The sequence below is a fragment of the Indicator indicator genome, chromosome 7 (assembly GCF_027791375.1).
Source record: "Indicator indicator isolate 239-I01 chromosome 7, UM_Iind_1.1, whole genome shotgun sequence".
Classification (NCBI taxonomy): domain Eukaryota; kingdom Metazoa; phylum Chordata; class Aves; order Piciformes; family Indicatoridae; genus Indicator; species Indicator indicator.
The window spans coordinates 33097261-33168927 of NC_072016.1; the positions used below are offsets into that span (position 1 = coordinate 33097261).

The following is a 71667-nucleotide window of genomic DNA, read 5'->3' on the forward strand; positions in this document are numbered from 1 at the left end:
GTAACTGAGCATCTAAACTACTTGCTTGAAAACCAAGGTGAATACCTCTGGCTGTGATGTGGTTAAATTGAGGGCCATGGTCTCTCAGATATGCAACGTTAGCCCTGGAAGGTTTGCAGCAGGCAGCAGGAGAGCCATCACATCTGTGGTTCCTGCGTTCCTCAGACCTTTTACCACAGCCTTAACCACGAGCTTTTTGTCTCTGATTTAGACATAAAAGTAGAGATATCTCCACTATATCCCAAAGGGCAGAGATCACACAGCTGTGAAATAGAAAGAAATCTAAGCTCTTACCTGGAATTCTCCGATTTAGGGGCATTTTTGAGATTTAGCCTCCTACTGGGAAGTGGAGATTTGCTTCTTAAAAATGTGACTCATCTCTTCTGTGCTGAGAAAGACTGAAACCTGCCTATCTTCTTTCTCAGCACTAAAATGCAATTTCTCAGCATGTTGTGCTGTGGTCTGCACAAGTAAGGTCTAACTACTAGTAGGCATGGATTGCTGTTTTCAGTCCCAGCTTTCAACTTCTTCAACTGCACTGGTACAAACTATGCTGTGTTGGGCTAGACATCATAGAATCATAGAATCAAGAAGGTTGGAAGAGTCCTCAAAGATCATCGAGTTCAACCTGTCACCCTAAACCTCATGACTATCTAAACCATGGCACCAATGCCACGTCCAATCCAGTCAGGCCATTAGGTATTGGTCATGCAGCAGCTCTGTCCTGCTCTTCCTGATTCTTGTTGCCTTTCTCTAAATCTTTTCCAGTCTCATGGCCTTTGTTTTGTGGGATGGAACATATCTAACCTGTCTATCTCATTGGATTATATTCTGTTATTTGTTTTCCTTCATTCTTTGCCCAGTATTTGATTCACTTTTCTGACACCTGTTGAGTGCTGAGCTGAAAATCCTGAAATCTCAACTCTGGCGTTGTTTAGCCTGGAGAAGAAGAGGCTGAGGGGAAACCTTCTTGCTCTTTACAACTCCCTGAAAAGAGGTTGGAGTGAGGTGGCAGTCAGACTTCTCCCAAGGATCAAGCAACAGAAAAAGGTGAAATGATCCCAGGTTGTACCAGGGGAGGTTTAGGTTGGACATCACAAAAAATTTCTTCCCCAAAAGGGATTTCAAGCACCAGAAGAGGCTGCCCAGAAAAATGGAGTCACCACCCCTAGAGGGATTTAAAAGATGTGTAGATGTGGTACTGAGGGACATAGCTTAGCAGTGACCTGGCAGTGCTGGGTGAATGGTGGGACTTGATGATCTTCCATCATTCCATCATCCATTGGTCTCTTCCAATCAAAACAATTCTATCAATCTGTAAAGGCAATGTCTAGGCTGAACCCCAGAGTCCTTAGGAAATTAAGCTGTAGATTCATTATAATGAGTGATTTTCTTTGAAGTTCCTATAATTAGGATATCATCCATCTTTCAGTGGCTTTATTAGCACTGACAGCTTCCTTGGGGCTGTAGACAGGCCAAGCACCAACGCGTTGATGTATTGCCCTGTTCTGCAAAAGTCTGGGAGCAGTTCCCCTTCCTTCAGTTTCTCTGCACTGAGTGACACTTCTCAAATAGTCCTGCTTGGAAGAAGGGAGCAAGGGGAGATGAATCTCACCCTTAAAATACAAAAATGTATGTGAATACTGTCTGAATAACCCAGAGATAACTGGGTCACCGCTGCAGGAGCTCCAACATTGTGTGAAATGTCCCTCAGGAGAAGCTGTCACAACATAGGGCTCTTTGCTGCAGGAGCAATGGTCTGGAGAGATCACTCACATCTTCAGGGAGGACCTGGGAAAGCACAGGAAGCTGCTATTTATTATTATTATATTATTATTATAATATTATTATTATTATTACCATTATTATTATTATTACTATTATTATTACAATTATTATTGTTACTCCTACTACCATTATTATTATTACTACTACTACCACTATTATTATTACATAGGGCTTCACAGGTGAAGTTCTGCTTTTTAAAAAAGCTTTAACTGGTAAAGGAGATGGTTGAGTCCTCATCCCTAGAGGTGTTGACTAAAAGATACAGAGATGTGGTGCTGAAGGACATGGTTTAGCAGAAGCCTTTGTAGAGTTAGAGAATGATTGGACTTGTTCTTAAAGATCTTTTCCAACTTAAATGATTCTGTGATTCTATGATTCTAACTTACTGAAACAGAGATGAAACCACCTTCTGCAAATATAATAAAAGCAGTGACAGTTTCTGCAAGTAAATATTATGTTGCAAGGCAAATTGTTCCTTTGAATGATACTATGTAAGAAATTATGTATGGCATCACAAGCATATACATATACAGCATGGATAATCCTAAATAAAATCTAACATATGCTGGGCAGAAGCAATGAAACAAGAAAAATTACTTGGTTTTAAAATTTTTGATCACTTGGAAAGCCAAACCAAAGAAGGGGATAAAGGTTGGTGAAGTTTCCAACCAAAAAGCCTTTGATTTAGAATAGCTTCAGAAAATTTCTAAAACACTGGATATTAAGTTTGGAGGGTGTTCTTGCTTGTTTGTTTGTTTGTTTGTTTTTCTAGTCTCTTTCTAAGAAAAGCAGACATTTCTTATTCAGAAAAGATTACTTTGACACTGGAGGATCACAGAATGCCAGCATGGTAGTGGTTAGAAAGGACCTCTGGAAATCTTCCAGTCCAACCCTCTACCTACAGCAGAGTCACCCAGAGCAGGTGGCCCAGCATCACAATGTCCCAGTGGGTTTGGAGTCTCTGTAGAGAGACTCCACAACCTCTCTGGGCAGCTGCTCCAGGGCTCCAGCATCCTCAGAACAAAGAAGTTCCTCCTTCAGGTGGAACCTCCTGGATTCTGGTTTGTGCCCATTGCCCCTTGTCCTGTCACAGGAAACCACTGACAAGAGTCTGGCTGCATCCTCTTGACCCCCACTCTTTAGCTCTTGCTGAGCATTGAGGAGATCCCCTCTCAGTCTTCCCTTCTCCAGGCTAAACAACCCCAGGTTTCTCAGCCTTTCTTCCCCTCAGCATCTTTGTATCCCTCCTTTTCACCACTGAAAAGAGTCTGGCCCCATCCTCTTGACACCTGCCATTTAGACACTGAGAAGATCAAAGATGCATTTCAAGGTGCATAGAAAATGCAAAGGAATACGACTCCACTGGGCATCAGGGTCTTGATGTGTGTTGAATGAAGTTCTCTTCTCTTACATCCATCTTTCTTCTGTGCTGCTGACTTGTAGAATTGTATTTATGCCCTAGAAGCATAAATCTGAATATGCCAATATTCACTCTTATATGTCTGGTGATTAGTGTGAGACCTTAGTATCTAGAATTAGACTGAAAATACTTCTTTAGAAGTGCCACTAATCTCCATGATCACCTTGTATTTTCCTAGGATTTTATCTTAACTGATTTCTGGAGAAGAGAAGGCTCTGGGAAGACCTTATAGTGGCTTTCAGTACCTGAAGGGGGCTATAGGAAAGCTGAAAAGGGACTTTTTACAAGGACTTGTAGTGATGGGATGAGGGGGAATGGATTTAAGATAGAAGAGGTTAGATTTAGGTTGGATGTTAGGAAGAGATTCCTTACAGTGAAGGTGGTGAGACACATTCCCCAGGGAGGTTGTGGATGCCCCCTCCCTGGAAGTGTTCAGGGACAGGTTGGATGAGGGCTTGAGCAACCTGGTCTAGCAGAAGGCCCATGGCAGGGGCTTGGAACTAGATGATCTTCTCAGCATTTACCTCTTCTAATATCGGGAACTAGCCATGAAATCTTTTCCAGTGTATGCCTAACCAGCCAACTGCTCTGTGCTGCACACTCTGCTGATTTCCAAGGTGTCCAGAGATGATGGGGTATTGATTACAGCACCTAAAATTTCCATGCAGTTCGAGTAATGCTTTTTCTTTAGTTTTTGGGGTTTGGTTTGTTTGTTTATTTGTTTTCCTCAGAGAGGAGGATAAAATGCAGTATTCTCCCTCCCTCAGGAGGAGGGCGAAAAAACAGGCAAAGGGAATGCTGGTGGTGCTGCTACTACGAAGGAGTCTGCTGCCCTCTCGTGGATCCTGAGACGAACAGCCAGGAGGAATCAGAATCCCAGCGTGGCAGGGGCTGGAAACGACCTCGGGACATCATCCAGTCCAATACTCCTGCAGGGTCAGCCTCAGCAGGTTGCCCAGGATCACAGTTCCCAGGTGGGTTTGGAATCTCTCCAGAGAAGGAAAGTCTATAGTCTCTCTGGGCAGCCTGCCCAGTGCTCTGGCACCCTCACAGCAAAGAAGTTTCTCCTCAAGTTCAAGTGAAACGTCCTGTGTTCCAGTTTGTACCCATAGCCTCTTGTCCTATCTGCTAGGCAGGAAAGTGGCTGATGGGCAGCTGAGAGGATCCCCCCCTTTTTTTACAGCAAAAGTCTCTTGCAAGGCAGATGCTTTCCCAGTTTACATCGTACCTCTGCAGCTTTCCTAGTGTGTTATAAAACAGGTAACACCATTTTAGGTGATGTGGGAGTGTTAGGTGAGCTCATGAAGAGAAAAGGTGTTTGAGTAGTGAAAAGTACAACTGATGTCAGTGATTTTTGAAAACCTGGTACCACATGGGTCTCACAGGTTTGCTTTCCTGTGTATTTTCATGCCATAATTCCTTTGGCTGCTGGCTCAGAGGATCCACTTAGAGAAGAAACTCAGAGAAAAAGCAGTTCTGCATTTTAGACTTTATAGCAGCCTTCCAGTGCTTAGAGGAAGCCTGCAGGAAAGATGGAAAGGGAATCTTTATCAGGGAGTGCAGCGATAGGACGAGGGGTAACAGGTTTAAACTGGAAGAGGGGAGATTTTGGTGAGATGGAAGGAAAAAATTCTTCACTGTTGGGGTGATGAGGCAATGGAACACGCTGCCCAGAGATATTGTGGATGATCCCTCCATGGAAGTGTTCAAAGTCAGGTTGGATGGGGCTTTGAGCAAACTGATCTAGTGGAAGGTATCCCTGTCCATGCCAGGGTGCTTGGAACTAGGTTATATTTAAGGTCCTCTTCAACCTAAACTATTTATGGCCTCAAGTTGCACCAAGGGAGGTTTAGGTTGGACATTACAAGAAACTTCTTCACTCAAAGGGTTCTCAAACACTGGAATCCTCATTTCTGGAAATGTTTAAAAGAGGCAGAAATGTGGTGTTGAGGGACATGATTTAGCACCAGACTTGGTAGAATTAGATAACTAGGATTAGACTTGATAATTGCTCTAGGCAAGCAGTTGGACTTTATGATCTTAAAGGTTTCTTCCAACCTCAATAGTTCTATAATCTTAAAGGTCTTTTTCAACCAAAATGATTCTATGATTCTATAACTATATTCTATTGTTGCACTTAGTGTGACAAAAGCTAACCTCAAAGGAGATTGGAGCAGGGTGTGGGTCAGTTTCTTCTCACAGGCAAGAAGTGACAGGACAAGAGGAAATGGCCAAGGGAAGTCCAGGTTGGATATTAGGAAAAATTTCTTCACAGGCATTGGAACAGGCTGCCCAGGGAGGTGGTAGAGTCACCGTCCCTGGAGGTATTTAAAAGATGTGTGGATGTGTTGCTGAGGGACATGGTTTAGTGGTAGTGGCTTAGCAGTAGTGGTGAGATTGTGAGATGTAGGTGAGTGGCTGGGCTTGATCTCAAAGGTCTCTTTCAACTTCAACAGTTCTATGATTCTGTGATCATGAGGTGACACTGCTGTGTTTTCCTGTGGTGCTTCTGGTTTCAGCTGTCTCCTTTTGCCCTGCATCCAAACCTGCCACAGAGCTGCAAGACTAATATTTACTTTTAATTCTCTGATGCTCCTGTAGTAAAGCTCACTACGGTGTTGGCAATACCGCGCTTGATTTAGAGCATTGATTGTTAATTCTGGCCCTTCTCCTACCAGCAGAGGTTTTTATATAGCAGGAGCTGGATGACTCTTTAGCAGAATAGCTCCTGGGGGACAGGGATTGGTTTTATCGACTAAGTCTCTTTGCCTGTGGGTTCTTTTCTCTGTAATTGTGAAGTTAACTAGCTTCTGCCGTGCTGTCAAGTAGATCTGCTTGCATCAAAAGTGATTGCACTGCCCTGCTGTGAGGTTTGCATTGTGTCTTATTAAACATTTTCAGCTGCTGCTAAACATGAAGGTGACTGAAATTTACCAGGTGTTGTGTTTTGAAAGAAAGGAGAAAAAAAAAGCTGCTTTTATTTAGCATTCCCACAGTTGTTGGATTTGTAACTTCTGTGTGGTGTGAAACTTTTGGAGGGAACCATAGAGCTCAAAAGAGATCTTGAATAAAAAGGAAGCAGAGCTTCCAAGGTGGAAATGTATTATCAGGTAATGGTACAGCTGATTATTCTAAAATCTGTTAGTTCAAGCTAGTTAGTCTGCTGCTAAAATATATCCCTCAGCATCATGCTTACCCATTGTTAAAATACTTCCAGGGATGATGATACTCTCTTTCAGGGATAAAAAATAAAGAGAACATATTTGATGCCCATCAGAGTGGGGATGAGAGAGGAGCTGCTGGCTGCCTTGCTGGATAATCTTCCTCTTGTTCCCCTCCAGCTTTGCAATAGCTGTAATGAGTGATGGGTTCCCAAGCATGTTACCAAATAAGAGCTTGCAGCATGGAGAATTCACCCTGCTAAATTCTGTGCACGCAGAGCATTGGAGATGCCCAGACAGTGATCTCAGCTCTCCACCGTGATGAGTGGTGGGTGCTGCTGTCCAAAGTCACACCCAGACACCAAGGCCACTGAGCGTCCTGCTTGCTGGCTCATTGTGCTGGTTCCCTTCATAGATTCATAGAACTAACTCTTGAGGCTGGAAGAGACCTTTGAGATCAAGGCCAACTACTCTCCTAGAGCTCACAATCTCACTGTGACTAAACCACATTCCTCAGCACTACATCTTCATGTCTTTTGAATACCTCCAGGGATGGTGACTCTACCAACTTCCTGGGCAGCCTGTTCCAACACCTGAGAATCATTACTGTGACGACCTTTCTTCTAATATCCAACCCGAATCTCCCCTGGCACAATTGGAGGCTGTTTCCTCTTCTCCTGTCACTTGTTGCATGTGAGAAGAGACCAACCCCCACCCTGCCTCAACCACCTGCAACACAGTTGTAGAGGGTGATGAGGTTTCCCCTCAGCCTCCTCTTCTTTAAGACTAAACAACCCTAATTTCCTCAGCTGTTCCTCAAAGGACTTGTGTTCAAGGCCCTTCACCAGCTTAGTCACTCTTTGGACATGCTCCAGCACCTCAATGTCCTTCTTGCAGTGAGGGACCCAAAACTGAACAGGAGCCAAAACTGCTTCTGGCCCTGTTCAATCCACATCTCATGTTTTCTCATCAAAAGCTCTTGAAGGGTCACCATGATGAGCCAGGCAGGAAGCAGAAGCCCTGCATGAACTCCAGCTCAGTTTTGCTGTTTCCTAGCCACCTTCAAAGCAGGTGTGCTTGGCAACGTAGCATGTTACACACATTCTTCCTCAGCAAGCTTGGAACTGGGACCCTGGATGCTGGAGGGAAGATTCATTTTTTCAGCTGGTTTCAGCTTGGATCCTTCCTTCGACCTAATCAGACCCAGCTCCTGGTGAAAGCAACACAGTTCAACTACTGGCAAGTGATGAATGTGTAAAATTACCCAGGATTTAGATAAGATGGGAACTTGATTTTTCTTTCAAGAGTGCATCAAGCTGACAGTGCAAGCTTTTTCCCTTTTTACCTAAGGGTGAACTGCCAGAATTTGTCCTCATTAGGAGGGTAAGTGCACTGAACACAGCTCCATTCATTTCAAAGTCTACCTGGCTGGCAAGAGCCTGACCAATTCTTTTTTTTATATATCCTAAAACCTAAGGGCAAAGTTGGGTTACATTGGATTGTAATTTATTTATTATTCCTTTTTCTTCTGTTTTCTGGTAGAACTGGCTGTAACCCAGACTCACAGTCCCCTCTTACTGAGGATATCTGGTTTGGGTTCCTGTTTGTACATGCCATTTGTGTGCCTGTCAGAGCCAGCCTTGTTCTGGATGGCTTCTGGGCAGTCTGTTCTCTTGGGAGACAGGTAGAACCATAGAATCAGAATCTGTTTTATTTGGAAGAGACCCCTAAGATCGTCAAGACCAACTGTTAACTCAGTACTGCCATGTCCCCCACTAAACCATGACCCTCAGCACCAGTGCTGTTTAAAACCTTTATCAATGACATAGTGGAATTGAGTGCACCCTCAGAATGTTTGTGAATGACACCAAGGTGAGTGGTGCAGTTGACACACAGAGGGATGGGATGCTATCCAGAGAGACCTGGACAGGCTCAAGAAGTGGACATCTGTGAACCTCAAGTCCAAACAGAAGGTTCTGCAACTCAGTCAGGGCAATCCTCAGTATCGATACAGGCTGGGGGATGAAGGGCTAGAGTGCAATCCTGTGGAGAAGGACTTGGGGTTGCTGCTGGCTAAAAAGCTGGACATAAGCCAGCAATGTGTGCTCATAGGCCAGACCCAGCTGTTTCCTGGTTGGTGGGCAGCAGGTGGAGGGAGGGGATTCTGTCCCTCTGCTCTGCTGAGACCCCACCTGCAGTGCTGGGTCTGCCTCTGGAGGTCTCAGCACAGGAGAGACATGGACCAGGGGGCCAGAGCAGGGCCAGAGGAGGTGACAACAGTGATGGGAGGGCTGGAAGCCTCTGCTGTGAGGCCAGACTGAGAGATTTGGGGTTGTTCAGTCTGGAGAAGAGAAGGCTCTCAGGGGACCTGCTGGTGGCCATTCAGTGCTTAAAGGGACCAATGAGAAAGCCAGGGGGACACTTTTTAGCAGGGTCTGTTGTGACAGGACAAGGGATGATGATTTTAAACTGAAAGAGGAGAGATTTAGACTCAAGGGTAGGAAGAAATTCTTTACAGTGAGGGTGGTGAAACAGTGGCCCAGGTTGCCCAGGGAGGTGGTGGAAACCCTATCTGTGGAACCATTTGAAGTCAGGTTGTTTGGGGCTCTGGGCAAACCACTCTAATTGAAGATGTCCCTGCTGAATGCAGGGGGATTGGACTAGGTAGACATTTAACCCAAACCAGTCTGTGATTACAATTTGATATTGTTTTTTTTCAGTGCTGTAATGACTTTTGATCTGTAGTTCATATCAAAGCAGTTGTTCTCTCACCACTCAATGACGTTCCAGCAACATGTGTCTCCTCTGCTTTGCAGCCCCACGTATCAGCAGGGAAGAAGGTTTCTTTAGACTTCCAGACTGTTTGTTAACAGTCATGAGTTCAAATAGGCACAGGGAAGTGGGGAAAGGGGATTTCTTTTCCCCCTAGCTATTGCATGGCAATTAGTACTTCAACACAACAGAAATGCCCAAGCAAAGGTAAGCCACTGCTTATCAAAGCAGGAGCCCTTGCTCCTCTCCTATTTATTCCGTTACAACAACTTCATTTCTCTGTGAGCAAGAGCCTGATATTGGTGTAATTGCATTGTGTGATGGATGCTGGCTGAGCCCAACAGTGACAGATGCATGCTGAAACTGTGTGAAATTTTTTGCAGCCAAAGCAAAACTGGCAAATGTTTGGCTTTCTGCCAGCTTCGCTCACGGGCACACAGGCTCTGACAGTCTGACTGCAATGTTTACAGCACTGAGAAGCAGTTCCAGGCATGGTTCTTGTCAGCAGTGGAGAACAGACAACATCTCTTATTTTGTTGACCTATGTTGCCCCTCAAGCCTTAGAAAACCCTCTTCCTATTATTTTCACTTTACTCTCATCATACCCTTAGTCAAATGCTTAGGCAGGATGGTTAAGTCCTCTGATCTGATGCCTTTCAAAGAGCACAGCTTCATATTGAGCACTTTAATGCTGAAACTTTATTTTTGGAGATAAATAATAGGTCCCCTCGTGCTCCACCTCTGGAGGGTGACAGAGCACTGAAACAAGCTTCTCTGGAGAGGTTGTGGAGTCTTCTTTGGAAACTTTCTAAACCTGCCTGGACATGATCCTGTGCAACCTGTTGTGGGTGACCCTGCTTTAGCAGGGGGATTTGACTTGATGATCTCCAGAGGTCCCTTCCAAACCCCACCATTCTGTGATTCTGCATCTTCTCCTGTTCTCTTCAGAAATGTGTTTTGTTTTTTTTTCTTTTGTCCAAGAGCATCTCTTGCACCACAGGACAATCACCAAGCATGACTGAAAATAACATTCTTAAGGAAAACCATATCAGAAAAAATTGTTCTGCTAACTGAAGAGGCATGGAGAGAAGGAGCAGAAGGTGCTGACTGCTGTTTTGGATGGTGCTCTTCTCCTGGGGGATGTGCTCTAAGCATGATTTTGCATGGTGGCATCTGTCCTAAGGTCATGTTTGTCTCCTCACCTTCCCTTGGTGGAGCAGGGACTGAGCTCCCCACTTCTGTGCACTTACGTGTGTTTGTGTGCATAATGAATACTAATTAAACCAGTCGTGGGGATGGTACTGGCCATAAATCATCACTTATGAAGCCTACTGTTTGTGTCAGGGCAAAATGACAGTTGTGTAGCTGGTGGGAAAGCAGATGGCCACACCTGGTCAAGGTACAGCTTTGCTGTTTGCTGTTGACAGCAATCAAGGGTCTATAAATAGCCTAAAAAAGTATTTTGATGATATTTCTACAAATTAATAATTTACAGGTACTTAGGCTCCTATGCTGTTTTGTCTTCTGTAGGCCAAGGCCCATCCTGCCCTGTTTGCCACCCATCCATGAAGGAAAGCACCAAGCAAAGGAAGCATGGAGAAAAGGTCAGTGCTGTTGCTTTTAGGAGGTTTCATTTGAAGGTGACCAACCACAGGTGAGTTTGGCCAAGTGCTCTCACTGCTGCCCATGAAGAAGATCCTGTCCATGGTCTGTGCTGTGCTCACCGGGGTAGTACAGTAGGGCCTTGCAGGAGAAGATCCCCATGTAAGGAAAGGACAGCAATAAGGATTGCAGGAGAAAGTGAAGCATTGGTACTTTAGTGACTATTTCTCATCATTCCCAGAGTTCCTGGTGTTTGCACTATTTTTGTCCCTTGAGATCCAACATTACATACACAACAAAACCAATATCTCTGATCCTTCTCTTTGTACCAAAAGGGCAAAGCAGAACTTCATCCATAGGTGCTGATGTTGGTGCATCCCTGTGGAAAGCTGGGGAAGCCACCATGGGTCTGTCCTGTGGTCCGGGGAAATCCAGAAGGCAGAGGTGGGAACAAACCCCTCTGCGCTGTATGGCCATGAGGCTGGATGTCCTCTTTGAAAGGTGATGGTGGTGGTATAGAGAGGAGGAACCCTTCCAGGAGTGTGCTTTCACAGTGATCCCTCCAGGGAAGAGCATAGCCATGGGGTGCATGGTGTCTACAGGTCAGTGCTGGCACCATGCACTTTGGGCCATGTCTACTCAAAGGTGTGTAGGCAGCACATTTACCAATGGAAACAGATAAATATCACACTAATACCTAACATAAAGATAAAAACAAGTTGCTTTGAAGACACAGGAGGCTCTTTGGTTAACTGAACTATTCACACATCTTCAATTTCAGTGGAAGAGATCAGCCACAACTGTCCATGTTCAAGTCATTTTTCTTCACACCTGCTTTTCAGGGGTATCCCTAAAACAGAATGACATCTTTTGGTGCATTTTCAATGGGTCTTTCCTGTTCTTTCTTCTTAGAATACCTTGCATGGTCATAGAAATATATGATGATGATTGAACCCATGTTCAGAAAGATGATGAGCAGCATGAGCCAATAGGAGTATCCATAGGTGTGTGTAGAGTTGGTGTGTGTTTGCAGTGAAGAAGAACAAACACGGGCCAGCTCGACAGACAGGCTGTTTACTTCTATGTTCACAGGAAAAAGTATCATGGCTATAAGTATGAGGATTCCTAGAAAACATAAATGCAGATGTTAGAGGTGGATCTGTAGGGTTATTTGTGTAGCTATTCCTAAGTAGGCTACTTACAATCATTGAGTTGTTTAGGTTGCAAAAGATATCTAAGATCATTGAGTCTGACCATCAACCCAACACAACCATGCCCACTAAACCATGTCCCAAAGTGCCATGTCTACATGTTTTTTGAACACCTCCAGGGATGGGGACTCCACCATCTCCCTGGGCAACCTGTTCAAACACCTGACCATTCTTTCAGTAAGAAATTTTTCCTGATATCCAATATAAATCTCATAATGCTTTGCTTAAAGATTCCTCGTGATATTGGTCTGACTTTTCATACTTTGTTGATTACATGTGTATTGATGAATTGTATCTATGGAATAGAAATGCAGTTGAACACCTCCCTGTCTGTCTTGAACTGAGGAGCCCAGAACTGGAGTCAGTGCTCCAGATGTGGTCTCACCAGGGAAGAGTAGAAGGGAAGGACAACCTCCCCTGAACCACACTGGTCATGCTTTTCTTGATGCATCCCAGGATGCCATTGTCCTTCTTGGCCACAAGGGCACATTGCTGGCTTGTGATCATCTTGTTGTCCACCAGCACTCCCAGGTCTTTTTCTGCAGGGCTGCCTCTCAGCAGGTCAGCCCTCTGCCTTTCCTGGTGCAGGGGTTTATTTCTCTCTAGATGCAGCACTCTATGCTTGCCCTTGTTGAATTTCAGAAGGTTGCTCTCTGCCCAGCAGAGAGCAGGACTGGACCCAGTACTGACCCCTGAGGAGCACCATGTGTTAAAGACCTCATTGGTAAAAATACTTCAATACCTTCCCTGTAGGCTCATGTGTTTTCAGGAGGACACTAGACTTTCAGGCCATCTGGTAGGAGAATTAGAAGCCTTCAAGATGCACTCCCATGATGCATACTTTTTTTTCACACAAATTATAGAATCATAGAATTACCTGAGAGTTGAAAGAGACCTTAAAGATCATCTAGTTCCAACCCCCCTGCATGGACAGGGACAGCTCCCACTAGACCAAGTTCCTCAAAACCTCATCCAGCTTGGTCTTAAACACTTCCAGAGATGAGGCATCCACAACTTCTCTGGCCAACCTGTTCCAGTGTCTCACCACCCTCATAGTAAATAACTTCTTCCTAATGTCTAATCTAAATCTAACCTGCTCTAGTTTAAAACCATTGTCCCTTCTCCTATCACCACAGGCACATATAAATACCTTCAGCAACACAGATTTCCAGGTCATAGCACTTATGAAGCTATAAAATCAAGTGCAAGCCTCACTCTAGTCAAGGGTTTACTTTCTCACCAATATTTGCTTTGGCAAGCCTGTGGTCCTTCCAATTCAGGTCAAGGGGTGGACAAAACTGGGTGGTGTGGCTGACACACCAGAAGGTTGTGCTGCCATTCAGTGAGGCTTAGGCTGGAGAGTTGGGCAGAGACAAATACAATGAAATTCAACAAGGCCAAGTATAGTCTTGCACCTGGGAAAGAACAGCCCCATGTATCAGTAAAGATTGGAGACTGACCTGTTGGAGAGCAGTGAAGGGGAAAAAGATCTGGGGGTCCTAGAGGATGGAAGGTTGACCATGAGCCAGCACGTGGCGAAGAAGGTGTATTAGAAGGGGTGTGGTTAGTAGGTTGAGAGAGGTTCTCCTCTCCCTCTACTCTGCCCTGGTGAGGCTGCATCTGGAATATTGTGTCCAGTTCTGGGCCCCTCAGTTCAAGAAGGACCTCAGGGAACTGCTGGAAAGAGTCCAGCACAGAGCCACAAAAATGATTAAGGGAGTGGAACAGCCTCCTTATGAGGAGAGACTGAGGGAGCTGGGGCTCTTTGGAGAGGATGAGACTCAGGTGTGACCTCATTAGTGTTTGTAAATACATAAAGGATGAGTGCCAAGAGGATGGAGCCAGGCTTTTCTCAGTGATGCCCAATGACAGGACAAGGAGCAATGGGTGAAAGTTGAGGCACAGGAAGTAATCAATACTATTACGCTGATACTTAAAAGATAGTTTTCAGGTATCTCAGTAGACATGGTTAAAAAATCCCAACAACTGAAAAGAATATTTTTCCAAGTAGATTTTTTTCCCCCAGTATTTCATTGGAATCAATGAGTAGAGTATTCATCCAGGTGGTGGGCAGAAAGCGGTCAGCATGGGATGAGGTACTCACCGCACGAGGCATTCCAGGAATAGACTCCAATGTGTCCCAGAAATGTCTGGTAGGGATTACTGACAGCATTGGTGCAGGTAAATCCACAACTCAGAAGGGAGCTCAGTAAACTGAGAACCATAAGGATAATGATGGCAAAGTTCATGCTTTTCACAGTGGTGCTTGTCAGGTGCTCTGCAACTGAAACACGAAGCTCAGCATCGATAATCAACCTTCCCAGCACTGTCTGGTGGTCTTGGACAAGCTTATGATATAGTGAAATAGCTGTAATTAAGAGCTAATAAGCAGAGATTTGACTGATCTGTAGAGATCAGGATATAGAAGGAATAATAGGTTTGGACACAGCACATGAACCCAAATGCAGGATGGAGTGAAGGTACCTTAGTCTGAAATAAGTGCATGTCTGCTAATCCTGCAGGCTCATAAACTTCCTAGGCATCAGCTTGGGTAGTAAACTTCTCTTCCTTAATACTGTCTAGCAATGTCAAGAGGAAGCAGTCTCTTCCTCTGGCAACTATCAGAACCCACCTGGACACAGTCCCGGATCATAGAATAATAGAATTGTTTTAGCTGGAAAATACCTCTAAAATCATCAAGTCCAACCATCAACCTAAGACCACCATGACCATTAAACCATGCTCCAGAGTGCCAAGTCCCCACGTTTCTTGAGCACTTCCAGGGACAGTGACTCTACCACCTCCCTGGGCAGCCTGTTCCAATGCCTGACCAGTCTTTCAGGAAAGAATTGGTTCCTCATATCTGACCTAAACTTCCCCTGGCACAATTTCAGGCCATTTCTTCTCATTCTATCACCTGAAACCTGAGAAGAGACCGACTCCCACCTCACTCACAACCTCCTTTCAGGTGGTTGTAGAAAGCAATGAGGTCTCCCTGCAGCCTTCTCTTCTTCAGACTAAACAATTCCAGTTCCCTTAGCTGCTCTTCAGAAGACTTGTTCTCTTTTACCAGATTTGTTGCCCTTCTCTGGACATGCTTCAGCCCTCAATGTCCCTGGACACAACTACAGTCCAATTTGGAATCTCTTTAAGACCGTAAGTCATTATTTTATACTACTTTACGAACCATCCGCTCTGTGTGACCTTCCTTTAGCAGGGGTGTTGGACTAGGTGTTCTCCAAAGGTCCCTTCCGCCTCCTATAATTCTGTAACTCCTGAGGCTACATGTCAAGGAGAAATACATCTTAACATGAAGCATCCTGCCACCCCTCCTTTTTGCTCCAGCTTACTACAGCTGATACATGTAGCTTGCTGCCTGGTGTGGTTTCTGTATCTCTATGGGTGGCTGTCCATCTGTATGTGGCACACAGTCAACTTCTCCAAGACTGAAATTAATTTTATGGGGGGGTTTTCCCTAAATTCTTCTCGTTATTTGATGTCTTGCTGATAAGAAGAGACAGAAATGTGAATGTTCTCTAAGTGTCATTGCAGTATGGCTGTGTGGAAAGACATAGTTCTCCTCTATTCAATGTAAAGATTGAAAAGGCAGCTATAGTGTGCCTGTGGCTGCCTTACCTTATAGCACACACCACCACCATGTTCTCAGGCTCTGCTTGAATGGCTGTTGTGCTAGACAGACATCTGTAGGGAAACATCCTCTCTATCCTCATTTTCTTACAAAGCCATTACATAAAGTATTCAGTTGGTGCATAAAGGGGAGGAATCATAGCAGAAAAAATACTGATAAAGCTATTTAAAAACAAGCAAAGAAAAAAAATCCCCAAACCAACAACAAAACAAAACCCCAAAAATACCACCAAAAAAACCCTCCAAAACCAAAACTAACCCCCAAAACAATTTGTAATGAAAAGAAGAGGTATTGGAAATAAATTGAAATGATAATTTCTCTCTCATTTTATGTAATATTCCTAGTACAATTTAATTTCAGCGTGAGGCAGCATCAGGTAAGGATGTGTTATGGAAATCAGATGCAAATTTAAGCAGTTCTCCTAGAAGAATAGCAAAGACAGGCAGGAGACATCACTCAATTTAATGGAAGCGAGCATGCTGCTGGTGCTGCTCGTGCTGGAGCAGTCTTACTGCTTGGGCATTGCCTAGTTCAGGAAATAAGTCTGGAGCTGAATCAGACAGGTTGGTGTAATTTCCCTCTGGCACATTCACATAATTTTATCCCTGAGAACATCTCCAAAATTGACTGGCTGCACCTATTGCACCCTCTAATTGATCTTGCCTCTCACTGACAGTGATCTGCAGTTTGGGGGATGTGATTTTGCCAAGCTCTGGCTGTTGTGCCTGTAGCAGCAGGAGAATAAAGGTTTTAAGCAAAATTATTGGGGGGGGAGGGATTTTTTAATCTAAATGGAACAGTCAGTGCAAAGTGAATGAATCTACAGTAGCTGATCTACTTGAGCAGGACCCACAGCTGGAAAACCTCTACATGACTCTGAAATTACCTAATGCCAGTATTAAAGCAGAGGGTATTGCCTTTGCCAGGTCTCTTCTTCATGTCACGCAGTCACAGAATGATGGCGGTTGGAAGTGACCTCTGGAGATCATCCAGTCTAATGCCCCTACTAAAGCAGGGTCACCTGCAGCAGGTTGCCCAGGATCACAATGTCCAGGCAAGTTTGGAATCTCTTCAGAGAAGGAATCTCTACAATGTCTCTGGGCAGCCTGCTCCAGGGCTCCAGCACTCTCATAGAGACAAGTTTTTCCTGATGTTCAGATGGAACCTCCTGGGTTCCAGTTTGTTTCCACTGCCACTTATCCTCTTGCTGGGCACCACTGAAAAGAGTCTGGCCCCATCCTTTTGTCCCCCCACCCTTTTGCTCTTGCTGAGCATTGAGAAGATCCCCTCTCAGGCTGCTCTTCTCCAGGCTAAACAGCCCCAGGTCTCTCAGCCTTTCCTCCTCACAGAGATACTCTTTCCAGTAGTTCCCTGTCTCTCCTAAAGGGGGTAGCCCTGAACTGGATCCAGAACTCCAGATGTGGCCTCTGTGGGGCAGAGTAGAAGGGAAGGATAACCTCTCTTGCCCGGCTGGCCACACACAAGTTCTTGATACACCCCAAGAGACCATTGGCCTTCTTTGGCCACAAGGGCACATTGCTGCCTCATGGTGAACTTGTCCACCAGGACACCCAGGTCTTTTTCTGTGTAGTTGCTTTCCAGCAGGTCAACTCCTCACCTGTACTGGTGCAGGAGGTTATTTGCCCCTAAATCTTCTGTATCTTTTTCACCTTTAACTTTTGCATGGGTAGAATTTCCCAACATTTTTGTGGCCTGAGTGTGCATGGCAGGGGGGTTGGAACTAGATGATCCTTGTGGTGCCTTCCAACCCTGACTGATTCTATGATTCTTCTATGATTCTATGAACGCCTTCCAGCTGCCAGCCTGTGGGTCATTTCTAAGCAGTGATGATCTGGCAGCTTTGATGAGGTCTGTGTTTATTTACAACATGTAATGACTTTTTCACTGAAGAAAACTCAAACAAACAAAACCACCAAACAAAACACCCAAAGCAGAGTTCTGCCTGGCTTTCTACTTTTCACCTGGTGGTGACATTAATGAAGTTGCAGCAGTTTTCAAGCATTTGTCATGTTGATTGATTCCTCTCTGCTGTAGCAGATCTCAAATACTTCCTTGTGTGATGTTGGCCTTGGTGGTGTCCACAAGTCAGCTACATTCTGACTTTGCAGGACTCTCTGGTTGTGCCTCTTTCTGTACCTTGCTGACAGTTTTTGCATTTGACTTGGAAACAAGCAAAGCTGTAAATGAGTTCTTTTACAGACTCATATTCATAGCTGCTTTCCTCATTAAAGCACCTAATGAAAACCCTAAGGACTGAAGTTATTTAATAACTTCTACATTCTTCCAGATCATTCTGCTCATCCCCAGAGCCTCCAAAGTAGCTGTACTGACTTATTGCTCTATAAAGGTCATTCATGGCAGTCTGTTCTCCCAAGGAACAAGCGATAGGACGAGAGGACATGGCTTCAAGTTGCACCAGAGGAGGTTTAGGTTGGACATTAGAAGAAAATTCTTCGCTGAAAGGGTTGTTAAGCTCTGGAACAGGCTTTCCAGTGAGGTGGTTGAATCCCCATCCCTGGAGGTATTTAAAAGTTGCAGAAATGTGGTGCTGAGGGACATGGTTTAGCACCAGAGTTGTTAGTTAGAGAATGGTTGGACTTGATGATCATAAAGGCTTTTTCCAACAGAAAGAATTCTATGATTCTACTGATGTCTGAAATGTTAGAGAAAGCACAGCACTTCATATCTCCATAGCACAGGCAATCCACTTAGGATATTATCAAAATGAAGACATCTACCGTCTTAGGAGTACCTTAATCTTTGAATTTAGAAATTGTATGCAATTCTTTGAAGTATTTTTCCTGTTTCAAGACTGTGCAGAGTCATACTTAATATAAAGTATGGCACTCATGCCTCATATAGAGCCTAGGAATCAATTCAAAATCAGTTCATTTCATCTTGGATATAAGCCCAACTGAATTAGTGAGGGATGTGGGCAAATCCATATTTAGACTATTCAGAAAGCACAACCTTCTTTCAGCAGCTGTTGAAAGCAGCTCCTGAAGCTCACTCATTTTGTTCATCCCTAAATGGCTGATATGTGAGAATTAAAGATGATATTTTGTATGTGAGAATCACAAACCTCTAAATGTGGTGGTGGGAAAACCACTAACAAAACTGCATGTAGACCATGCAAAAAAACCCTGATATTCCTTGGCTGATGGAAGTGTTCTGTGAGTGCTTGTATTAATCATAATTAAAATCTATCTGATGGTAGAACCCAGGCCCTGAGATTGGGTCATGTTATCTGCTGTGTATTCCTGCCAGGCTGCATCCTGACCCTGTGAGCAGCTCTCTGCAGGTGGACTCTTGGTTTCATGTGGAGTCCTATTAAAATCATCAAGCCTGCTTACATGGCACAAGATTTTGGGCTTCAACCAACTGATATGCAGAGATAGAGTAGAATCATAGATTCATTTTGGTTGAAAAAGACCTCTAAGAGCATTGACTCCAAGCATTATAATCACATATAAATGATCTTTATAAATGCATATTTCTCATAAATATGACTTTGGTTATTCTGATACAGCTGTGAATAGACTGGTTTAAATGACTCATGATTTTGTGTTTGTTATGTAATGTTCTCAATAATGGTCTCAAAACACTCTGGTGTTCAGGGATTTCATTGCAATGTAACTGATAACATGAACTTGTGTGATACAGCTTTGCCATTCTGGGAATTTGGGTGCCTCTTCATGCAGATACAATTCTTCTACTAAATTAAGCTGGGGAAGAGCTAGGAGATGGAAACCAGCTGGAAGCTTTGGTCTGCTGTGCTCTACCTTGGTTGCTTCTCTGTGCTGGTATATCTTAAACCAGCCTACTAAAAAGAAAACATTCCTTAAAGCACATAGAATCATAGCTTGGTTTGGGTGGGAAAGGGACCTTAAAGATCATCTAGTTCCAACTCCCCACCAAGGGCAGGGAAACCTCCCAGTAGACCAGCTTGCTCAACCTTGTCCACAGTGGCCTTGAACATCTCCAAGAAGGGAGCATCCGTGACCTCCCTGGGCTCCAGCCCTCTGATCATCTTTGTGGCCTCCTCTGGACCCACTCCAACAGTTTGATGCCCTGTTGGGACCCCAGAAGTGGATGCAGTACTCCAGGTGGGGGTCTCACAAGAGCAGAGTAGAGAGGGAGAATACCCCATGTTTCTCATGTTTCAGAATTGTTTGGCCTACTCTTCCTAATCTTAGCTACTTTTCTTTTGAATGACCTTTCCCTTTCACAGGCATGTGTTGATACATTATTGCTTTGAACTTAGTGAGACACTAACAGATGTGAAATGAGTTCAAGTCCTTAATCTTTCAGTAGCTCTCAGGCTTATCTACCTTTAGGCTTTGTGAATGCCTACAGAATGGTTCCATTTGGAAGAGTCTTTGAAGATCATCTAACTCCAACCCCCCTGCCATGGGCAGGGACACCTTCCACTAGACCAGGTTGCTCAAGGCCCCATCCAACCTGGCCTGGAACACTTCCAGGGAGGGGACATCTATGACTTCCCTGGGCAACCTGTTACATTGACTCGTCACCCTCATTGTAAAGAATTTCTTCCCAATACCCAGTCTAAATCTACCCTTTTCCAGTTTCAATTCACTCCCTCTCATCCTATCACTAAAAGCCCTTGTAAAAAGTCCTTCCCCAGCTTTCCTGTAGGACTCCTTCTGTTAGTGGAAGGTTGCTCTATTGACTCCCTGGAGTCTTCTCTTCTCCAGAGTGAACAGCTCCAACTCTTTCAGCTTGTCCACCATTCTTCATCCCTTATCTCTAAGTTCTTCTTTCCTCCTTACTTACCGGATTGTTTTTATTGTTTTAATTCTGTAATCACTCTACTACTAACTATAAACACCAAAAACTGCAGATGTACACCAAGTAAGATCTGTTGCAGATCAACATGGCATACAGTTTAATTTCAATCTCCTGGGTGTTTGCTGAAATTTTATTCTGATAATCTTGTACCCAAATCACATCTCAGTGTTTTTCTGGAAGTCATCACGATGAGGAGTCACCTGAAAACCTCACACTGGGTGGAAGAAGAAAGGTCTTATAAAAGATGACAGAAAGGCAGAATTTTTTAAGAAGAATTTTTTAAAAAGAAATTTTTTAATACTTTTTTCCCTCAGCAGCTTCATAAAACTCTTCTTCTATAAAAATGATACTAATTTGATAATAGTTGGCAAAATGTTTTCAATCAGACAATTAATTTAGCATAACAAATTTGAAAGAAAACTGGAAAATAATCCTGGAAGGTGAATTAGGTGTCTAATCCTTTAATGCAAAGGTAAGAGAAAGTTGCTTCTTTGTTCCTCACTGAAAGCTCCTGAAAATTCAAAATCAATTTTACACAAAGTTCCTATTCTGTATTTTTCCCTTGTTCCAAGGTGTGGGCTCAGATCACAGGTAGAAGCTGCTATTGGCAAGAAGGCTGCAGCATTTTTGTGCTTTTATGTTTTGAGGTCTTATTTTATACCACTTAAATCCCCAGTCTATCTTAATAGAATCATAGAATGGCATGGGTTGCAAGGGACCTTAAAGATCAGCTACTGATAGGATGAGAGGAAATGACCTCAAGTTGCACCAGAGAAGGCTTAGTCTGTATGTCAAAAGAAACGTCTTCACTCAAAGGATTCTCAAACAGTGATACAGGCTGCCCAGGGAGGTGGTTCAATCTCCATTCCTGCAGTTGATTGAAAGATGCAGAGATGTGCTGCTAAGGGACATGGTTTAGAACCTGCCTTAGTAGAGTTAGACAATAGTTGGAATTGATGATCTTAAGGGTCTTTTCCAACGAAAATGATTCTGTGGTTCTATGATTCTGTTCTAGTTCCTCCTTCCCCCCCTGCCATGGCCAGGGACATCTCCCACTAGATCAGGTTGCTCAAAGGCCCATCCAACCTGGCCTAAAACCAGTTCCAGTGATGGGGTATCCACAGCTTCTCTGTGCAGCCTGTTCCCTCATGGTGCAGAGCTTCTATCTTACATCTAATCTAAAATCTGGTTTTACAGCTCTCAGTAAAGCATTCTAATCACAATGAGCACAATAGTGAGCTGTGGCTCCTACATCTGTCACCTGTACAAGCAGGAAGATGCAAGGTCCGTTTCCAGGTACAGCACCACTCACCTTGGAAATTCTCTTCTGAAACCTGAAGTCCTGCTTCAAATAACTGTTCACAGGTACCACCAAAAAGTCCATAGGTGAGACTGACAGTAACACTGGAGTTTGTGCCAGAAAAGCGAATCCTGCTATTCATCCAGTGCTGGGTTGCCAGCACCACACAAATCACGACAAAAGAGCAAACACAGATGAGAAAAGCTGAAGCAAACATGCCTGTTTTTTGTCTGGATGGCATTTTGTCACACCGGTTCAGAGTATTTTCTTCTCTTTAGTCCTGTTTAGCATGAGGTTGCTTCCTCCTTCTTGCTCTCTGGGATCTGATCACTGTGCTAGCAGAAAGTTGCCCTTGGTAAACTTTAAACCAACAGTAGTGGTAATAAAAATGTAAAATAATTGAACTTTGGTCCCTGTTGCTATAGTTACAACAAAACCAGTCTGGCAAAGGGCAAGCAGGATCATCAGCAGATGATTTATGATTGCCTTGCCAAACCATAGCTATTCAGATCACAGCTCTGGAGACATCTTCTAGAGCCTGACACTCACTGGGTCCCAGCTCACCTTACCGCTTTTGGGGAGATATTTTGACTACCTGACAAAATTTTCTGGCCTGTTCTTGCTTTTTCTCTTGAAAGGCTGATTTCCAGGCTAAGAAGAATTTTTTGCTAAACTTGTTATGGTGAAGGGCAATCAAATGTTCCTTCTATGTTCAAATTCCCAGCTTGCTTAACAGCTCCTCCGCTATTTCTTTTGAGACCTCTTTTAAATTCTTTATGATCTTTCTTAAGAACATTTGGATAGTCTTGGGGATTTTTTTGTAAACTTCCTTGGGTAAGGAGGATCTATCTATCATCAACAGGTAATTTTTTGTTTTTTAAGGAAGAGCTATATTTTGTAAACAAATGCTACATATTTTAATGCAATAACTTTTTAAAACATTTTTAAACCTTTTTTTTTTTTTGACAGGAGGAATCAAACACCTTGAATTAGGGATTCATTTCAATCAACTAGTTGATATGTTAAGGGAGCAATACTAAAGCAAGCCTGTTCTGGGGTTATAAAAACAGAGAATAAATAATTTCCTTCTGCTTAAATTGATCTAAAAAAAGAGACAAAAGGCAGCAACAACATGCTATCAAACAGAACACACATTGCTTACTAATAAAACTGAAGCAAATTTTCTGGAATTTGAGGCAAATTAGGCACCAAGGTCCCTATTCTGTTTGTGTGAAATCTGAAATATAAATTATTTATCTATCATAAGGATACAGTCTCAGAGATTCCATTAGCTTTTATTGCTGTGAATTATGATGCCATTATCTCATGTTACACAGAAGCCATGCTTCTGGCTCATCCAAAATTACTTTAATTAACCTTTAGGAAGCAGTTTGTTTTAACAGTGCTGTTAAATAAACCTTTCAAGTTGTCTTCTCAAAGCTTAGCTTGTTTTGTGCTGTAAAGCTATTGAGAGATTAAAGTAATGAAGTTGAAATGACAACAAGTTTGTAGAGAGGAGAAAATACTTGTTCTGTAATGCCTTGTCTTATGAGAAATGGCTGAGGCCACTGGGGTTGTTCACCCTGGAGAAAAGGAGGCTGAGGGGAAACTTTCTAACTCTCTACAACTCCCTGAAAGGAGATTGGAACCTGGTGAGAATTGTTTTTTTTTTTTCCTCCCAAGTAAAAAGTGATAGGACAAGAGGAAATGGCCTTAAGTTGCACCAGGGGAGGGTTAGGTTGGATATTATAAGAAACTTCTTCACTGAAAGGGTTGTCAAGCCTTTGAACAGACTGCTCAGTGCCCTGGAGAGATTTAAAAGGTGTGTAGGCATGGTGCTCAGGGGTATGGTTTACTGGTGACATGGCAGTGTTGGGTTAAGGGTTGGACTTGATGATCTTAAAGGTCTTTTCCAATTGACATGAATCTATGAATCTGTGATACTGTAATTCTTCTAGTGTTTAGATTTCTTGTTTCAAAACTTTAAGTCTATAATCACATTTAAAATCAAAGTGGTTTATTTCTGGTCTTTTACATGATATGGTCTTGTGTTTTGATTTTGGTATTTTTTTCAAATTATGTGGGACTTTGATGATGCTTTTAATGCAATTTCTTTTAAGAACTTATATGTTTTATTCATAAATAACTTTTATGTTTCATAAAATTACTTTATATATTTGACATAGCAGAAATCCATGAGCATACTGATTTAAACACCAAAGAGGAAAGTGAAGCTTTCCAGCCCTTCTAAAGAAATCTGAAACAAGAGCCCTGTCCCTCATTTTCTGTCCAGTACAGTTAAATTTTAACCACAGCATTATGGGTGAGCTTTATCAGCTGGATCCACCTCTTACAGGTTTATTATTCCAGCAATTCCATCCACCATTCAGTTGCATACAAAGAGCATAGTCCAAGTATTTATAGTCCAAGGATATATTTTTAATAAACTGAGGTAATAATCAGGCCTGCCAGCTGTGCCACTCTCCCCTAGGAAATACCTTTTGAAAACTGTATGTATTTAAGGATTTATATCTGTCATGGTACTGATCTTGAGGGAATAAATTTCCAACTGCTGCTGAGTGGTCCTCCTTTGGCAGACTTGGGGGAACCAATGGGAATTGAGCCCCCATGCCTTTAAAAATGCTCACTAGGAGGGACGGAGAGCTGTGGTCGATAGCCTGTAGTTCCTTTCTAAACAATCTTACTCAGTCATATTTAGCTTATGGTGACTCAGCTCAATTTTTTTATGGCTCAAAGCATTGAAACTCTTGCAGCCTGGGGAATTGTTCTGTAAATGAGACCATGATTTGCCTTTTTCTTCCCTGCTACTTTGAAGTCATCTCTTCTCTGCTGTATGATTCCTTGTGTCTCTTTTTCTCTACCTAAAAAACCCCATCACATAACTTGTAATGAAAATTGTAGTTTGACATGACACACCTTATCACTTGAGAGAAAGGAGATTGGTTTTCTCTGACTCAGAGAAAACGTTTCCTGATCAGCTCCTTCACAACTCTACTCCCAGTAATACAGACCCAGCCCTGCACAGCAGTCCAATAGAAAAAACAGAGTAATTTGTTATGAATCACAGAATCATAGAATAATTAAGGTTGGAAAAGACCTCCAAGATCATCAAGTGCAATCATGAACCCAGCGCTGCCAGGCCGCCACTAAACCATGTCCCTTCAGGGATGGGGATTCCACCACTGCCTTGGGACATCTGTTTCAGGGTTTAACCACTTTTTCAGTGAAGAAATTTTTCTCTAATGTTCATCCTAAATGTCCCCTGGTGCAACTTTAGGCCTTTTTTTTCTGATCCTGTGACTTGTTACTTTGGATGAGAGACTGACTCCCACCTGGCTCCAACCTTATTTCAAGGAATTGTAGAGAGCAAGAAGGTCTTCCCTAAGCCTCCTTTTCTCCAGACTAAACAACCCCACTTCCTTCAGCCCCTCCTCACCAGACCTGTTCTCCAGCCCCTTCACTGGCTTTGTTGCCCTTCTTAGGACCTGTTCTAGCACCTCAATGTCCTCCTTGGAGCGAGGAGCCCAAAACTGAACCTAGTACTCAAGGTGTGGCCTCACCAGTGCTGAGTACAGGGGGACAATTATTTCCCTGGTCCTGCTGGCCAGGACAGAAAGCAGAAAGATTTGGAATGCTTTGGTACATAAAACTGCATATAGCCCTATCTATTTAAAAGTAGAATGTGTAAGTTTTTCTCTTCTGTTTACGTATGACTTAGTTTGCTTTAAGAAACCATATCTGCTGGAAAAATACAACATATATAAGCTTTTATTTCCAAATATATGTTTGCATTTATATGCAATATACATTTGTTGCAAAGACCTTCTTACATGTCAAAAAAAATACAAATCATGTGGTGTACTCTGCCCATAGTTCCAGAGAGATGCCACCTCCTGAGGGATGCTGTGTCCCAAGGGATGCCATCATCCCTCAGCTGCAGCACACAGTCCAAGGGCTTGCTCCTGGCTGGCTCCCAGGTACCTGCACTCAGCAGCAGATGGAGAAATTCAAGGTGAAACCACTGCAAATCATTTTCTGTTCTGCTGCAACTGCAATGTTTAGTGGTGGTTGCTGGTGGTTTAAAAAAAATCTGTGTTTAAATCTGTCATTTTAAAAAGCAGTTGACAGGCAGCAAGATGATTTAGCAGGGTGGTTGGCTGGCAGCTAAGCTGATACTTGTGATTTTCCTTGGACACTACCTTTAGCCTTTCACAGCCTTTTTGTTTCATATTTTCCATGTCTCATTGCAGAGGAGCTCAGCATCTGAGCTAACAAGATCCTTGAGTTGCTCTTGGCCCCAAAAGAGGTCAAGATAGCCTCATGTGGGGCAGATGTATGCACAGCACTTCAGGATCAGGCCTTACACTACCAATGCTGCTGCCACCTCTTCTAAGATGAATAAATTCTAATTGAAACAAATTATTATAAATTATGTATAGAATACTAAGAATGAGGTGAATTTTTTTTTGTCTGGTTGCTTTGCAGCCTGCATTGTGAGAGGTGACAGAAATAGGGATTTGTTGACGCCTTTTGGACTGGGTGAAGGAAATCAGATAAGGCATCATGAATTTTATTGCAGATGGAGATGAAAAATTTGAAGCTCAAGTGAACTGCAAAATTATTGCAACAACTGTTTGGGACAGTGAGAGGGATGCCATCACAAGAACCTTTCTATATCCATATCTTGTGCAGTGGACTTGTATTATTTCCTTTTCTGATTTAATTCTTTTGCTCTCACCATTTTTTCCAGCACTACTGAAAAAAAATGTTTTAAAGGTTGTTTGGATTTCTTCCCAGAAAGTAACTAAATCTTCTCAGCTGAGAACTCCATCAATAGAGTTATTGATTTCTGACTTCTGGACATTGGTACTGGAGTGACAGAATATTGTGCTGTCACCAGCCCCACCAGAGCGGCATCCATTCCATGAGCATCCAGCAAGAACAGTGACTGCTGGTTTCCATCCTGGAAGAAAAAAACATGGAAAATCCCAAAGCCACCACACTGGGATCAGTGAAAATGCAATAAGCAAAATCCGGGATTAAAATGATTGCCTGCTGCAGTAGTTTTACCATGAAGTCTATGCATTTTTTTCCAGGAGGGACAGGCTGAGAGAGTTGAGGTTGTTCAGCCTGGAGGAGAGAAGGCTCCAGGGAGACCTTATGACCATTAAGGACTTTTAAGAAAGATAGGGACAGACATAGCAGGGCCTGTTGTGACAGGACAAGAGGTGATGGTTTGAACTAAAAGAGGGAGATTTAGACTGGATAGAAGGAAGAAATATTTTACAGTGAGGGTGGTGAGACACTGGCCCAGGTTGCCCAAAGACATAAAAGATACCCCATCCCTGGAACCATTTCAGGTCAAGTTGTTTGGAGCTCTGAGCTCCAACCTGCTCTAGTTGCAGATGTCTGTACTGACTGCATGGGCTTGGACTGGATGACCTTTAATGGTCCCTTCAAACACCCACCCTACTGCAATTCTATAATTCTGTCATTTAAGCTTGCTGGTGACTGTTCTGGTATCTTGAGGTAAAACCTGTACTGCTCTAGACATAGTTCCAATACAACTGTGTTTTGTCCTCAGACACCTGAAGAGATGATGGTTAAACATGCCTGGTCTTGGTAGAAGAGGAAAAGCTACATTCAGTATCTGCTCTGCTTATCATGAGTGCTCCTTCTCGAACAAAAACGCTGCTTGCCTTGCATGATGGCTGCGGGGCCAACCCTTGAAACTGCCTTTTCTCAGAGACTTTGAGATTGAGAGGTTAGCCAGCATTAAGTTTTGCTAGGAGATTAATTCTTCCATTGTAAAATTTACCTTCTAATGCTTCTTACACAACACATGCCAAGACAGGTGAGGGAGAGCTGTTCCTCAGGAGCAGCTCACTGAATGTCTGGCTTCCTTCCATTTCCAAGATGGAAAATGTTGTGGGGAATTGAACAGAACAGCATGAGCTAGTAAAACAAGGGATTTTAAAACACAATTTGAAAGTATATAAATGTTTTCCATCTTTCTTTAACCCTGAGAGTCAGGGACTGCAGTTACTAAAACTGCTGAGCTCCACTAAAGCCTCTTAGATGTCTGAGGGTATCTTTCTTCTATACCTCAAAAGATGACTTGCAAACCTTAAAATATAATATGTTTAGGCATTAAAAAGCTGCTGTCGTTCATCACTGAATAGTGCAGGCTGAGTGGTCAAGTAGAGTTCATTGGAGATTGGGAAGAAAAAGCCTCCTGGCCTTGTAAGAAGCAGAAAATACAGCCTCAGCAATAGTTTTTGTTGAAGAAAACATGGCGTTGAAGCTGCATCAAGGTTTGTAATGTTTAGAATAAACCCTGGAGTTGGAGATGGGGGGAGAAGAGCTGGCAGGACAGGCTTTAATTTATTGCAATATCTGTAACAATTATAAAAATCTGTAGCCTTGAATAATGAAATATATATTCCTAGATACTCTTAATATTAGATTCCAAATGTAAAAATCTTAGACAAATAGCTCTTTGAAGTCATTAAATTGGCTACCACTGGGATGCTGCATATTCAAAGAATCACAGAATTGTAGAATTGCTTTAGTTAAAAGAGGTCTTTAAATTACTGAGTTCAACCATTAACCCAGCACTGCCAGGTCACCACTAAACCATCAGCACTACATCTATATGGCTTTTAAAGCCTTCCAGGGATGGGGATTCTACCACTGCCCTAGGCAGCCTGGTCCAGGCCATGACAATTCTTTTGGGTAAGAATTTTTTCCTAGTGTCCAACCTAAACCTCCCTTGTTGCTACTTGAGGCCATTTCCTCTTGTCCTGTCACTTATTCCTTGGGAGAACAGACACCCACCTCGCTCCAGCCTCTTTTTGGGGAGTTGTAAAGAGACAGAAGGTCTCCCCTCACCCCTCTTTTCTTCAGACTAAACAACCCCTCTAGATGCTCCACTTTGAAATCATTTTTTCTCCAGGCTGTGACCACACATTGTATTTGGGGTCTACAGAAAGGAGGTTACATAATTTTATGTTACTTGGTGATAGCAGGCTCACGATCATTCTGGAACACCTGCAATAATTTTTTTGGTGTTCAAATATTGCCTAATTCCTATAATTTATTTATTGACCTTGAAGCAAAGATACTTTTTGGTAACAGCAAAGTGACTGTAATTGCTTATGGGAAAGTTTCCACCATTTCTACTGGAATAATGTTACTTCCACAGTGCAAAAACAGGGATGCAGGTGCTGGGTCCTGCCAGAAGCTGTCAGAGGTCCTGCACCTCCTCCAGCAAATTGGAAGCAAGGGTGAAATGGTTGCCAAAGAGCTGACATTTCTGAGAATGTATTTGATTTGTGATGGAGAGCAAGGAAGAGACAGATGACCAGTGGACTGTGAGACAGACAAAGAAAAATCACTGTTGGAGCTCTGTTGGGCTAAACACAGGGACATCTACCCATTATTATCTTATTTTTGTTTCAGCATTTCAGTTTTCCAGTTTCTTAATTTTATTTTCTGATGGAGCAAGTAACCTCTGTCAGTGTAGCTAATTGGCTTCAAATCCCACAGCAGCTTCATTTTCTATCCTCTCCCTCTTCTTACCAGCATAAATTCTCTTCAGACCTTGCCTGGAGAGCCTTCAGAAAAAGGATTAAAGATCCTTCTTTCTTCAGACCCCCATCTCCTAGACTTTGTGGAGTACAGAGGGCTGGAACCCCTCTGCTGTGAGGACAGGTTGAGAGATTTGGGGTTGTTCAGTCTGGAGAAGAGAAGGGTCCATGAAGACTTTATTGTGGCCTTTCAGTACTTAAAGGGCTCTTTAAGAAAGCTGGGGACAGACATTTTAGCAGGGTCTGTTGTGACAGGACAAGGGGTGATGATTTGAAACTAAAAGAAGGAGATTTAGACTGGAGAGAGGGAAGAAATTTTTTATGCTGCAGGTGGGCCAGGTTGCACAGAGAGATGGTAAATGCCCCATCCCTGGAACTATTCCAGGCCAGGTTGCATGGGGCTTTGAGCAGCCTGGTCTGGTTGAAGATGTCCCTGTTGATTGCAGTTTGGGGTTGGACTAGATGACCTTTAAAGTCCTTTTTCAACCCAAATCATTCTATGATTCTATAATCAGGATAAAGCACTATATCAGAAAACATCATATACTGTTATTTTTGTCTGGACAACACCTGAAGATAAAATCGTCTTCAGGCTTACTTGCTCCTGTTAGCTCCAGCTGATGAGCGTCTCCTGATACACATCAGCAGCATAAAGCCAGGTTTAGAAGTATCTTGGACATGACTCCAAGAAAGAGAAGCCTTAGCTAGGCTAGGGGTCAGCAAGGCTAAATTACTCTTATGCTATGTCAGTAGTTGCTTCTATGTCTTGAGTGCTGGAGCAAGAGAGATTGGACAAAGTTTCTTCTACTACTTGATTTTGCAGCTGTAGAATTATGTAGATCTTTCCCTCATCTAAAGAAAATCTCTTTCCCCCAAAGAATCTATTAATAACTAGAAATAGAATAAAAACCTGGGTTCTTTATTCTACGACTTGGCTTCACATTTCTTTCTCATGACTAATTAATTTTGGAACCATGGTATAATAGTGCTTTTACTTTCGGCGCTAATAGAAGATGTGGTAATTTTATCCCTCGTGTAGAATAATTCCCTCTATTTTATTGCTTGGGTATAAGCAGTCATTTAAATTAATATACAATTTCTTGCAAGAGGTTGCTAGAGAGGAAATTGCTGACTTGCAGTCATTAGATCTACAAACATGTTCATTAGAATCGAATGCCTTCCTGGGGCCGTGCCCATTTGCACTGCCATGGCTGCTGAAAAATCCCAGCCTTCCCTAAATTGCTGTTTCCAAGTCAACACGAAGCTAAGGGGGACATAATTAGGCTCTGATTAAGTTTTCCATGGAAGACGCAAATATCCACAGATGTTCTAATGTTTTGTTGCAATGGTCTTCTTGTACAACCCCTAACTCTCTGACATCCCTCGCTATGCTTACAATAAATATGATAGGTGTGGATGTGGGACTTTGAAAGTACCATAACCTGGTAAAGTACCACGAATGACCTGAAAGTATCATAAATCCATCCTGGAGGAGATTTCTTCCATAGGAAGACTTTCCTTCTTCTGTAAGAGGTGGCATCCTAGGGACTGGAGACAAAAAAAAGTGAGATGTTCCTTCAGATTCCCGGATTCTCGCCTTTCCTCCAGTAATCCCCTCCTCCCTGCCCTACTTTTCAGCCTGACGTTTCTATTCTGGGTTTCACTGTCCTGATTTATCAGCCCCGTGCAGTCCAAGCTGCTGCAGAGGGTTCCTGAAGGGGAAGATGGGTGCAAAAGGCCTCAGAATTCTCTTCCACTCCAGCTCCACCAGCATGTTAATGGGCAGCTGAACAGAAACGGGAGGCTGTCAGAAGGATCTTTGGAGGCTGTCTGATTCTGACAGAGGACTCTGAGACACCTCCAAACTTTGTCACAGTGGTGATCTCGAGGGGACAAGGGTGCCCAAGCTTGCTCTTGCTGTGCAAGAGCTCAGCACCATCAGACACCCAGCCCTCCTGCTCCAGTGCCTCCTCAGCCTGAGCCACCACCAGTGTCTCTGTGGTAATAGGAAGAAACAAGGCACTTTGAGCATGCACAGTGAGTTTGACTTCTGACACTTAAGTTGGTGTAGTAGCCATGATGGAGCTGAAACCCTGTTTGCAATGTCAGTGTTTCAACACATGAGAAGCTTCTTTGCTTTGAGGGTGGTAGAGGACTGGAACAGGCTGCTCAGAGAGGTTGTGGTCTCCTTCTTTGGATGCTGTCCTGTGCAACCTGCTCTAGGTGAACGTGCTCTGGCAGGGAGATTGGACTCAACGACCTCCAGGGGTCCCTTCCAACGCCTATCATTCTGTGATTCTGTGATACTGTGTTCACTTCTACAGTACAAGTCTTGTGAGAAACGGCTGAAAGCCTGAAGCATAGGAGCCTCTGGGGAGACTTTCTTGTGCTCTACAACTCCCTGAAACAATGTTGGAGAGAAGCAGGGGTCAGTTTTTCTCCCAAGCAGCAAGTGATAGAACAAGAAGAAATGCCCTCATGCTGCAGCAAGGAAGGTTTAGGTTGGATATGAGGACAATTTCTTCCTCGAAACAGGTTGTCAAGCCCTGGAACAGGCTGCCCAGGACAACAATGGAGTCCCTGTACCTGGAGGTATTTAAAAGCTGTGCAGATGTGGTGCTGAGGGACTTGGTTTAGTGGTGACCTAGCAGTGCTGTGTTATCTTGATATCTTAAAGGTCTTTTCCAACCAAAACTTAGTTCTAAATGGGTTGTAAGACAATAGTCTTATATCTATAGACTATGGATATATGGTTATAATGGTTGGACTCGGTGTTCTTAAACGTCTCTTCCAACCGAACCGATTCTATGACTCTGTGACATTTAATCGCTTTCAGCAGGAGGGAGTCCGGCGCCGTGGGGTTAAGTCCCCTAGAACTGAGCATGGAGCTGCCCTGCTCCGGCTGGGCCTGTGCCCGGGCCCTGCCGCTACGGGCAGTGTCCACCAGGCGGCTCCCTGCCCGCCGCCGCGGCGCCGAGGGGAGGAGGAGGCGGCGGCGGCGGCGAAGGGAAATTTCCTGCCTGACTGCCGCCGCCTCTCTCCGCCGCCTCGGGCCGGAGACCGCCTGGGCGTCCCGCGGCCGGCCGCGCCCGCCGCCGCCGAGCGGGGGGCGCCAAGGGAGCCCGCGGAGCCGCCGCCGCCGGTGCCGGTAAGGTGAGCGGAGCCGGGTGCCCGGCGCGGCGGAGGGAGGGAAGAAGGGGAGACCCGCCCGGGCGCGGGGCAGTGTGCGGGGGACGCGGGGATGCTGTAGCTCCGGGGCCGCCGCTGCCGTCTGCAGGTGCTGCTGGCGGTCGGAGCAGAGGGCAGGTGCGGAGCAGCTCCGTCCCGGTCCCCGCTGGGTGTGGAGGGGTGGCCGGGTAATGCTTCTAACGCCCCGCTGGAGGAAGCCGGGGCTGTCCCTTGGAGTGCGGTGGGAAGCGACCGGGATCTGCATGCTTCTTCCCGTAAGGCTCCTAAAGCCAGCCCGGGCTGCCCGGGGTCGCGTTCGTCCTCCAAAGGTGTACCCCGAGGCAGGGGGCACACACGGTTTCTTTCTCCGCGTGATGTACATCCTCGGGAGCTCCCGCTTGCTGGCTCTCCCGCTGGAGGGTCCGGAGGGACAGGCACATTCCCGTGGGAGCACAGAGGACAGCGAGCAGCTCGTGTCGAGGCGAGGTGACCGGGTGTCCCTCCACTGAGGAGCTGTCACACCGGGCTGGGTTTGGGAGCTATGAGGGGATGCGCATGCGAGAGCGCTGAGGCCAGGGGAGCAGCCAAGCATTGCGTGCCCCATCGCTCTTAACTTGCCTCCCTGCCACCCAGCTGGGAAACACTGGTATGTGGGCTGTCAGGTGCTTCCCCAATCTCTGGGCTGGGGCTTGCCTGTGAGCTGCAGCTTTAAGAAGCCGTTTATCTTCTGTCAGCGCGTCTATGCTGCCTTCATCCAGTCTTTTCCGAGGTGAGCAGGGCTGTGGGCACATGCAGCGCTCAAGACTGATGGCTGAGGGGTGACACGACCATGTACAAACTCTTGTAGTCTCCTTTGGGCAAGATTAGAGAGTGGTTTAAAATCTGTATGTTTCCATTTGTGCTCTTGTTTGTTTCTTTGTTTATTTTAGTGGTGTTTGTTTGTTATTTACGCTAGCTAGCTGGCTGGCACACAACAGCTGACAGTGCAGTGCCCTGGCAGACGCTGTGATTTGGCACCAAATGGGGGTCAGTGGAGGAAGGAAGGGTGTCACTGGAGGAACCAGTGTCACTGCCCATGCTGCCTCTGTGCTCTCTGGTGGACCGTTCCCTATGGCAGAGCCACTGGGCACAGCAAGGCGCTGGGATCCTCAGAGCAGCTGACAAGGAAAGCACCTGGTTATGTGGAGAGAGGTGTATAAATCCTGCAGCTGGTGAAAAACTTGGTGTTTCCCTTATACAGGCTGTGAGGGAGACTTCTGTAGCAAAAAAATCAAATTTATTACTTCTAAACCCAAAGATGTATTTTTTTCCACCCCTGCTTATGCTTTTGTTTAAAATACTAGCAAAAATATTGATAAACCTCATTAAGATAATGGAAAGACAACTTTTAACTGTCTGCCATTACTGGATTTGGGTTTGGTGCTTTAATTATAGGTTGTAGAAAGGGTTAATGGATACCTGCTGTGAGATGGAACAGTGTTTCTTAATTGCGAAAGGTTGTCTTTTAATAGTTTTTTTTTTTTTCTGTGAGAGTTCTGTCCTTGGGGCTTGCTTCCTTGGAGTGAGGTGATTTGCTGTGATTTCACCCGCGTGGCTGCTAAGCTAATGCCTGTATCTGATTTGTGTGGGGTAAAGACTGCTGAGTGTAAAGAAATTATATGGTATATTGAGCTTGTGTTTTGTGGTTTGTTTTTTTTTTTTTTTCCCTGAGATGTTATAAGCTCTATGAGAAAACTTGGAAAGTAGAAGTAAAGAGGAGGAGAACTGAAAAGCATTTATTATGAGCGTGGTGATCTTAGCTTCTGTGCATTTTGTGCTTTGAGGCTTGTTAAAAAAACAACCCCAACCAACCCCCCCCCAAGTAACTTTTAATGAAAATTAATGAAATTCAGCTGAAAACTCAACATTATGTAAGAGGTTTTCATGTGGCTGTAGTGTATTCTCATCCAGTAGGTACATTAAGTTCCCAGTTAGTTTTGCTGGATAACAGATGAAACCATTTATGTCTTGTTGTGGGAAGATGTAAGTAGTGTAGTGGCATGGTCTTGTCTTGCTGGAGGTGGTGGTTGGGCCTTGAGGAGTCTTTAATGGGTTAATAATGTCTAATTATGGTGGGGCAGCTTCCCTCTGCTTTGTGCTGGGGTTGTGGTACTGGTGCCCTCGCGAGAAAGAAGGTAAGGGTGGAGGTGGGAGAAGCACAGAACATCTGGCTGAGGTCTCTGAGACAAACAGGGCTATTCTGGTATAGATGTAAACATCATGTCTTGAGGCTATGCATTAGAGGAGCGAAGGGAATTAAGCTAAAATTGTTTGTTTTCTCAAGTGACAAAAATTAGTTTGTTTAGAAATGTGGGAGATGAAGGGTAGGAAAATAATGTGAGGAACGAAACGGTGTGTGGGTGGAGTGTTTGACTCCTTCAATTTGCTCTGTCTTTGTTCACAAATAAAAGAATGATATAGGAGCTGTGTTACACCAGCCATCCTTGTGTGCTGTGCTTCGACTACCATACTCTGTTCCTTAAATGCTTTTAAGATATTCTGCCAAGTGAAAAAGAAAAACTGAATTCCTGGTTTAAAAGCTTCCCATGCCGCCGATGCCTTTACTAGGACCAGAGATTGTTATGTACCTCAAATCTGTGCAGTGATGCTTTTGGATTGCAGTAATGTATCTTCAGTCTGTGAAGTGCAGGTGCAAAGATGATAATTTTAACACATTTGGGTTGTGATTTGTTTTTGTATCTTGTTTTCTTTCCTTTTTCCCCCCAACTTCATATGTTTGTGTTCTGTGTTATCTAGCTTAGTTGAGGTTTTTTAACTATGTGAGTTAAGGGGATCTTCTCAGTGCTTATCAATATCTAAAGGGTGAGAGTCAAGACATTGGGGCCAGACTCTTGTCAGTGGCGTCCAGCAACAGGACACGGGGCAATGGGAACAACCTGGAACTCAGGAGGTTCCATGTGAAGATGAGGGAAAACTTTCCTGTGAGGGTGCCAGAGCCCAGAAGCAGGCTGCCAAGAGAGGTTGTGGAGTCTCCTCTGGAGAGATACCAAACCCACCTGGATGCTGTAATCTTGGGCAACCTGCTGTGGGTGACCCTGCTTTAGCAGGGGTGTTGCACTGGATGATTTCTAGAGGTCCTTTTCAACTCCCACCATTCTGTGAAGGGCTGGCCTCTTCCAGAACAGCTGTTTTTTAATCCCTATTTTTCATGTTTATTTTTCTTTTCCCACCCTCTGTTACATTCCCAGCTCCTGCATTATAAGGCCTGGGTGGTGTCAGAAATGCACCCTATGGTCTGAAATTGTGGGAAGCTGGAAAACAGTGATTTGGGATCTCTGCAGTTTTGAGGTCTGTGTAAGACCTCTTCCACACAGGTTCTCCTTGTCTTTGTGTTTCACAGGTGGAGTGGTCTCTTGTGTGTCCCCAGCTGGATATTGGCAGTGGTGGCTTATGGGGGGTTTGAAGTTTGTTTTTCCTTCGTGTTTTTCCTTCCTCAAAGGAAGCTGTGTACTTTATTACAGAAAGAGTTGTGCTTATTAACTAAGTCTGATTGCAAGGCACCTGCCTTGTGCTGTGCTCATAGTGTGCTTTTAGTTTCTTCCTCAAGACAAGTTGTGCAGTAAGTTGATTTTTTTTTTGAGTCACTTGTTTTTGGATCAAAGCTGCAGAGCTGAGTTATTGACTGAACTAGTTTCAGAGCATGTCGTAGGAGTACCTCAACTTGTGTACCTGCTGACCTTTTTCCTCTTTCATTTAAGAAGTTCTATGAGTAAAAATGGGTGAACAATGGGTTGACAAATGACAAAGTGAAAAAGAGCTGTGGGAAATCTGTGGTGCAGTGCTGCCTTGCCACATGTCCTTGGTGTTTTGTGAGCTATGCACGTTATCAGTAAAGTGCTTATATGTTTCTTCATGTTTGATGATTCCAGGTAAATTTCTTTATCAAGATTTGGAAGCAGGTCAGTTGTACTGTAGTAAGGAACAAAACAAGAGCTGAGGCAAGCACTGAAAGCTGAGTAGGGTGAAAACCAGAAAGATAAAAAGGAATATGAAGCGTTTGCCTTACTGATCTGAGTGCAGTCTACCTTCCTTGCTGAAGGGGTGGGAGGTTTTAAAGGAGAAATTGTTCAATTACATAGAGAACCTGAGGATTAGGTTCTCTGATCTCATCCCCCCTCTCCGTGGGAGGGATGGTGTTTTAATCCTGATGTAAAGTGCAGCAATAGGGGGCCAGGTGAAGGAATTGCTGAGTATAGAGTTGTGTGTATGAATTTGCTGAAAGGGATAAAGGGGTCTTTGGAGTTCTGTCAGGATTAACAAGAGTGGTGCATTCAAAATAGATGGAGAGAGAGACATAAGAACTTGCTCCTTGTTTAAAATGGATGGGCACAAGCTTGAACATAGGAAGTTCCAGCTAAACATGAGAAGGAACCTGTTTACTTTGAGTGTTGCAGATCACCGAAACAGGCTGCCCAGGGAAGTGGTGGAGTCTCCATCTCTGGAGACTTTCAAGGCCTGCCTGAACATGTCCCTATGAGATCTGCTTTAGGTGCTCTGGCAGGAGAGGTGGAATTGATGATCTACAGAGGTCCCTTCCAATTTCTACCATTCTGTGTTTCTGTGAATTTACATCTAAATTGAATTTAGAGATAACAGTGGCTTAGCCCTACACTGCATTTCCAGGCAATACTTAAGGTTTGAAATCTATATATAAATAGGGTAGTTAAACCAGCACAATGCTAGGAATAATGTCTGTAAACTCCAACTTGGTTGCTTGCTTCTCATCCAGCACATACTGGGATGGAGTGACATTCTGGCTCTGTGTCCTCGCTGGGTTGGGAAGTGGCAGCAGAGGATCCAAACCTGGGGGGGTGTCGATGTGATGCCTGCTGTGAGCAGGGCTTTGTTCTGTGATAGGCATTTCATTATTGATTTCTTGATACAATATTAATGAAAGCAGAATCCCTCTGTAACCTAAAATACTGTTTGGTGCCCTGTAATCAAAAGTGTTGTAAATTGAGTTGATACATTATTGAAGAGTTGTGAATTGCCTCCTCTTTGCAGAGCATCGTTGCTGGGTATCACACACGTGAGGCTTGGTTTATGGGTTGGGAGCTGTCTTAGAGAATGATTCAGACATTGCTTTAACTGGTTTGCAGTGTGATGCAGCAGAATTCCAGCTGAATGAGAAGTGGCTGAAGCCTCCAGATTGCTCTGCGCAGGCTTTCTTCATCCTTTTTAACTGAGATCTGTTTTTTCCCTTTAGTGCCTGTGCAGAAGCACAAGGTTTTATCCAGGTGTAGTCTTTCTCCTGTCTGATAGCAGTCTGTATTGTATAATCCCCAATGTTAGATGGGTTAATACTTAAATAAAATGCCTGTATTTATTCCAGACTTTCAGCTGCAGTGTAACTATCTTGTAAGTATATGTGAAAAATATCAGAAAACTTGTGCAAGCAGAGCTGAAATGAGATACTGATAAGACAGAGATGAGGAGAAGCTGTGCAGCAGCGATTTAGTGGAGTATTTGCACAAGGTTTCTTTTTGAGTTTTCACAACATGGAACATTTTTTTAAGGCATGTGCACAGTGTTGTGCTTTTTAATTTCATCAACTTATTCCAGGTAATTCCATCAGTGATATCCTTATGCCTGCCAAAATCCTCTGTGTTGAGTGCAAAGAGTGCCTCTGGGAAGTGGAAGAATAGCCAGGAGATTTCCTGGCTGGTGGGAGAGGGTGATGCTGTTGGATTCTGTTTTGATTGCAATGTGCTCAGATTTTTCTTCCCAGGGAAGCCAGCCAACTGATTATCTCCAGTGAAACAGCTCCCTGAACAAATATAGCATTAAAAGTTGCTTTATTCTGGTCCTGGCAGTGAGTGAGGGGACGAGTGGCCTTGGTGACAGACTGTCCTGGCACCTGTGGCACATGGACAGGAGCCCTTGCCCTGCCCAGTGCTCTGCCTGTCAGGCACAGGGGGCAGCTGCTCATCCCCATCTGCATCTCCTCTTGAACAGCGATGCCCTAACAATGCCCTTTTCCCTTTGACTTCTGGCTGGTGACTCACTGTTGAAGTGACAAAGTAAAAAGCTGGTCACAGATGTAGTGCTTGCCCATGCAGAAGTGATTTATCTGTCTTCAAAGGTGTTTCCTGGCTGGAGGAAGAGATAAAACCAGAAAGACATTTGTTGGGGTAGCTCATTGCTTGCAGTGACAGCTTATTCATGGGACCATGGAATGGCTTGGGCTGGAAAGGGGCCTTTAAAGGTCATCTAGTCCAGCCCTCCTGCAGCCAGCAGGGACATCTGCAACTAGAGCAGGTTGCTCAGAGCCCCAGATAACCTGATCTGCAATGTTTCCAGGGATGAGGCATCTATGAACCCCGCTGGACAACCCAGGCCAGTGTTTCACCACCCTCATTGTAAAAAAACCTGCTTCCTTCTATCCAGTCCACCACCCCTTGTCCTGTTGCTTAAGAAGTCTGTCCCCAGCTTTCTTGGAGACTCATTTTAAGCACTGAAGGACCTCAATAAGGTCTGTCTGGAGCCTCCTCTTCACCAGGCTGAACAACCCCAACTCTCTCAGCCTGACCTCACAGTAAAAGTGCTCCATTGTCACTGTAAAATGTGGTACAGATCAGCAGTGGGTTTTTCCATCCCTTGTATCCCTCCTGAAAAAAGGAAGAAGATTCCAGTTCTGAAAACTTAGGTTGTCAGGGATTTTATATTTTTTAAGTTAAAGTAATAATTTTTGGTAAGAATTGAGAGATTTGAGCAGGTAAAACCAAAGCTGTAAGCCAGATTGAGGTAAGATGAGATGCAAACAAAATAAAATAAAAATGAACGATGGAAGCGAATGGCTTTGGATTACTGCTGTTGAGAAGATGCAGCTACTCTGCAGGGCAGTCAGGATGCCTCAGCAGCTGGCTGAAGCTGTACCAATCACACTGCTGTTCTTCAGAAAACACACAAACAAGGGTGCAGCACCACCAAAAATCACCAGTCTCAAAGAAGCTTTGAGTCAATAGTACTATGAATTTTTAATACAAAGCAAATAGCTGATGATTTACAAGGGGAAGCAACACACTTTTCACTTATTTATAAAAGATAAGGGCAAAATAATGAAATTAAACTTTCCTTCTATGGCAGGGGGTTTGGATGAACTAAGAGGTCTCCTGCTTCTAGGCTTTGTTACTCTGGAGGCACCAGAATAAAATATACAACTCCACCTTCATCTTACTCTTCTGATACCAGTCAGTCTCAGGTTTCCTAATGGTTAGGTGTTTCTTTATTTGTTGTGCTTCTTGATATTTTTTTTCTCTGCAGTAAAATAAGGTAACTTGCATTTGAGTCCCCATCCCTGGAGGTGTTTAAAAACTACGTAGATTCGGTGCTGATGGATGTGCTTTAGTGGTGACCTGGCAGTGCTGGGTTAATTGTTGGACTTGATGATCTTAAAGGTCTCTACCAACCTAAGAGACTCTCTGATTCTGTGATTTTTTTTTTTTTTTTGGCTAGCATCACCAGACTGAGGTGAATTGTGGGAGCACAGAATCACAGAATGGTTTGGCTTGGAGGGAACCCTAAAGGCCATCTAGTCATGAAATCATAGAATTCTTTTGGTTGGAAGAGACCTCTAAGATCATTGAGTCCAACTTTCAACATAAGCCCACCATGGCCATTAAACTATATCCCAAAGTACCATGTCCACATGTTTCTTGAACACTTCCAGGGATGGTGACTCCAGCACCTCCTTGGGTAGCCTAATCCAATACCTGACCAGTAGTCCTATGCCCCTGCAGTGAGCAAGGACACATTCCACTAGATCAGGTTGCTCAAACTTCTGGCCAGTCTGGCCTTGAACACTTCAAGGAATCAGCAGCCCCTCTGGGCAGCCTGTTCCAGTGCCTGACCACCTTCACAGCAAAGCATACATCATGCTCCTGATGCTTTTAAACCATGTCCACAGGAAAGTGATGTTCAGTGTGGATTGTTACCGGGACAGAATAGTTTGGTTGATTGTGTGGGGGTAGTATTTGTGTGGCCTGTGGTCTTGCAACCTAAAGATCATGATGCCTCATGGTCCTGTTGATGTTTTCCCAGGGGTGGGACCACACTCCATCTGGTTCATGCTATGTCTTCCTTTATCCTGGCATTTGCTTCTGTAATTTTTTACTTTCCTGAGTTCTTTCAGTGAACGTTTTTAGCAGAAACAAAAGATAACTCTTTGGTGAATGAGAAAGAGGCCATGTAACCACAACTTGAAGCCAGCGTAGAGGCTTTGTGGTTAAGGACTCTCTTGTTTTCAGTTCTATAAGATTCGTTAGAAGAGTATGCACCTTTCAAACTTTTAAAATCATTTTTATAATTTATATTTCCTTAACAGATTTTATTGCTGAACATGCTGATTTCTTTGCTTTGGAACTGTTTCTCCACTGAATTCCAAACTAACACTGTAAATTAATAAAGTAGGACCAGTGATGTTTAATATCTTCATCAATGACATAGTAGAATTGAGTCCACCCTCAGCAAGTCTGAAGGTAATGCCAAGCTGAGTGGTGCAGCTGACACATCAGAGGTATGGGATGCTATCCAAAGAGACCTGGACAAGCTCAAGAACCTCATGGAGCTGCAGCAGGGCCAAGTGCATAATTCTGCGTTTGGGTCAGAGCAATCCTCAGTATCAATCCAGGCTGGAGGATGCAGGGCTGGTGAGCAGCCCTGTGGAGAAGAACTTGGGGGTTCTGGGGGGTGGAAAGCTGGACCTGAGCCAACAATGTGTGCTCACAACCTAGAAGCCAACCATGCCCTGGGTCCCAGCAGCATAGACCCCAAGTGCTGTGCTGGGTCTGGCTCTGGAGTCCTCATCACAGGAGAGATGTGGACCTGTTGGAGTGGGGCCAGAGGAGGCCACAGCAATGATGGGAACCCCTCTGCTGTGAGGCCAGGATGAGAGATTTGGGGTTGTTCAGCCTGGAGAAGAGAGAGCTCCAGGGGGAGCTCCTTGTGGCCTTCAAGCGTTTGAAGGGGCTGATCAGAAATCCAGGGACAGATTTTTGAGCAGGGCCTGTTTGATAGGACAAGGGGTGATGGTTTAAACTAAAAGAGTGAGATCTAGACTAGAGGGAAGGAAGAAATGTTTGACCCAGAGAGTAGTGAGACACTGTGCCAGGTTGCCCACAGAGGTGGAAGATGCCCCATCCCTGGAAGCATGTCAGATCAGGTGGTTTGGGGCTCTGAGCAACCTGCTCTGGTTGAAGATGTCCCTGCTCACTGTGGGGTGATTGGACTAGATGACCTTTAAAGGTCTCTTCCAACCTAAAGCATTCTATGAGTCTATGATTCTGTAAAGCAAATCCAATCCTAGCCATCACAAATATATCTGGTAACCCCTCTTTCACCTTACTTACAATTTCTTTCAGTAAATTCCATTTCTGCTTTCTTTTGCCCTTTAATCTTGTCATCTTTGCTGCTCTTCCTTTGATGATTATTTTTCTCTGTGTTCCTAGCCTAGTTTCAGCTGTGATATGCTGCATATTGCTTGAGCTGCAGAGCTGTGTGGCTCATGAGCAGCAGGCTATTGATTTAAACAAGCAATGAGTAATGTTTTTATCTCATGTTCTATGGGCTTAGCTGTCTCGGGTACTTTCTGAGTCCTTCTAATTTAGATTTGGGGTTCATGAATATATTCAATCATATTGAGTAATATCAGTGAAAACATTTAGTTACTCAACACTATTAATTTATCTGCTGCCTGTCTTCCTGCTAATCTGCTACAATTGGGCAAAGTTTGCAAATTGCTGCTGAGAGCAGATTGTGGTGAAAGAGCTTCCAGATTGGAGAAGGAAAAGCCTTTATCTAACCAAGTTAAACTGATGTATGCTTTTCCTGTTAGATACAGGGATGAGCTGAAATGGGTTGATGTTATCATTTTGTTTGCAGTTGTCAAAAGCTCATTAATTTCAAGTCAAACTACCTAGCTCGCTGTTTCAGATTGCTTTTAAATTATACATGTGCTGATCAATCTTGAAAAGCCAAATTAAGAACTGGGCTGAGGGCACATTTCAAGGCCACGGATACAACACTTAATTCCAAAGTGTTTTTCACAGCCTGACCTCTTACCTCCAGGACCTCTCCAGTTGCTGGCAGACCTGGAGGGTGGGAGGGTGGGAAGAGGAAATTTGAATGACTTAATTATTTCTGGGAAGGCAGGGAGGAGAGGAAAAGATGGAATCAGGGAACTATATTTAAATAATGACCTATTTGCATCACTTAGTGTAAACTAGTAGGCACAAATATAGGAAAGTGTGTGATTGAGGTAATTGGTACTACCATAATGTGTGATTCTTAAGGAGACTTGCTCCAGTTCCACTCTAAATCTGCCTCTGTTTCATCCGAGCATAACATGGCTTGACCTGGATACAGGATATGAATATGGAGAGCTCTGGGCTGTCTGATAATAGAATGTTAGGGGTGGGAAGGAACTTCAAGAGATCAAGTCCAACCCCCCTGCCAAATCAGAATCACATAGGGCAGGTTACACAGGAGCACATCAGATGGGTTTTGAAAGTCTCCAGAGGAGACTCCATTACTGGGCAGCACCAAGAAGAGACTGACACCTTCATCTCAACACCCACCCCTCAGATATTTCTCATCATTAATAAGATCCCCTCTCAGCCTTCTCTTCTCAAGACTAAACAGCCCCAGGTCTCTCAGTCTTTCTTCATAGGAGAGCTGTCAAATCCCTTAATAGTCCTCGTAGCCTCTGTTGGTCTCTGTCTGGCAGATCCCTGTCTCTCCTGAGATGGGGAGCCCAAAAATTGGACAAAGTATTCCAGGTGCGGTCTCACCAGGGCAGAGAAGAGGGGGAGGAGAACCTCCCTAGACCTGCTAGACACACTTTTCTTGATGTACCCTAAGATGCCATTGGCCCTCTTGGCCACAAGGGCACATTGCTGGCCTATGGAGAACTAAGGCCTTTCTCCTTGGAGCTGCTTTCCAGCTGAACAGCTTCTAGTGTGTACTGGTGCCTGGTGTTATTCCTCCCCAGATGCAGGATTCTTTTTTCTTTCTTAACCTCTTTGACTAGAAAACTGCAGATGTTATTTGGAAGTTCTGCATACATATAACTTGATTGAGTTGCAATTTGTGCTGAAAAAGCTTGAGAATTGCTGTACTCTGTCAAACCCTTGAAATATTTATCTCATTTACCAGGATCGTGAGAGGAAGAAGCTTGAATAATTCCCTCGAAAAATATCACTGAGCCCTCAAAACTTTTTCTGTAAACAGTGTTTTACATGTCTGAAGGCCCTTGGTTAGCAGTATATTTTTTGCAATGAGAGCCTAATGCCTTCCTAAAGAGATTGCAAATTTTGTCTAGGGTAGCTCTTTGTGCAGTTAACATCTTTGGGTTCACTTGTGCCAGGTCTGCAGACTGGTTTTGCCTCCAGTTGTGTGTTTAAATATAACAAATTGTAGCACAGAATCCTAGCCAGCATGGTGGGGGTTGGAAGGGGCCTCTGTAGATCATGCATTGTAACCCCCCTGCTAAAGCAGGGTCACCCACAGCAGGCTGCCCAGGATCCCAATGACCAGGTGGGTTTGGAACCTCTTTGGGCAGCTGAGCCTCAGAGCAAACAACTTCTTCGTATTTAGGTGGAACCTCCTGGGTTCCAGTTTGTGCCCACTGTCCTGTCACTGCATTTCACTGAAGAGTGGCCTCATCCTCTTGCCTTCCACCCTTTAGCTCTGCTGAGCACTGAGAATATCCCAATTGGTCTGCTCTTCTCCAGGCTAAACAGCCCCAGGTCTCTCAGCTGTTCCTCCTCACAGAGATGCTCCAGTCCCCTCAGCATCTTTATAGCCTTCATCTGGGCTCTCTCCAGTAGTTCCCTGTCTCTCTTGAACTGGGGAACCCAGAACTGGACCAAATATTCCAGATGTGCCTTCATTAGGGCAAAGTAGAAAGGGAGGAGAACCTCTATTGACCTTCTGGCCACACTGTACCTCATGCACCACTGCACAGCCTTAGCCACAAGAGCACATTGCTGGTTCAAATAAATAGGAATCCATAGTTCCTATCCAGCCGGGCCCTGATCTGCTGAGATCTGTCCCCTCTGGAGAGAAACTGTTCAGCCCTTTATGATCAAGTGTGACCTGGGGACAGGTCATCCCTAGCTTTTGTCCCTGGGGCACCTTGTTCTGCAGGCTGGGCCATAGCTGCCGCCCCGCAGGACACTGCCATGGCTGGGAGCTGTAATCGGAACCAGCTCCGGAGCGTGGGAAAGGAAGGAACTGTCCTTCTGGACAGCCTTCTGCTGAAACATGCCCAGCTGTCAAGGGGACCAGGAAAGGGGGAAGCCATAACTTGTCGATTTTTCAGCTAGAAATGCACTTACAGCTGTCTACCAGTTTTCAGAGATGTGTTATGTGAGGTTTGTTGGGAGTTTTGCCTTCATACCTGAATTTATATATTTCAAACTCTTAATCGCTGCTGCTTCCTTCAAAATCTTCAGGCCTTCCTCTTTTGTTGCAGCTGAACATAAACTGTGCTGTGGTCCTGTGCTCTTACACAGCCTTGTATCTACCCAGCAGTGCTTTGGGCAGCTTTTAACACCTCAAATGATAAAATAGAATCACAGAATGCTTTGAGTTGGAAGGGACCTTTAAAGGTCACCTAGTCCCACCCCTTTGTGGGGAGCAGGGACATTTTCAACCAGGTCAGGCTTCTATCCCATCTCTGTGGGCAGCCTGGGCCAGTGTCTCAACCACCCTCAGGGTCCAACATTTCTTTCTTGTCTGTCCTGTCACAACAGGCTCTGCTAAAAAGTCTGTCCCCAGCTTGCTTATTGGCACCTGGAAGTACCAAAAGGCCACCAGATCTCCCTGGAGCCTTTTCTTCTGTAGGCTAAACAACCCCAACTCTTTTAGCCTGGCCTTGCAGCAGAGATGTCCATCACCTCTGATCATGTTTGAGGTCTCCTCTGGCCCTGCTCCAACAGGTCCATGTCTCTCCTGTGCTGAGAACTCCAGATCTTGACCCAGCGCTACAGGTGGGGTCTCAGCAGAGCAGGGCAGAGGGGTAGAAATACCTCCCTCCATTTGCTGCCTGCATTGCTGGAGATCAGCCCACACAGGCCCAGTTCTTGAGCTTGTCCAAGTCTTTCTGGATAGCATCCCATCCCTCTGGTGTGTCAGCTGCTCCACTCGTCATGGCATGATCTGCAAACTTGCTGAAGGTGCACTTGATCTCTCCTGTTGATACTATGCAAAGACACGTTGAAAAGTTTGGTGGATTTCTGCTTTATTCATTTCAACATATTGCTCAATGTGTTCATGGTTTTGGTGGGTTGTTCTTCTGAAGGAGATGTGCCAGTGTTCCATCCCACTGCTCTCGGTTCTTGTTACATCCACGTAACATTCTCATTGCTGATGGGATCCATCAAGTCTGATATTTATTAATCTGCTTGCAAAATATGTTTCTGAAGCTGTCAGTGACTCAGATGCGTGGCAGTTACTTCTCCAAAATAACATTCACACTGCCTGGAAGGAAAGAGCTGTGCTCTTTGATTGATAATGGAAACATCATCTTTGTAGGAAACAGAAAGCATGGACCTGAGAAGGTCATCACTTTCTCAGTGTAACCAAGCGTAGGGCAGAAGTTGCTGCTGGTGAGCTGCTGCACGGTTCTGCTTTGAATGAAAAGAACCTGAATCCAAGGAACACCTTACAAATATCACCTTATGTGCATTAAAGACTGTCATCAAAATGATATTAATTTTTTTTTTTTAAGGCAAGATCTACCCTTGTTTACTAATGACTTGAATCTGGCTCTGCCATAGGTCAGCACCTCTACTGATGGCCTTTTGCTTTGAGACCCCTGGTGGCATTGATGGTAGTTACTTGAAAGTTGCTTCAAAATGCGAAAGCAGGATGAGAAAGCTGACATTTTAAAGAAAATATTGTATTTCTTGGGAGGGTTTTTCACCAGAGGTGATACAAGCACATCTGTTGCTGTCTGGTGGGCTGCTGCTCAACCCTGCTTTGAGGAACCACAAATAGCCATTGTGTTGGGCAACGTGACTTAGCTCTGGAGCTTGCTCGTCCTACAGCGCTGAACACTGCAGCTATTCATGGAGTCTGGTTCAAGGGGCTGACAGCAATCTTTACCTCAGCATAGAAATGAAAATTTTCTCCAGGGACAGAGGCAACAAAGCTCAAGGGGAAAAATGACCTTGTTCAGCACCCATTTATTTCATCTTAACAGGAGCAAGGAAGGAGCATAGGGAAGTGCTCTCTTCCCTGAGCTAAAGACAGGTGGTATCAACTCTCTAATATCTGGGACTTATGTGTTATATATAGCATAGAATCATAGAATTGTTTGGGTTGGAAAAGACCTCTAGGATCGTCCGTTCCAACCATCAAGCTAATACCCTCATGGCTGTTAAACCACGCCCTGAAGTGCCATGTCCACACGTTTCTTGAACGCCTTCAGGGGTGGTGACTTCACCACCTCCCTGGACAGCCTGTTCCAATGTCTGACCACTCTTTCAGTAAAGAAATTTTTCCTAATATCCAACCTAAATCTCATAATGCTTTGTTTAAAGACTCCTTGTGGTATTGATCTGTCTTTTAATGCTGTATTGATTGTATGTGTATTGATGAATTGTATCTAATGAATGTAAATGCAGCTTCAGCATAATGTTGTGATATTGGGCAGAAGGAAAGGGGAATTTCTTTGGTGAGTTACAACAACTTTATCCTAGAGAAGAGAAGGCTCCAGGGAGACCTTCCTGTTGCCTTTCAGTACTTAAAGGAGCCTTTGAGAAAGCTCGGGACAGACGTTTTAAGCAGGGCCTGTTGTGACAGAACAAGGGGTGATGAGTTAAAACTAAAATAGTGGAGTTTTAGAACAGATAGAAGGAAGAAGGTTTTTTACATTGAGGGTGGTGAAGCAGTGGCTCAAATCGTCCAGGGAGGTTGGACCTTTAAAGGCCCCTTTCCAGCCCAAGCCATTCCATGGTCCCATGAATAAGCTATCACTGCAAGCAATGAGCTACCCCAACAAATGTCTTTCTGGTTTTATCTCTTCCTCCAGCCAGGAAACACCTTTGAAGACAGATAAATCACTTCTGCATGGGCAAGCACTACATCTGTGACCAGCTTTTTACTTTGTCACTTCAACAGTGAGTCACCAGCCAGAAGTCAAAGGGAAAAGGGCATTGTTAGGGCATCACTGTTCAAGAGGAGATGCAGATGGGGATGAGCAGCTGCCCCCTGTGCCTGACAGGCAGAGCACTGGGCAGGGCAAGGGCTCCTGTCCATGTGCCACAGGTGCCAGGACAGTCTGTCACCAAGGCCACTCATCCCCTCACTCACTGCTAGGAGCCAGTTTTAAACTACGAGAGAGATTTAGACAGGATACAAGGAAGTAATTTTTTACAGATGATGGTGGTGAAACAGTGGCCCAGGTTGCCCAGAAAGGTTGTAGAAGGCCCATCCCTGGAACCATTCCAGGTCAGGTTGTTTGGGACTCTGTGCAACCTACTCTAGTTGTAGATGGCCCTGCTGACTTCTGGGGGTTTGGGCTGGATGAGCTTTAAAGGTCCTTTCTAATCCAAAGGGTTCTATGACTGTGATCTTAAATCAATAGTTGGAGTGAGACAACATGTAAACATTACAAGTACTGCTGCATTTACTGGGAATTGGTGGCATGTCAAAACTTGCTGCTTAGGGATTTACAGTAGTTGAGCAGTAGCTAACAAATTTTGCAACCTATTAAACAGATTCTGTTGATTTTCAAAGCCAAAAGGAAGCAAAGCTCAGAAATCACAGAGGTATTTGTGCAATTTCCAACTCTGTGTTGAAGATCCCCCAAGGGAACTTCTTAAAACCCACAGGTGTTTTCTAGCTTTTTAGGTCTTTATTGTTTTCTAGCTTTTTAGGTCTCCCTGGAAACATATAAACAATTGCATCACATGCCTACTCCTTTATCAGAGTCTTTAAGTACCAGAACTCTTGTTTAATTGCAACATGCACTGTTTGGTAAGATGGGATTGTGAAAGAGAGGGTCCTTTAGAATAGCTTCATTCCTAAATCCAGGTTAACAACATGATCGGAATCACGCTGTACGAGGATAGTAAGTAGTGGCATTGGGTAAATATTGTAGTGAAATGAATGTAGGTGTTGTTGGGGCAGCAAAATTGTTTTGGGTTTGGGGTTTTTTGAGTGTCTTTTTTTTTAATTATGGCCATATTTAGATAATTAAGCAAGGATTATGCCGTTTATGGCAGAGATTCCTTAATGTTTCTGCACCCCAAAATGAGAGATTTCTCCATACCAAACCCCCACAGCCCATGTTACAGAATCCCAAGGTGGTGGGACTTTGAAGAGATCCCTGATCATCTAATCCCAACCCCCTGCTCAAGTAGGGTCACCCCCAGCAGGCTGCCCATCATCATGTCCAGGCAGATTTGGAATCTCTCCAGTGAAGAAGTCCACACAACCTCTCTGGGCAGCCTGCTCCAGGGCTCCAACACCCTCACAGGAAAGAAGTTTTTCTTTATGTTTAGGTGGAACTTCCTAATGTTGCTTCATGAATTGCTTAGCAGCTGTTGATATTATTACTATTTTTCCCCAAGGCATGCAGGCGGGTATTTAATAAGTGTGTGCTGTCATCTCTTTCTGTAGGAAGAATGGGCCAGGAGGTTTTGACTGTTTATAAACTTTCTGGAATGCTCGAGTAGGTTGTGTGCTTTGTTTCCAAGCAAACAAATTCAGGACAATGGGGAAGGGATATAGTTATGGGACCTCTTGTGTTCTACTACTGCATTTTTGTTTGAAATAGTCTTTAATGCTTCTGACCTGCTATCCTGAGCAACGTAAGGAAAGTACAAGTGGGCAGCTAGGTTTGTATTTTTTGAAATATCTCTGCTTCCCCCGTTTTTTTTTTTAACCTATGATGCAGGTTATTTTCTTAACACCAGGGCAGCTAATTTGCAGGTGGTGCACAGCTGTATCTGAAAAGTTCAGCAAAAATTGCTACTCAACACAAATCAAACCAACTAATGTAATGTCAATGTCTTGCTGGAAGATAAATTATGGAAGTTAATAGCATCACAAGAGGGAGCATTGAGTATAGGGTTAGATGATGGATGCTGTTTGAGAATGTCTTGAGCATCCTAGAATCATAGAATGCTCTTGGGTTGAGAGGGACCTTAAGGGTGGGAGCCTCCACAACTTCTCTGGGAAACCTGTTCCAATGCCTCACTATCTTCAAGGGGAAGAATTTCTTCCTGATGTCTAATATAAATTGAACTTCTTCCACTCTGAAGCCATTATGCCTTGTCCTGACACTCCTTGCCTATGTAAAAAGTCCCCATCCAACTGTCCTGTAGCCCCTTTCAGACCCTGGAAGGGTTCTGAAAGGTCTCCCAGGAGCCTTCTCTTCTCCAGTCTGAGCAACCCTAACTTTCTCAGCCTGCCTTCGTAGCAAAGATGCTCCAGTCCACTGATGATCTTCATGGCCTTCTCTGTTCTGCTCCATGTCCTTCTCTGTGTTGGACCTAGGGCTGTACATGGGGCCTCAGCAGAGTAGAGGAGGAGAGCCACCTCCTTGAAACTGCTGCCCACACTGCTTTTGATGCAGCCCAGGATGCAGTGTCCAGACAGGTCTATCATGAGCTCAAGTCTTTAAAAAAAACTTTTAGATCTTCCATTTGCACCTGAATGAATGAGGATCCTTTGTAATGTTGGATCCTTGAGGTGACTAAAATTAGTGTTGAATCATAGAATGGTTTGGGTTGGAAAGGACCTTTAAGGTCATCTAGTTCCACATCCCCTGCTGTGGTTGGGGACACCTTCCAGCAGACCAGGTTGTTGAAGGCCCTGTCCAACCTGCCCTTGAACATCTCCAGGGGAGGGGTCATCCACAAACTCCCTGGGCAACCTGTTCCAGTGTCTCACCACCCTCACTGTAAACAATTTCTTCGTGGTCCAGAGATCTGAACTCAAGCTATTTCTTCTTCCACTCTTGAATAATATTATGTAGGAGTTATTCCACAGACATCTGTTAAAAATTTATAGCAAAATGCTGTTTCATGTTAATTGAATGATGTGGGATGGGCAGAAATCCCTCAATCCAGCCTGAAGGAAACCACTCAAACAGCTCTTCAACACAACACTCTTGTTTGATGCTATCTGGGTTTAATTTAGCAGATTTGGGACGTTTTCTGGGGGTATTTTTTATGAGAGAAGTAATTTTTTCATGCTGGGAATGCTGAGCAGTTGTTATTGTGTGTGGGTGGCCTGTGTCTGGGCAATGTTAGACTTCATTTGGGTTCATCTCTTGGGGGACACCTCTCTATTTATGTCTGCAATACCACGGTTACTGTTAGCATATAAAAAACAAAATTCTGCTGGTTTTGATTTTCCTTTTACAATGTTTCTGTAAAACAAAAGGAACAGATTTATGGCATATTCTCACTGAGTTAACCTCAGTTGCCAGTAGCCCACAAGAACCAGCCAGGAACCAGCAGAGTCTGTGCAGACTCTATTTCAGCAATACTTCTGCCAACCTTAAAATAAAAAAGTTTGATGGTACTGTGAAATAACATCTGGTATTGGGAACATACCAGGTGTTTTATTGCTATGTGTGAAGACATTAACAGGGATAGGTGTCTGGGCTAATGCTCTGGTACTCTGTGCTGCTCCTTTTTGAGGCTTAGACTATATAATTATAGGTAGTCTGTAGTTTCCCTCTGCTCTGCCTTGCTGAGGCCACATCTGGAGTGCTGAGTCCAGTTCTGGGCTCCTCAGTTCAGTAGAGACAGGGAACTACTGGAGAGAATCCAGCAGAGACTACAAGGATGCTGAGGAAACTGAGGCATATGTGTGAGGACAAAAGGCTGAGAGACCTGGGGCTGTTTAGCCTGGAAAAGGCCAGCCTGAGAGGGGATCTTCTCAATGCTGATCAATAGCTAAAGAGTAGGGGGCAAAGGGATGGGGTCAGAGCCTTTTCAGTGGTGCCCAGTGACAGGACAAGGGGCAGTGGGCACAAACAGGAACCCAGGAAGTTCCATTTGAAGATGAGCATAAAACTTCTTTGCTGTGAAGGTGCTAGAGCCCTGGAGCAGGCTGCCCAGAGAGGTTGTGGAGTCTCCTGCACTGGAGAGATTCCAAACCTACCTGGACTTTGTGATCCTGGGCGTTCTGCTGTGGGTGCCCCTGCTTTAGCAGGGGCTTGGACTGGGTGATCCCCACAGGTCCCTTCCAACCCCTACCACACTAGGATTCTGTGACTACAGGGAGTAGAGAACAGGGACACCCGAGTGATGTGAGCAATGCATCAAGGGCAATCTTACTGATTGATTATGGAATGGTCGGGTGTAAGGCTGTGCTAGGATGAAGATGAAGGCAATACTTAAGTGTTTCCTGTTCTTGAGGTATGTGATTGTGGAAATCCCATTTTGGTAAAACTTACTGCCTCAGAACTGGGAGATTGTATGTACTTATCTAGAAGTTACCTTTATTTCAAGCTGATAACATTCTCAGGAGAGTAAAAATAGAAATTGCCATCTACTGACTTGTGCCATCTCATTTGGAACAGGTTTTCTAGGCACTCTAGTCGATGGAAAAATATAGCCTTTAAATAATACTTAATGCAATCTGTCATGTTCGTGAAGTGGAGTTGCATTTTATGGGCTGTGGAAGAGGGAATTGAAGGAAATAACTTGTTAACTCGTATCAGTGATGTGATGGTGTAGATCCTGCTCCCAGACTGAACATGGTGAGTTCCCACTGCAGCAGACCTGAGATGGTCTCTGTGATGGGAAGAGGGTTAATGCTTCTGTTTCTCAAGTCTCTGCAAATGGCTCACAATTTACTTGAGCTCCAGACAGAGATAAGTGCAGGACCTGCAAGCAGAGCTGGGTTTCCCAGCTCTGTAGAGAAGCTGCTTTGCTCATCACAGTCAGTCTTTCTGGTCTGTTTATCCTCCCTTTTGCCCACAGGGAGCCATTATGTGAAGGAGATTTTTTTAGACAGGAAAAGTTACAAACTAAGCAGAGAAGGCAGACAAAGGCTGAAGTAAATGAACTAAGGTTGTTCCTCTGTTGTTGATTTGAATGAAGGCTGCTGTGGTTGTATGAATGTAAAATTTGTTCATCGGTTTCTGCCTGTCCTCAGTCTCTTATTCATGGCTCTGAGCAGCCGCTCACTCAGGATGTATCATGTTGGTATTCGCAGGCTGGAAATTAGATCAGGGAGTTGTTTCCTTCTGGAGGGCTCTTGCTTTCATATTATTTCTTTTAACCCAGGGAGTTTCTCAGGCTGGCCTACAGCAATCAGTGATGCCAGCACCAGTGGTGCAGAGTGGCTGAGATGGTTCTCAGCTATGGAGAGAGGAGAGAAGAGATGAAGAAGTGGGGAAGAAGAAAAGGAGCCTCTGATACCTGATGTAGACAGTCTTCTTAGCAGCTGAAACAGGACAAGGGGTAATGGCTTTGAGCTACAAGAGGGGACCTTTAAGATCTAAGGAAGAAAATTTGTTACACTGAGGGTGGTGAAACATCTGTGGGCCCAGGCTGCCCACAGAGGTGGTAGATGCCCCATCTCTGGAACCATTCAATGTCAGGTTGTTTGGGATTCTGAGCAACACGATCTAGTTCAAGATGACCTTGCTGACTGCAAGAGTTTGGACCAGATGGCCTTTTACAGATCCCTTTCAACCCCATCCACTCTGTGCTTCCCTGATCCTGGACAGTGTTTTTATTGCTGTTTGTATTCATGCTCATGCTGCTGTTTTCTTTTTCCACTGCTGTGAGCTGTGCTCCCTTTCAGGGTAATACTGAAAGGAAGCTCCCCTATGGCTATATGGTGGTTCAGATAGCTACATCTCAACTGGTGGTCGTGTCTTAAAGACACCACACAAAGACAAAAGTAAAAAGATTGAAAAGGAAGAATAATAAACTAATTATATCTAAATCACTATGAAACTTGATCAGTAAAGATGTATTTCTGTAAAAGCATGAATGGCTATGAAGGAGTTGCTCTTCCCTTGGAGGGTAGCAGTAGGTGCCGCAGCCAGCATTGCCCTTAGGGTAAAGAGAATCAGTGTTGCCCAATAACCTGAGATTCACACTTCAATTTGTTTCTTCCCCTGGATGTCCCTCTTTGAGAGCACACTCTTGCACCACTCATCTTGTCAGGGTTGTCCTTTGTGTGACACTTCTCTGACTGTCCCAGGGGGAACTTGCTTTGGGCCTCAGTAATCTTTTCAGCACGAGTGTTATCCAACCCAGCGCTGCTTCCTTCCGGATGTTGCAAAATGAAGTAGTTTTCAACACGTATATTGCCACATATTGGTGCACAGCTTAGTCATCAAATGTTTCTCCTGCTAATTTGTTAATTAACTCTTTAAAATGATTCAATAGGTCTTATGATGAGAGGCTTAGGGAACAGGGGTAGTTTAGTCTGGAGAAGAGGAGGCTGAGGGGAGACCCCGTTGCTTTCTGCGGCTCCCTGAAAGGAGGTTGGAGTGAGGTGTGGGTCTGTCTCTTCTCCTTAGTATCAGTTGATAGGACGAGAGGAAATAGCCTGAAATTGTGCTGGGGAGGGTTAGGCTGCATATTAGGAATAATTTCTTTGATGCAAGAGTGGTCAGGCTGCCCAGGGAGGTGGTGGAGTCTCCATCCCTGGAGGTGTTTAAGAAACATGTGGGCATGGCACTTCCAGACATGGTTTAATGGCCATGGTGGTCTTAGGTTGGCAGTCGGACTTAATGATCTAAGAGGTCTTTTCCAACTGAAACAATTCTGTGATTCTATAATAATAAATATATCTTGGCTACTTAAAAGAGGGAAAAAATATCCTATGTCCTCTTCAGAGTTGCCATTTTTCCTCTGACATGGAGGGTAAATCCTGAGCTTCTAAAGCGAGACCTTAAAGTATTTGCTGCAAACACACATCCCTTGTTAACTCATATTTACATAAAACATGCTGACACCACTTTGGGGATATTGAGTAGGATGCTTTCTCAGCTGTTGAAATTTGCACATGAGATGGAAGATGTTTGGATTTTTTTTAAAAAATGGGCTAGCTGAATATTTTTGTCATTTATTCCCATGTGTCAAAATCAAAGCAGCTTCTCTTCAGGCGTTTTGCCCATTTTCTTTTTTTGTTCCTCTTGTTCAGTTGTTTGGATTTTTTTTCCCTCAAGGTTGAGATTTGGCTTTTTTTTTTTTTTCCCCCCCCCCCCCCCCCGGTCTCTCTTAATGGAGGAATTCAATTACTTAATGAGATAAATAGATGTAAAAATGCCTTTTAGGCAAAAATGAACATGATATTGTTAGGTTTAGATTCCTTTTCAGTAGTATCTGTATTTTTTTTTTTAATTGGTATAGGTAATGGTCAATGAGGGGCAAATAGTGGGAGACCTGTGAAATTTCCCAGTACTGTGAAACCTTAACCAGTACCTGCTGTAAGAAAAATAATGAACAAGGTGACAGCAATTATGTCTATTTTACTTCTACACATTCTTCTACCTTGTGAATTTTCTAATATGAAGCCATTTCTGTGATAAGATTTGAGTCCGTGGTTGCTTAGGTTATTTTTGAGCTGTATTTCAAAAGCCTGCTGTCAAGAAGGAGAACTATGACTTTCTTAATTGGTGTTGAAATGATTTCTTAAAAGTATAATAAAGAATCTTATCTCTCTTCCTCTAAGTGAGAAAAAAAAATCCCCTTTCTCATTTATCTGTGTTTTTTTTTTTTTATTTGTTCCATGTGGTTGCTGTTGCTTCTGGCCACTCAGAAACTAGAGCAAACCCTTTTTTTAGAAACTAGAGCAGAATTTTCATAATAAACCTGATCTCGTGCAGATTCAGAGCCCCCTTTGGGGGGATGTGGGGGAAGGAAGCTGGAATTAAGAAGGGTTATAAGCAATGTAATTTCAGGGATCCATATTCTAAAAAGTCTCCATGGATTTGCTGCTGCTGCCTGGATTAGAAGATTCTTTAATTTGCTTTTAATTAAAATGATTTTCATTTATTCTGTGCCTTCTTCCGAGGTCCCAAGGCACCTCACAAACTTGTGATTATATATATGAAATGCAAACTCCATATTCATGTGATGCTGGGGTTTCATACTGAAGTAAAGGATGAAAAAAAGTTTTTACCTTCCTTTGTGTGATTAATAATTTTAGAACCTCAATTCCACATCACAGTGTGAAGCACTCTAGTTTTCCATGGCTGATCTCAGTGCAGTCTAAATTGTTAAAAATTGACCTTCCATAGACAGCTGAATCATATATTTGAATAGCCAAGGCTTTAATTTTACAACCTCATTTAGCTGGAGAAGAAAATTATCTCAGTATCTTTATTTTTAAAAATAAGGTAATGCGTTTATTGCATAAAGTTCCAACCCAAAGCATTATGAAAATAAGATTAAAATAAAACTTTTATGTATCTTGTAAGTACAGTTAGGTTGTGCTAATTTTCTTCTAAGTAGCTAATCTTAATACAATATTTTTTTCTTTATTTATGAGTATTTTAGAAGATGGCTGTACTGCTCTGCGTTTTACCTGTGTGCTCCTCAATAACTACTAAGGAGAAACATTACCATAATGTTCCAGTATTTAAAGGGTGGCTACAAAGAAGATGCAGGCTTCCTTCCTACAAGGATCCACATGGAAAAGGTGAGGGGTAATGGGTGCAAGTCACTCCAGGGGAGATTCCAGTTGAACATGAGTCAAATATTTCCCAATGACAGCCATCAGCCATTGGAATAATCTCCCCAGGGAACTGGTGGAGTCCCTAACGCTGGACACAAGGTACTGGGCCATTGTGTATAAGACGTGCTTTTGCCAAGAAAAAAGGTTGGACCAGATGATCCTTGAGACCTCTTCCAACCTGGGATTCTGTGATACTAAAGAACAGAAGAAATAGGGTCATCGTTTGGAAATACCCATATTTTAAATTACTTTTGCCGAGTTCTTTCTTTTTCATTATTTGCTGTGGAATTAAATGTGAAGATAGCAAAGAAGCATCAATAAGTCCATGGATAATGCAATCTCGGGGACGAATTTGATGATAGAATTGTAGAATGTTTCGTGCTGGAAGGAAGCTTTAAAGATTATCTAGTCCAACCTTTCCTGTGCTGTGGTCTCCAGAGCTGGCCCACCACTGCAGGTGAGGTTTCCAGCTGAGCAGAGCAGAAAGGCAGAACTCCCTCCATGGACCTGCTGTCAGTTCTGCTGGGTGTGTCAGTGTGAGCTGAAATTCCCCCCCACCACCACCAAGTAACCAGGCTAGCCCAGTCTGGAAGCAAATGAAGGCTGTATTTACAAGCAGAGTCTAAAATCTACGATGAGATGCAATGAATATGTACAAATATACAAAATTCACAACATTTACAAATATATACAATCAACAGAAAAGCACAACCGATCTTCCTTTGCTTCCCCCCAAGGGGACCCTCCCAAAGGGGCCTCTCTCTCTCCCAGGAGCTTCCCCCCAGACCCCCCTGGACAGAGAAGCAGAGTTAGTTAAGCAGAAAGTTGTTAACTTAGCTGCCAAGGTCAGTGTGTGTTATCTTCAGCCAGAAGAGAAGAAGAAACAGCAGCCAGACAGCCCAGCAACTGCCCCCACTGCCGAACGCAGAATGTGCAGAATGCCTACTTTGTTTTGGGTAATAGTTCTTAAACATTTCTATCTATCCAATGGAAGTGTTTAGAACAATCGTTATTTTGCTTTCTTACACCCAATAGTGACTTATTTACACTCTTTCACTTTCTCTGTTCTGAACTTTGCAAGGAAAAAATTAAAGACAGTTTCAAACCATCACACTGGGGATGCAGCCCAGGACACAGTTAGCCTCTTGATGCCCCAGTGAAGATGACAGTGACAGAGCCAGTGCTGGGAGTGGGGCAGCAGAGAGGGGGACCCTGACAGGAGCCAAGGATGCACCAGTACTAAGTTTCTCCAGAGACGGGAAAAGTTGCTGGGTTTGTTTTGGAAGAAGCATAAACTGTAGTGGCAGAGATGCTAAGATTTTTTTCTCATGCTCATGAGTTTAGACAGCTCTGAATTAACGCTGGGACATTTTGTAACAACCCACAGTCTGCTGGAGGCAGAAGTTCTCTGTGCTTCTGCACGATGTAGGAAGTTGTACAAATTCAGGAACTGTTTCAAGTAGGCAGTAATTAAAATGAAAGAACAGAATAAAGTCCTTTAAAAACAATTTGGACATACTCATTTCATAATAAAATTGTGCCTAGGAAAAAATGAGTTTTCTGTTGAAGAGGCAAACCTGAAATTTTTACTTGTTTATAGAGAGGCAGAAATTTCACTCTTCACCTCAGGGTAAGCAAAATGCCACTTTTGACATTGCACTGTTGTTTGAGGATATTACACCAGAATTGTGAGCAGCAGATTTTGCTACAATACTGGTTTTGTTTTCAAAATGAATGCAGCAGTGTTTGCATCTATGGAGGAGCTATTCACGAGCAGTTCACAGAACTTGCTGAGGATCTGAGAGAAGTGTTGATGTCTGTGCTCAGCACTTTGAGGATGAGGATTTGGGAGGCTGACTCTAGAAAGGTTTGTGTGGATTTAGTGAAAAAACCCTGATGTCTACAGCAGCTCCAATTTTGTAGCCTGTTGGCAGTCATTTGCTGAAGCTGTTCAGGTAGGGTAGAGATGGTGCTGGTGAAGACTGGTTGAGGAACAAGAACTGAATCATTCCAGTGAATGGACAGCTTTGACCTTCAGGGTTTCCCTTGTTAATATTTGAATGATTCAACTTGAGGCTTATGGAAGTTTTTTGGCTTTTTCTTCTACCATTATTTCTCAATCCTGTTCCTCATTTCTTGCTTAACAGTCCAACCCAAAAAGTCTCAGTATTATTTTTATAGAATTATAGAATGTTTGGGGTTGGAAGGGACCTTTAAAGGTCACATAGTCAAACTCCTCTGCAGTCAGCAGGGACATCTTCAACTAGATCAGGTTGTTCAGAGCCCCACCCAACCTGATCAGGTACATATTCTGGTTTAACTGTTCAATAAAGGTGAAGTCTGGTATTTGGTGAAGTGTAAGTGGAATACATTATAAGGCAATGTGTCTCCTAAAGGCAGGTACAGCTCCTTCTCCCTGCCACGTCGTCTTCTGTCCTCCTCGTTTTATGGTGGCCGCAGATTGATGGTGGTTGAGTCTTTCTTCAATCTTGTTTCCAATGGCCTGAAAATCCATAGATTTCTATTTCCCAGAAGCATATTAGGCAGTAGGAAACCTGGGGTTTAAATGTACAGATGGCAGTTGTAAAGCAGAGAATGCCTTTCATTTCTCTTTTTCTTGTTTTTCAGTTGACTCCTACCTGAATTAACATGTTTGACTGAATTAGAGGGATGGTTATAACCAGAGAGGTTGTGGAGTCTCCTTGTCTAGAGATCTTCAGCACCTGTCTGGATGCGTTCTTGTGTAACCTGCCCTAAGTGGTCTTGCTTTGCCAGGGAAGTTGGACTCAAAGATCTCTGGACGTCCCTTCTAACCCCTAGCATTCTATGATTCTATCATTGTATTAAACCACTGTGCTCTTGTGATGGTTTGAAACTGTCTTTTTAATTTTTCCTTGCAAAGTTCAGAACAGAGAAAGTGAAAGAATGTAAATAAGTCACTATTGGGTGTAAGAAAGCAAAATAACGATTGTTCTAAACACTTCCATTGGATAGATAGAAATGTTTAAGAACTATTACCCAAAACAAAGTAGGCACTCTGCACATTCTGCGTTCGGCAGTGGGGGCAGTTGCTGGGCTGTCTGGCTGCTGTTTCTTCTTCTCTTCTGGCTGAAGATAACACACTGACCTTGGCAGCTAAGTTAACAACTTTCTGCTTAACTAACTCTGCTTCTCTGTCCAGGGGGGTCTGGGGGGAAGCTCCTGGGAGAGAGAGGCCCCTTTGGGAGGGTTCCCTTGGGGGGAAGCAAAGGGAGATCGATTGTGCTTTTTCTGTTGATTGTATATATTTGTGAATGTCGTGAATTTTGTATATTTGTATATATTCATTGCATTTCATCGTAGATTTTAGACTCTGCTTGTAAATACAGCTTTTCATTTGCTTCCAGACTGGGCTAGCCTGGTTATTGTCGGTGGGGGGGGAATTTCAGCTCACACCGACACAGCTCTGTTGCTCTGTAAATGGTAATTTATGTCTGGTTTGGGACTGGGTTCATCTGAGAAACTGCAGGGTGGCTCCTTGTGAAGCTGTAGGCTGTTTTCATGGCGGACTTAGCAGCAGCTATCCACATACAGCTTTATTATGGGCCAGTTTCTGCATTTGTGGTGAAAACTAAAGTAGTTGTGTACTTTAAATGGCTTTGCCAGCCATCTGTGTTGCATCTACTGAGCTTGGTTGTTTCATTTAGGCACAGATGTTAGAGAAATGACTGAATTAAGTTATGTTATTCTCTTTGAAATGAGGATGGTGTCTTGTTTTGGCTCTGGGGAGGTTAGATGAAATGGGCTTTCTACAGGAACATCAAATACTTCAATTTGCAGCCGAGTGTGACCCCAGATGCTTTGGGAGAGCTCACTGCTCTCTATCCCTTTAGTAGTGCTACCACCCTGTGGCATCGACGTGAATTATGATCCCCAGGAAAAATGGCATTTACGCTGCATGTCGCTGCCCATGGGAGCACGTCAGCATCAAAGTGCCATTGTGTTGGAAATCTAGTTGAGGAGATGTGTCCTGCTGTCCTAATGTGCTGCTTCAGGACAAAAGGGTGTAGAGAAGAGCTTATAGATTAAATAGACTTAATCAACAACCTTAGAAGCTTCCCGCAAAGCAGAGTTCACAATGTGTTAGGCAGTACTGTTGTGTTTTGGAGGGAAGAGGAGGGGAGAGTATGTGGGGGAGATTCCCAAGATAACCCATGTAACTGCAGGGAGTTTTGGCAGGATCTGAGCTGTGGCAGCTTCACCTCTCTGCTACAATCAGGAGTTAATCTGTGAGTTTATCTAAAGCTGGATATGCAGCCAGTGCTTCAATGTTGTTGTCATCTCATTCATGCATGAAAGGAAGCTCCTTAATGAGCACAGGGTAAAAGTCATTTTCATAATTACTGCTCTAAAATAAATTTAGGAAATACTTATGACTTTGCATGACAGTCCTTGGAAAATCTGATCTAAGGCCCAGCTTTCCACAGAAGGTTGGAGCAAGTGGTCTCCAAGGCACCATGCCAGCCTCAGCTTTCCTCTGATCGATTTTAAAATCTCTTGGCTTGTTTCTTTTGGGACTTGCAGCCTTTTGAGTAGATGCACTAAATCAATTTTGTGTGGAAAGGGTGCTTGAGGGGCTGTGAACCTCTTTTAAATCATGTGTATGGAACATCATAGTGCAACATCACCTCACTACAGGAAGGACATCAAGGTACTGGATCAGGTCCAGAGGTGGCCAACAAAGCTTGTAAAGAGTCTAGAGAATGAGTCTGTGAGGAGTTGCTGAGAGATCTGGGGTTATTTAGTCTGGACTAACAGAGGTTTAGGGGAGACCTCCTGACTCTATTCTGTGAAAGGAATTTGGAGCCAGGTGGTATTTGACCACCCTAGTGACAAGAGAGAAGAAGAGGAAATGGCCTCAAGTTGCACCACAGGAGGTTAAAGTTGGACATCAGGAACAATTTGTTCCCAGAAAGTGCTGTCAACACCTGGAAAAGGCTGCCCAAGGTAATGGTGGAGTCACTATCCCTGGAGGGATTTCAAAGGTGTGTAGATATGCTGCTGAGGGACATGGTTTAGCAGCGGACTTGGTAATGCTGGGTTAATGGTTGGAGTTGATCCGAAGACTCTTTTCCAGCCTAAATTATTCTATGCTTCCCTTAATGTAGGCTGAGTAACCAGCTTGTTAGAAATAACCACAACTGCACACTGGTCAGTGAGCATCTGAGCTGAGCTGTTTGCACTTCTGCTGCATGGAGGTGTGGTGACATTTGCAAGTTGGTCTCTCTTGAGTGCTTGTGTCAGACAGTCAAAACATCAGCAGTGGAAGTCTGATGAAGTAACTGCAGGTCTTAAAGTGTTTTGTATTCACTGAGGAGTAGTGTTTTGTTTACTTTACAAGAGTTGGATGTCAGTTAACTTACTCCTGATCTCATGCTCTGTATACTTCCAAAATGTCCTAGCAAACATCCTTTGTACATCAAAAACATAGAAGGCATGCAGAGCCTGACCTCTGAACATGCTGTTTTCTTCCTGTTTACATTGGCAAAGACCCTTTAAAAAGAGTTATTCATTTTGTTGTGAAGGAGACTACCAAATAAGTTCACGTCTGTGGAAGCTTATGTAAGGTAGATAGTGAAACTTGGCATATTCTGCATGTTCTTGGCCTTCCAGGAGATCATTCAGGACTTTTGTGTGTGATATCATCTTCTTATCATTGGAAACACGTGGGAGCAAAACGAAATGTCTGCTACTGTGCTCTAGCAGGGAGCAAGCTCTGAAGTCAGATTTACTGAGCAGCTGTTCCTCACTTAATCTAAGCAAACAAGAGTGAAGCTTTTTATACATCATTTTCCACTGTGTACTGTTCAGCCATGTATTCAGATGGAACATCTCTGCCAGTGACCTGGATGATGGGATGAAGTGCACACTCAGCAGGTTGGCAGATGGCCCTATTTCAGGAGGAAAAGGTTGCTGTGCTGGAGGGTAGGGATGTTGTACAGGTGGACATCAAAAAGCCTCCTGGTGTTGGCCAGACCCAAATGCAAGGGCATGAGGACGTGGAATGTGACCCCAGAGGAGAGGGCTTGCAAGGATAGGGACTGAACTGCTGTCCTCAGCTCTGCAGAGGAAGGTCATGGAGAAGACTGAGCCAAACTCTACCCCAAGGTGCAGAGCTGAAGGACTGGAGGCATTGGGCACAAACGACTAGTTAGATGGAGAGAAGAAAATTCCAATGGAGGGCAGTGTGCAGCACCAGGGGAGGAGCCCAGATGAGCTGCAGCATTCCCTCCTTGGAGCCCCACCAGCACAAGGACAGCAGCCTTGTACTCAGTGCTGCTTTCAACAGAAGATTGGGCAGGATGACCCCAAGGTCCTTCTCAGCCTAAGTTATTCTATCTCATTCAGCATTGATGCCCACTTAAAATCCTTGCCAGGAAGCTGTAGGTGCTCATGAAGTAATTTGATATTTTTTAATGGAGAATTAAGGAGAAAAAAAAAATCAAAAAACAGCAACAGCAATTAATGCTCTGAATGACTTAGTCAAAGAGAATTCATAACTCCAAGTAAACTCAGGTATCTGTCAGTAACAAGTTTTAGGACAATAGGAAATGGCCTCAGGTTGCACCAGAGGAGGTTTAGGTTGCTTCAGGGAAGGAATTGTTCAACCTAAGCCTCCCCTGGTGCAACTTGAAGCCATTTCCTCTCATGCTTCAGGTTTATAGTTTTGCAGACTGATCTTTTGAATGTGTCCATCATGATGTTACTGTTAGTGGTTGCAAAACCCAGTGTCTTGCTGTTACACCTAGCTTCATATGTTTTTCTCATTACTCTTGAAGTAAATGTTCTGCTTCATTACTGAAGAATCAGGTTGTAAGTTGTTGAGAAACTGCTCTCTACAGGTTCATCTTTTGCTGGCTCAAAGGCACTTTATAGAATGTATTACCCTATCTCAGTAAAGCATCTTGGGAAGTTGTTTAGTGAGCAAATTGCCAGATAATTGCTTTGATCTGCTGGTGGTGAAAATGGTGAAAATGAACTGTTGATGGTCATAGTAATGAAATTTTGGTTGTGTTCTATTAATTAACAGGCTCTGAAAAAAAGATTTTTATGCTAAGGAAACTACATAAGCTGATCTGGTTTGCTTTTAATTTTAAGTGAATGCCTTTAGTTGGTTCCCTGGAAGAAGCAAAGCTCTATGGCTGTTTGTGTGAGAGGGATAGCAAAGTTTCTGGGATGCTGATGAATTAAAACACTAAAGATTTCACCATAAGACAAACTGTGAGGCAAACCTCAGGGTTTTGTAGAGCTTGGATGAAAGATTTTTTTTCTCTTTCCTTCTGCTGTATTCGTAAGGTTTGTCCATCAGTGACAGTGTGTGCTTGGCCTTTGAACCTGTTGTTACCAGCAAAATACAGTCATAGAATGGTGTGTTTTGGAAGGGAACTTTAAAGGTCATCTAGTCTAATTGCCCTCTGCAGTCAGCAGGGACACCTTCAACTAGGTAAGGCTACTCAGAGTGCTGTCCAATCAGACCTGTTTCTAGGTATCAGGGAGGTGGTGGAGTCACTGTCCCTGGAGGTGTTCAAGAAATGTGTGAACGTAGCACTTCAAGACATGGTTTAAGGGCCGTGGTGATGTTAGGTTAATGGTTGGACTTCATGATCTTGGAGGTCCTTTCTAACCTAAACAATTCTATGATGCTATGGGGCATCTGTGTTAGTTCATTGTTGTGCCTCTGTATTTTCTTTCACTGATCTGGTCAAAGAATCATAGAATCAATCAGGGTTGGAAGGGACCACAAGAATCCTCTAGTTCCAACCCCCTTGCCATGGGCAGGGACACACCACACTAGATCAGGCTGGCCAGAGCCTCATCTAGGTAATGATGAAGCAAGAAATGCAGAAAGGTGAAGAGTGTGGCTATTTCTATGATGTTGTAAGACTTCCTTGGTGATTTTCTTGGTTGTCGAGGGAGGTTGTGGATGCCCCTTGACTGGAGGTGTTCAAGGTCAGGTTGGGTGGGGCCTTGAGCAACTTGGTGTAGTGTGAGATGTCTCTGCCCATGGCAGGGTGGGGAAGGTTGGAACTAGATGATCTATAAGGTCCCTTCCAACCCAAACCACTCTATGATTTTGGTGATGGCTGCAAAGGTTAATTTCAGAGGATGTTTGTGACTTAGTTTGCTCTTCTTCCACAAATGCACTTTCCTTTCAGAGTCAATCTACTTGACCTATGGACAAAAGGTCACTCAGAAGCAACTGTGTTTTGATTTTCTATGTTGTTGAGCTTAGTTGTTGTTCTGAAGTGCTTATCGCAGCACAGTATTGACTTGGTATTGACCTAAGCTTAGTTACCATCAATTTCATAGATAATTAGACTTGGCTCTCTGCTTTTGTTAATACATCTTTATGCAGCCTAATTCCGAGATTGGGCCAAAAAACTGACAGAGAAATAGCTCACCACTTGGAAAATTATTTGCAAAATCATTTGAAGCCTGGAGATGAATTTGCAATCCTATTATTTTGTTTCATTTATTTTTCAGCAACACAACTAGGATGAGAGGAGATGGCCTCAAGTTAAACCAGGGAAGGTTTAGGTTGCATATTAGAAGAAACTTCTTCACTGAAATGGTTCTCAAAAGCTGGAACAGGCTGCCCAGGGAGGTGGTTGTATCTGCATCCTGGAGGTGTTTCACAGAGGCAGAGATAAGGAGCTGAGGGACATGGTTTAGCACCAACCTTGGGAGAGTCGGAGAACAGTTGGATTCAGTGGTCTTAAAGGTATTTTCCAACCAAAATGATTCTCTGACTGTGGTTCTTTGGAGGCCTTTCAGGAAACGTATGCAGTACATTTGAGTATGAATGGAGAACAACTGAGGAGATGATTTGAGTATTGCTCTGTTACTACTTGTTGTAAGGCAAAGATGAGTTTTAGGAGACAGACAGCTTGTATTAAGTTGTACATAAATGAGTTCAGCTGGAAGAGCAAATCTGAAGCACAAAATCTGCATGCCATAGGGCAGGGGTTTGTAGGTAATGCCTGATGTGATGGGAAAGGAAAGATGTGCTTCAGACACAAACTGCAGAGCTGCTTGCTAATGCACCTCGGTTCCATTGCACAGAATCCCATCATGGGAAGGATTAGAAGGGACGTCTAGGGATCATCTAGTCCAAACCCTCCTGCTAAAGCAGGGTCAGTCACAGGAGATTGCCCAGGATCACAAGGTCCCAGCGGGTTTGGAATCTCTCCAAAGAAGGAGATTCCACCATCCCTCTGTGCCTGTGTTCTGGCACCCTGGTCAAGGGCTATAGTCTAGCACTGTCACAGCAAAGAAGTCTTTCCTTGTATTTAGGTCAGACCTCCTGAGTTTAGCCCCATCCTCTTGACCCCCACCCTTCAGATATTTCTTTCCATCACTTTGATATGCTGCTTGCAGGATGTATATAATTTATTGGTTTTGCTGTTGAAAGGTGTGTGAGATGGGGACAAGCCCTTGGCACCTGGCAAGGGCTTGTCCTCCTGTTGTTGAGGTCTCTGGGAAAATCCATACCACTGCAGGAGTGGGCACTTGTGCCAGGCACATGGTGCTCAGAGCATATGAGCAAACTGTCCTCATAAAATCACAGCCTTGGTTTGGGTTGCAAGGGATCTTTAAAGGTCATCTAGTCCAATCCCCCTGCAGTCAGCAGGGACATCTTCAAGTAGATCAGGTTGCTCAGAGCCCTAACAGAAAGGAGTTGACTTGAATGTAGCAAAATCAGAGCTACCAGTTGTCAGTTTTGCAGCTGCCAGAAAAACTTCTTGCCAGAAAATCAATTCAGGTCTTCTATCTAATGAGGCTTCAAGTTCTTCATGAGTCTTCCTGAGACTTCATTAACTCAACTTTATCTGCCACCTGAGTTTTCCATAATTAGCAGCTGCTAATCATGTCTAAGGAAAAGACTTGTTTTTGTTGTTAGGTGAAACACACAGTCCTGCAAAGCACGTTGGTGAATTCTTACCTCATTGCTCACCACCCTGCTCAAAAGGAGTGTGATTTATACTGTCAGCTGGTCTGGCTTCCCAGAAACCAATTTCCTTGCTTTTGAACATCTAATAGGCTTTAAATTAGCTTTGCCAGCTCATAGAGTGTGACTCTTGGTTCTTTCAGATGCCTGTAAAAAGACTGTTCTCCAGAGCCTCCAGGACTCTGGAAACAGAATATGGTTAAAATTACCCTGACAGGGAGATAAAAGATGTTTGTGTTTTTTTTTTGTTTTTTTTTTTTTTTCCAAAGGTACAATCCCATCATTTTCAAACACCAATTTTATCTCCTTTTTCATTGTCATGGGTTGTTTCCTACATGTATGAAAAGTATAAAGCAGTTGGAGATGGGATTTTGAATTTCATCTGATGCAAATAGGTAGCAGGAACCAGTATAGTTTATGGGTTGACCTGCTGGAAGGCAGCCTCATGGAGAGCGACCTGGGAGTGCTGGTCGACAATTTTGTCATGAGCCAGAAATGTGCTGTTGTGACTAGGAAGGCTTCTTGAGGTGTATTAAGAAAAGTGTGAACAGCAGGTTGAGGAGGGTTCCTCACCCCATCTGCTCTGCTGCAGTGAGGTCACATCTGGAGTACTGGGTTCAGTTCTGAGCTCCCCAGTTCAAGAGAGACAGGGAACTTCTGCTGAGAGTTCAGCTGAGTGAGGGCTACACAGATGCTGAGGGGACTGGAACAGCTCTGTGAGGAGGAAAGGCTGAGAGACCTGGGGCTGCTGAGCCTGAAGAAGAGCAGATCCAGAGGGGATCTTCTCAGTGCTCAGCAAGAGCTAAAGGCTGGGGGCAAGGGGATGAGGCCAGCCTCTTTTCAGTGGTTCTCAGTGACATTACAAGGGGCAATGGGTGCACAAACTGGAACCCAGTAGGTTCCATCTGAACAAGAGGAGAAATTTCTTTGATGTGATAATGCTGGAGCCCTGGAGGAAGCTGTCCAGAGAGGTTGTGGAGTTGTCTTCTCTGGAGGGATTCCAAGCCCACCTGGCCATTGTGATCCTGGGCAAGCTGCTATGGGTGACCCTGCTTTGGCAGGGTGATTGGACTGGATGATCTTGAGAGGTCCCTTCCAAGCCCCACCATGCTGGGATTCTGTGACTATAGAGAGCAGGGAACAGGGACACCAGAGCGATGTAAGCAGTGCATCAAATCCAGAATCAAAGCCAGCTGTTAACCAGGCTTAAAGAGTTGAGCTGCAGTTTCCCAAAGTGAGTTTTCCCATGGCAGGGGGGAGGCAGATGGCATGGGAGCATAGTGGTGATGCACTTGTAGGGAAGAGGGAAAAAATATTCCTGTAACTTCCCCTTCTTTGTTCCTCCAGTGTTATAAACACTTACAAAGCAGAATGTGATGAGTCTGAGGACTGTATTTTGAATATTTTATTTACCTGTACCTGGGATAGAAATAGGTGGCCAATTTCTCAGCTGAAATAGAAAGAGAGGACTTCATTTCATTGCATCTTCAACTAGTCACTGATCAACCTGAACATTTCCAGTCACAGGAGGAAAATGTTGATGTTAAAATGTTACCAGAGCCTTTTGGGTTGTTCCATTGAATCTGCAGGGTGAGCACTTATCACATGCTGAAGCCACAAGGAAAATACTCAGCAATCAGGGTTTCCATCACCAGGGTGGGACTAGACAAGCACACTGAATTTATTCCATATAAAAGATCACCCTTTGGGATTTTTGGCTGATACCTTCTGAAGGACAGATTTGAGAGACAGGAGCTTTCAACTGATCTGAAAAAATGGATCCTGTGAGGCAGTGGTGTTTGTCCTTGGGCAGCTCTGCATTGGTTGGAAAGCAGGTAAATGAAAGGAAAATTAACAATCTCTGTTTGAATGATGCAGTTTAATGAAGTATTTCTAGATGTTGATGTCTTTGGTACCACAGAGAAGTAACACAGGAGTTGTGTGTCTTATTTTGCCATACAGGGGTGAATCTGCCCAAGTGCTGTAGAAGAGGAGGGCACAACTAGGGGTGCAGAGAGGCAGAAGAGTTAGGAGACAGGACTAGGACAGTGGCAACATGTCCAGTGTGCAGGTCTTGCTGAAACAGAACTCAGCTAAGTGTATTTAGAGCAGAGGATTGATAATGAATCTAAATTACTTTAGTAGGCTGTGCATTGATTGACCTGAAATGATCTTTCTAGGAATATTAATTTAAAAATATGCAAGTGTTAGGAGGACTCCAGAAGAGGAAAATACAAATTACTTTGGTGAAAAGAGCTGGAAATATAGCTTGAAAGATCTCTTTCCTTAGATTCTTGTATCTGTGGTTTGACCTTAAAAGGGGCATGTGTGTGAGTTGTCTCTTTAAAGCTGGTGCTGGGACTTGAGCTTTTAAGCCCAGGTTTATATTTGCAATTTGACTGATTTTGATCCAGAATGGACAGTGGATAAAAAGAAACCACAAGGTCGTGCTCCCTAGAGCAGGAAACACAGAGAATTAGGAAGGTATTTTAAATACTTGCTGTTTTGAAAGATTCTTTGGTTTAGATAAATTAATTTCTTAGCAAGGTAACTGATTACTGAGAATATGAAATGAAAAAGCAAAACAACCCCCCCATAGTAAGCCCAAAATATTAGCACCCATTTTATCAGAAAAGGGCTATTAATAGGAACTAAGCTTGACTAATTTAATTTCATATCCTTCTGTGGCTGAAAGTGTCATGTAAGTGATTTTAGGGGTTTTCTGTTTCTGTCAGAAACTAAAATTAAATGTTTGTATTTCTGTAGCTGAAGGGAGCCTGAGCTCATCTGAAAGACATTGCATGGTCTTTAAGGTCCCTTCCAACCCAAACCCTTCTAAGATTCTGTGAAAGTTTTCTATATTTCTTATTAATAAGTTACCGTTTAACTAGTTCTATCATGAATTTTGCTGTGTTCAGAAGTAATAGGAAATACTATGATGCATAAAAAATTGGCTTGATGTTTGTAAAACTGCCTTTCTAGTGAAAACTTCAAATTATTTTTCATGTGAAATGAAGATCTCTGTTCTGGAAGGGACTTTGGGCTGTACAGTGTCTGTGTGCAGGTGCATGGTTGTCATGTGGATAAGTGGAGCTATGCAGGGGCTTTGGAACTAGATGATCTTCAAAGTCCCTTCCAACCCAAACTGTTTGAATTTTTGGAGGAACAAATTACTTGTGTAATGTTTCATAGTAAAATCCTGAGAGCAGCCACGTTCTGTGAAGGCATCAAGGTTGGATTCGCTATCCCAGCATGATGTATATGCTGTCTGGGATCTTGGGACCCCTCAGTGTCCCTATGATCCCTTGAGAGGGGACAGAACCATTCCCAGCAACCTCATAGACCCCTCAGTGTCCCTATGATCCCTTGAGAGGGGACAGAACCATTCCCAGCAACCACATCGTGCTCCTCATGTGCTTTTCACCCATCCTTGCATTCTCACCCCCAAACACATCTCTGCTTGATCTTACCATAGAATAATTTCACTTGGAAAAGACCTTGAGATCATTCAGTTGAACAATTACATAGAACTATGAAGTCTGGTGCTCAACCATGTCCCTCAGCACTACATCTCTGCCTCTTTTAAATACCTCCAGGTCTGAGGATTCAACCACCTCCCTGGGCACCATTCCAGTGTTTGAGAACCCTTTCAGGGAAGAATTTTCTTTTAAAATGCAACCTAAACCTCCTCTGGTGCAACTTGAGGCCACTTTATCTCATCCTATCACTTGTTCCTGAGGAGAAGAGAGTGACCCTCATCTTCTTCCAACCTCCTTTCAGGGAGTAGTAGAGAGTGAGAAGGTCTCACCTCAGCCTCCTTTTTCTCCAGACTAAACAGCCCCAGTTCCCTCAGTTGCTCCTCATAAGCCTTGTTCCCTTAAGGTGTGATGTGAAATCAGTGACTTAAATGTCACATAAGTGAATAACTGGAGGCCAGGCCTGTCTGAAGCACAGGGGAGTGTGTGTTTGTGCATCCTCCACGTGAGTGTGGGCTACCAGCAGGTTCCCAGTAAGCAGAAACAGATGGCTTGGGCAGACAGAGAACTCTTGCCAGCTTCCTTTTTTCTTTTTCTTCAGAGATTATCATAATAAACACAGGGGCAGACAAAAAAAAATATTAAAAAAAAAAAAAACAACCCAACAGAAAGAAGCAAAATTTCTTCTTTTCAGAAAGCAACTTGTTTTCCAAGGGTAGGAGCTTCCCAACCATGTTGTTTTGGTGGATGCTGCTGGTGCTTGGCACAGAAGGGAACAAGGACAGGACATGTGCCTGCCAGACAGTACTGGCTTTAGGCTCTGCTCTTCTGTTTGTGAAAATAAAGCTCACAGATTTGGAACCAAGCGTCCTGTGCAAATGCTGGATTTTGAGTTAACATACTTCTTGCCTTCCAAAATAGAAATATAATTCTCTTTGATCTTAAGTCCAGGATAATTCTCAGTCCAAAAAGCTATTCCCATAGCAACAAGCCACATGTAACCAAAGGGTATTATCCATCAACGGATGAGACCGACATGTCTAAACATGACATGCTAGAGGGATGGGATGTCATCCAAAAGGACCTGGACAAGCTCAATAAGCGGGCCTGTGTGAACCTCACAAGGTTCCACAAGGCCAGGTGAAAGGTCCTACACCTGGGTCAGTGCAATTCTCATTTATCAGTACAGGCTGGGGGATGAAGGATTTGGAGAGGTGCTGGTGGCTGAAAAACTGGACATAAGCCAGCAATGTGTTCTCACAGCCCAGAAGCCAAATGTGTCTCACAGCTCCAGCAGTGTGGGCAGCAGGTGGAGGGGAGTGGATTCTGCCCCTCTGCTCTGCTGAGACCCCACCTGCAGTGCTGGGGCCAGCTCTGGGGTCCTCATCACAGGAGAGACATCGACTTGTTGGAGTGTAGACAGAGGAGGCCACAGTAGTAAGGGGAGGGCTGGAAGCCGTCTGCTGTGAGACCAGGTCGAGAGAGTTGGTGTTCAGCCTGGAGAAGAGAAGGCTCTCAGGAGACCTTCTGGTGGCCTTTCAGTGCTTAAAAAGACCAATCAGAAAGCTGGGGACAGACATGAGCAGGGCCTGTTGTGGCAGGATGAGTGATGATGGTTTAAACTGAAAGAGGAGAGATTTAGTCTAGATAGAAGGAAAAAATACCCCCAGGGTGGTGAGGTGCTGGCCCAGGTTGCCCAGAGATGTGGTGGATGCCTCATCCCTGAAACTATTGCAAGTCAGGTTGCTTGCAGCACTGAGCAACCTGCTCTAGTTGCAGATGTCCCTGCTGACTGCAAAGAATCAGACTAAATGACCTTTGAAGGACCCTTTCTAATCTAAATCATTCTGTGATTCTATGGTGGTCAAATCTACAACTTTGCCCTGTGTTCCAAACACAAAATGGGTTCCAAAATGGGAGTCAACTTCTGTATTTTCAACACATCGTGTCTTAGAGACAGCTGCCAAG

The 71667-nt window shown here is 43.9% G+C and overlaps 1 protein-coding gene across 1 annotated transcript; it reads right to left on the reverse strand.

Annotated features, from left to right (window-relative positions):
• Nucleotides 1-11593: 11593 nt before the first annotated feature.
• Nucleotides 11594-21974, reverse strand: CLRN3 (clarin 3). Its single transcript, XM_054382653.1, has 3 exons — nt 21746-21974; nt 14059-14238; nt 11594-11868 (listed from the first exon to the last, which is right to left on the reverse strand). Exons 1-3 carry the CDS (start codon nt 21972-21974, stop codon nt 11594-11596), a joined length of 684 nt encoding a protein of 227 aa, XP_054238628.1.
• Between the last annotated feature and the right edge of the window lie 49693 nt (nt 21975-71667).

What these genes read in the sequence shown, in the direction of transcription:
- CLRN3 (XM_054382653.1), bottom strand. Translation starts at nt 21,974, where the DNA reads ATGCCATCCAGACAAAAAACAGGCATGTTTGCTTCAGCTTTTCTCATC. An exon ending in TTCAGAAGAGAATTTCCAAG is followed by an intron (nt 14,239 to 21,745) that starts GTGAGTGGTGCT and finishes TTCGTGTTTCAG; the next exon opens with TTGCAGAGCACCTGACAAGC. An exon ending in TTCCTGGAATGCCTCGTGCG is followed by an intron (nt 11,869 to 14,058) that starts GTGAGTACCTCA and finishes TATGTTTTCTAG; the next exon opens with GAATCCTCATACTTATAGCC.